Below are 70,392 nucleotides of genomic sequence, written 5' to 3' on the forward strand. Positions count from 1 at the left end.
TTTCAATTTCAACATAGTAAACCTCCTGTTTGTTCTGAGGGCAAATTCAAAACCATACCTATTGGAATTGGTTATTACTGAAGATAATGTATGCAATCATAAGTGAAGATGCTACACTGGCAAAAAGAAAACCGTGCAAGTAAGCAAACTCGAACACATGTGGGACACACCCTCTCAGAATATAAAGGCTTGTCACTGTCCTTGGTAGCAATCACTCCCTGGGCTAAGCAGCATCACCATGTCTGTTCGATACAGCTCAAGCAAGCAATACTCTTCCTCCCGCAGTGGGGGAGGAGGGGGTGGAGGAGGAGGATCATCCTTCAGAATTTCGAGCAGCAAAGGCTCCATTGGCGGAGGATTTAGCTCAGGGGGGTTCAGTGGTGGCTCTTTTAGTCGTGGGAGCTCTGGTGGAGGCTGCTTTGGGGGCTCATCAGGTGGCTATGGAGGATTAGGAGGAGGTTTTGGTGGAGGTAACTTCGGTGGAGGCTATGGAAGCAGCAGCTTTGGTGGGGGCTGTGGAGGAGGCAGCTTTGGAGGCGGCAGCTTTGGAGGCGGCAGCTTTGGAGGGGGCGGCTTTGGTGGAGGCGGCTTCGGTGGAGGCAGCTTTGGAGGCTATGGGGGTGGATTTGGAGGAGATGGCGGCCTTCTCTCTGGAAATGAAAAAGTAACCATGCAGAATCTGAATGACCGCCTGGCTTCCTACCTGGATAAAGTTCGGGCTCTGGAAGAATCAAACTACGAACTAGAAGGCAAAATCAAGGAGTGGTATGAAAAGCATGGCAACTCAAGCCAGAGAGAGCCCCGTGACTACAGCAAATACTACCAAACCATTGAAGAACTTAAAAATCAGGTAAGATACATTTTAAAAATACAACTTTAAGGCTATTTCTTATCCATGTAATTCAAAAAGAATAATCTTAAGTTAACCACAATGTAGCTATTCACTGTGTTTGCCTATGTTACTTTCTTACTTCCAAAAATAATCCAGTCTTATCAAAGGTAAACATTTGTGATGATATGGTCATTGTAATCTTCAGCCCGTGTGTTGTGTATCTTACAAGATGGCAGATTACTGAGAATTTTTTAAGTTTTAATTAGTATATGATCCATAGCTAAAATACTAGATCATTTACAAATATAGGAATTAGAAGAATTATTAAATGAAGCAAAACAAAATATTACTCAGATTAATAACAACAAAAATTAACTACCAATGCAAGCAACATAAATTCTCCAGTACAGAAATGGGATACCATTTGTGTATCTCATTTGTGAGAATTTGTGAATTGTACCTATTGTGTGCCAGCCCAGAGTGTACCCATTTAGAACATGTATTTGAAATAAGTTAAATCAAACATATGAGTCAGTTAAAAGTTGGCTGAAATACATGGAAATCACCCAGTATAAAAGTGGGGGGACAAGCATGCAGGAACACAGCTTATAACTGCCATCAGTTTCCGGAAAAGGATGATGCAGAAACAGCCAAGTATAGAAACTTCGAGAGAACAAATGACTCAAATTTAAGTAGCTAGGTAACCCTGCAATATTTTATATTTAAGATAAAATAAATTCCCTCAATATTTTGTAAAAGAACATAATAATGCAGTTCATCTCTGCCACCATAAAAGCCGTATATGTATCTGATTTCTTTACTTCTCCCTCCAGATCCTCAGTCTAACAACTGATAATGCCAATATCCTGCTTCAGATCGACAATGCCAGGCTGGCAGCTGATGACTTCAGATTAAAGTAAGCTAAGTGAATGTGGCACAATACTGTCACAACAAATACATGAGTTGCTTTTAACAATGACCTTTAACAACCCCAATAGTATTTCCATTTTCTTGAATTCATGCAAAGTTAAATGGTACTGGAGTTGTCAGAAAATTTTTCAACTTCAATATTACCTTTTTGGCAACATTAAAAGAAGAAAATGCATTTTAAAGTAAATGCTAAGCTTCTCTGCATGAAACTACTGATATCCCTACAGTGAACAATAAATGTTGCCATGATATGAACAAAACTCTGTATTTGCTTCTTTGTCTCAGCCCAAGTACACCTTCCATATGTAAGTTCTAGCCAGTATTTTGTACTATGCCTGTTCCAGGTATGAGAATGAGGTGGCCCTGCGCCAGAGTGTGGATGCGGACATCAACGGCCTGCGCCGGGTGCTGGATGAGCTGACCTTGACCAAGGCTGACCTGGAGATGCAGATCGAGAGCCTGACTGAAGAGCTGGCCTACTTGAAGAAGAACCATGAAGAGGTGATGCAAAAAGTTATACTTCCCCCAGCCAAGAAAAGGGTTCACTGTGGTCATGGGGCAGTCATTAAATTTTTCTGTTCCTCAAACAGGAAATGAAAGACCTTCATAACGTGTCCACTGGTGATGTAAACGTAGAAATGAATGCTGCCCCAGGTGTTGATCTGACTGAACTTCTGAATAACATGAGAAACCAATATGAACAACTTGCTGAACAAAACCGCAAAGATGCTGAAGCCTGGTTCAATGAGAAGGTAATTCATCTTCCTTCATAAGGAAGGGGGCCAGGGGATGTTTGGTTATTTCAGATTTTTTCTCATCTTTTCCCCTGTTTTTAATACTCTAGAGCAAGGAACTGACTACGGAAATCAATAGTAACATTGAACAAATGTCCAGCCACAAATCTGAGATTACTGAATTGAGACGCACAGTTCAAGGTCTGGAAATCGAACTACAGTCCCAACTAGCCCTGGTACGTTAATAACTGTCTCTTGAAATAATTTCAATTATCACACAAACTTTCATGCCCACATAAGAATATGCAACTTGAGAAGAAAGAGGGGGTAAGAAAGAGGAAATAAAATTGAAGCTCTTTGTTAAGGGGAGAAAACTCCTAGCAGCCCTACTCTGAACATACTTGAGTTAAAATGTTGCCATTAAACATAAAACACAGGGCGCCTGGGTGGCTCAGTGGGTTAAGCCGCTGCCTTTGGCTCAGGTCATGATCTCAGGGTCCTGGGATCGAGTCCCACATTGGGCTCTCTGCTCAGCAGGGAGCCTGCTTCCTCCTCTCTCTCTCTGCCTTCTTGTGATCTCTCTGTCAAATAAATAAATAAAATCTTAAAAAAATAAATAAATAAACATAAAACACAAATTCTGTTCATTTTCCTTATTCTTCTATTTGATGTCTTATTAAATTTTTAAGTAACTTTCACTGTGTTTCATTAAACAGTGAGGTCGCAAAGTCACTGACCATTCTTTATTCTTTTTCAGAAACAATCCCTGGAATCCTCGTTGGCTGAAACGGAAGGTCGCTACTGTGTGCAGCTCTCACAGATTCAGGCCCAGATCTCCTCTTTGGAGGAACAACTGCAACAGATTCGAGCTGAAACCGAGTGCCAGAATGCTGAGTACCAACAACTCCTGGACATCAAGATCCGACTGGAGAATGAAATTCAAACCTACCGTAGCCTGCTAGAAGGAGAAGGAAGGTAAATCACTGAAAGTTTTAAATGATCCCAACTGGTTTTATTCAATGTTCTAAATCGCCAGGCTTTTCCAAAACCTAAAGAAGTGCCAGAGGTTGGGAGAAAGGGAGGAGAAGGGAGAAAGCAGAGTATGGGAAAAGGCATATGGAGCCACAGCTTCCATGTCCCATGAATTTGAGCCTTAGGGTCGTGTGCAATATGAAACTGTTTTTGAAGTAATGGGTTTCAGAATTTATACTTGACGGTTTTTTTTTTTCTACTCTCGAAACCTGTTTTGCTTATTTTTTAAAGAAATATAAAGTCGAAAGGGACCCACCCTTTTCCAAAGTTAAGTTAACCGAACGTGACCCTTACTCCCAGCAGTTCCGGCGGCGGTGGCTACGGCGGCGGGCGCGGCGGCGGAAGTTCCGGTGGCGGCTACGGCGGCGGAAGTTCCAGCGGCGGCGGCCACGGCGGCGGCTACGGCGGCGGAAGTTCCAGCGGCGGCGGCCACGGCGGCGGCTACGGCGGCGGAAGCTCCAGCGGCGGCGGCCACGGCGGCGGCTACGGCGGCGGCAGTTCCGGCGGCGGTGGTCACGGCGGCAGTTCCGGCGGCGGCTACGGTGGCGGCAGCTCCGGCGGAGGTCACAAGTCCTCGTCTTCTGGGTCGGTTGGAGAGTCCTCTTCCAAGGGACCAAGGTCAGCAGAAACTAGCTGGGGTAATCCGAATTAGTTTTAACTTTCTGTGATGGTTTTGTTGCTTTTCTACGCTCTAGAGCGGTTTAAAAAGGTTAAAATCTCAGAGAAGATTCCCACTTGCATTTTTTAGCAAACTGTACACTTGATATCCATCTTGAAGGAAAAATGTGGTGGTCCAAGATGCTCTTGCTTAAACATTATTCGGATTTTTTTTTTTAAACAACGTAAAAAGTGAATTTTTTTTTTATTTTTTAGAAATTTTGATTAGTAAGGACCCCATAAATCGCTTAGTCTAAATTCTTTTTTTTTTTTTTCGTAATTCACCTACAGATACTAAGAAACCCAGAGTAATCAAGACAATTATTGAAGAGGTGGCACCTGACGGTAGAGTCCTTTCATCTATTATTGAATCGGAAACCAGGAAACACTACTATTAAGCCGCATCAAGAGGGAAGAGTCACCCTTCACGCAGACCATTATGCACAGGTGCATGAAAAACAAAATCACCAAAACACTTCAGTCTTAATGGTCTATGGAAATAGGTTTATTCCTTGAAAATAAGGTGTTTAAAAGGTGTTTTGTGGTTTCTGTATTTCTTTTTTTCACTTTACCAGAAAGTGTTCTTTAATGAAAAAAAAAAAAAAAAAAGAACCTTTTCTCCTTCATTAATGAATTTTAATAAACTTTCTTACTGATGCAAGCTATCCAATTTGGTCAGAATTGTCTTTATTTAAATTAATAGTTTTCACTTTAAAGATTGATGAACTATAGCATTTGAAGGTTGATTTATCCAGAAATTCTGAAGACAGAATTATTATTATGGTTTCGTTTGCATAAATGTTTTAATATTATGGGCATGTTGGATCCATGTCCGTAATCTCACAGAGTGAAAGTCTCTGAGACCCCAGTCTTACTGTTTCTTAAAGATACACAGTATATGGAAAACTCCCAGTGCTCTGGCTTTGAGTAATTTCAATCCTGAAAATTCTAAAATATCTCAGATAAGACCCCAAAGATAAAATTATCGGAAGTTTCACATTTTCTGATTACTTGGCTCCTCACATTTACCTACCCTCATTTTCTTCCTATTCATTTCTGCCCAATTGCTATATACCGTAAGGGATACCATCCACTACTTACCAGACCAGTAAAATCCCATCACCCCAACGAAAGTATTTGGTATCTATCAGAAGAATAACAGAAACGTTGTCAAGACATGATGATGCCACTTGTACCAAAGGGACAATTCTAGATCTCTGCGTTCACCAAACTCTTACCTAGTGATAAGGGCTAAAGACCTGGTCTTTGCAGGGCCAACCCAGTCAACATCCTTCATCCACTAAGAACCCAGCCGACATTACTAGATTGCTAGTATATGGAGCACGTGGATTTATGAAGGGCTGGATTTATTTGCCCCTAAGATTACCTTGTGTTTCCTGGTGAGTGTCCCTAGAGTACCCATGTCTACCAAATAACAGCCTTCCTCTGTATCCTTAACTGATGTGAGCTTGTTTGCCCCAAGACCTGAGGCCTGGTTCCTAAGTCATTTACTTGGGACTCCCTACCCTCTGAATTCCAGACTGATGACCAGAACCATATTTCAGAATGAATGGCCTGCTCTGTAGTCAAGAGTCCATGACCTACCTAGCACCAAATATTACCGTAGTTTAGAAACTGTCCACTGTAGTTGGCGTGTCTTTTTTTGTGGGTACCAGCCTCCCTTCTTGGGAGCCAGTCTCCTAAGCTTACCTGTTGAAGTCCCAACATGTCACACTATAAAACCCTAAAACAAATGTTGCTGGGTAAGGACTCTGAGCTGCCACTGTGTATATACTCACTGCCGTTCAGAAACACTACCTTTTAAAATACCTAACAAAGTTAGCCAAGTCCCAGGATTTAAAGTAGTATTAATAATCTGAGATGGCCTTTCTCCTTATTCTGAAAAAATAAGTGTTTCCATACTCAAAGACACAAATATAAATATGTTACCATGAGATAGTTGTGTTTATTATTAAGCTTTGTCTCTTCCACCCATTTCTACCCACCACTACCTGCCTAACCTCCCACCCCAAGCCAGGATCTCAGCTGGTCAGAGTTCTTCATCTGGTTGGCTGGTATACTAAACCTTCATTCCTGAAAGGTCTAAATCATGGTAGTCCTGTCATCTTAACTGTTCAGTCTTCCAATACCTTCCTAAACAGTGACTTATATTACATTTTCACTGATAAAGAACTATTTTTTAATATTAAACTATTGCAGTAATCATTTCACTGAATAGGCAAGTCATTGTGCTACACACCTTAAACAGTATGATATATCAATTATATCTCAATAAAACTGAGAAACATTTTAAAATAGAACTTTCTGAACTGAACTCAAACTATAGTTTAATAAAGATAGTCTGTCTAAACAAGTTTGATTTTAACAAGGATGTTGGTATTTATAGTTTAAAAAATTACTGTTAACTATACAGATCACTCTTTACTACATGGATTTATCATGTAGCTATTTTAAAAATCCTGTACACATTCTTACAAATTCTGAAGTTACAGAATCCTGCTATTTAAGCAGGACGGTGTCCAGTGAGGCTAGCAGAGCCAATTCGGGCACTCATGTGGAATCCTTCTAAACAGCAAAAGCTTGTCTCTCCAGAAGGATTTGCGTCATGCTCCTTAAAGCTTTCCACCATGAGTCTGATGTCTGTGATGGCTCAATTTTGCTAGGATATGGTGAGGTAACTTAGTTATGGTCAGGTTTATAAGGGAAGTAGCTTGAGTAAGGTTGACTAAATAAGGTCCACCCAATGGACCTACCTTCCAACTGGAGAGTGAGAATTAGGGAAAGAGGTCATCTGTAGCTTTAAGCATGCTGAAATTTCAAAGTCAACGGTTCCTGTTCTTCATATCCTGGCACTGGCATTTACAAATCATGTAATATTTGGACAAGTTACTTCACCCCTTCTGAGTCTCAGTTTTCTTATCTATATAATAGGGACAATAGCTCCTTCATTTGAGATTATCATGGGAGTAAAATTAGTTAATGCCTATAAAGCCCTTAAAAAATGCCCACTGTGGAGTAGACACTGAAGAAACAGTATGCTATTTTACACAGCCAAGAAAACCATCAACAAAATGAAAAGGCAACCTACCGAATGGAGATCTTTGCAAATGGCATATCCCATGGGAGTTAATGTCTAAAATACATAAAGAACTTATGCAACTCAAAACACGAAACAAAAAATCCAACTAGAAGTGGGAGAAGACATGAATATACAGTTCTCCAAGGAAGACATACAAATGGCCAACAGTCACATGAGAAGATGCTCAACATCATTAATTATCAAGGAAATACAAATCAAAACCATAGTGAGATACCACTTTATACTCATCAGAATGGCTAGAATGAAGAGGAGGAGAAATAATCAGTGTTGGCAAGGGTGTGGTGAAAAAAGAACACTTGTGTACTGTTTGTGGGAATGTACATTGGTATAATCACTGTGGAAAATAGTATGGTGTTTCCTCAAAAAATAAAAAATAGGAAAACCATATGATCTGGTAATTCTACTACTGGAATATTACTCAGCCATAAAAAAGGATGCACTATCTTCCCATTGCAACAATATTCAAGGACCTAGAGGGTATTATGCTAAGTGAAGTCAGACAGAAATACAAATACCATATGATTTAACTTGTATGTGTAATATAAGAAACAAAAAGCAGAAACAGACCCATAAATACAGAGAACAAATTGATGGCTGCCATAGGGGAGGGTGGTAGGGAGATGTGTATACTGAGTGAAGGGGATTAGGAGGTACAGTCTTCTAGTTACAGAGTGAGTAAATCACATGGATGAGCATAAGATAACAGCACAGAGAGTATAGTCAATGCTATTGTAATGGCATTGCATGGTGACAGATAGTAGCAACACTTGGGAGCACAGCACAAGTATTGAGTTATCAAATTGTTACATTGTATACTTGAAACTAATGTGATACTGTATATCAACTATATTTTCATTAAAAAACAAAAAATATATTTTGAAAGATATTTTCTTTTTTTTTTTTTAAAGATTTTATTTATCAGAGAGAGCGAGCACAGGCAGACAGAATGGCAGGCAGAGGCAGAGGGAGAAGCAGGCTCCTTGCTGAGCAAGGAGCCCGATGTGGGACTCGATCCCAGGATGCTGGGATCATGACCCAAGCCGAAGGCAGCTGCTCAACCAACTGAGCCACCCAGGCATTCAAAAGATTATCAAAAAAACTGAAAAAGACAGTCCTGAAATTTGGTAACTGCTATAAATTTTGAATTCTACTTTTTCAGTGTATTTGCTTTTATTCTTTATTTATATAAGAAAGGGTATATAAACAGCCTTCATAATGTGTGCACCTGGTATGTATTAAATAAGTCCAAATAAATGAGGATTTTATATAGCAAGACAAAAAAACAAAAAAAAATAGTATTCTGTTCATCCCCAGAGAAATATGTTTATTGGCTAAATAATCTAGCTTCTCCAAAGATGGACATGCACATCACAATAGGTTGTTCGAATAGTTGATCATTACCATGGTCTGCTGTGGGTTAGATACCAAGGTCCAGTTGCCATCCTGAGGCTGCGAAACAAAACCCAGACAGCAGAAATAGTGGCGAGAGTGTGTCACAAAGGATTAGGATGAATGTAGTCCTATGAACCTGAGGACCAATAAAACAGAGCAAGAGATGAAGGCAAGTAGGAAGGACCAGATGGTTATCCCAAAGGTTTGAGAGAGTTGACCATCCCTAAAAGATACACCTGTGGTCACCCTGATCACAAGGCAAATGACCCATGTTGCATCTTTGAGTGACAAAGAGAAACAAGTTATCACAACAAAAATAAATCCAGTCTGGAAACCAGGTATGAAGGACATTTTTTTAAGGATACTTTTTGAACTAGGTGTCCCACAGAAAGTCATGCTATGAAGGAGGAAGGACTCTTGAGTTGTCACAATGCTTTTCAGTGTCTCTAAATAAAAACAAACATCATTTCACACCCCCAGGCTACATAAGGGATCTTTGCAGCCTAGTAACAGTCAGAAAGGAAATTACCGTGAATTAGTACAAATATTAGACATTACCTAGGGGAAGAATTTGAGTAGTGCTTTGAAAATAATCTTGTCCTTCAGGATTTTAGCGAAGAAAAAAAAATCACATACTTAAGCTTCTAATTAATCTTTCCTACTCTGAATAAGTTACCTCAGAAGAAATGCTTGAAAAGCATGAGTAAACAGGTTCACAGGCTAGCTGAGTCATGACAAAGCCATGACAATGACCTTTTTGGAAGAAGAACTCTTATTCAAGTTTTGATCTATAGAGCCTCTGGAAGGTTTTCTAAAGAAAGAAATTTGAAGGGAAGACTAGAAAACAAAATGGTACCAAAATGCATCTCAGTAGATAGAAAACAGTTATAAAAGCAAGTGGGGTATGGCTAATGAACACATAAAAAGATGCTCAACATCACTGATCATGAGGGAAATGCAAATCAAAAACTACCATGACATACCACCTCACACTGATTAGGAAAGCTACCATCAATAATAATAATAATAATAATAATAGAAAACAGCAAGTTTGGAAAGGTTGTGGAGAAACTGGAATCTTTGTGCCCTCTGGTGGAAATAAATGGTACAGATGCTGCAGAAACCAATATGATGATTCCTCAGAAAATTAAAAACAAAAGTACCGTATGATCTAGCAGTTTCACTCCTGGGTCTAAAGCCAAAAGAACTGATACTAAGGTCTTAAAGTGCTATTTGTATGTGCCATGTTCACAGCAACATTATCCACAGTAAATCTTGGAAGGCGTTTGTTTTCTTCCCCTGTGTATGTCCCACTACTAATACAGTGCCCTGTGCATAGTAGACAGTCACTAAATACTTCTTGAATGAACAAAAAAATGAATGAATGACACCTGATAGGCAGCATAACTGTAGCCAAAAGTTTCATTTTGCTATTAACTAGAAATTCTGAAAAGAATTTTTAAGAAATATGTTAATGTTTTTCATTAAAAAGAGTTTTTGGCACTAGTTACTATTCTATCTGACTTTAAGATAACTGGTTTTTTTTTTTTTTTAAGATTTTATTTATTTGTCAGAGAGAGAGGACCGAGAGTAAGCACAGGCAGACAGAGAAGCAGGCAGAGGCAGAGGGAGAAGCAGGCTCCCTGCCAAGCAAGGAGCCCGATGTGGGACTCGATCCCAGGACGCTGGGATCATGACCTGAGCCAAAGGCAGCTGCTTAACCAACTGAGCCACCCAGGCGTCCCAAGATAACTGTTTTTGACCAAAGGACCACCACACTGAATCCCAAGGCCCATTCTGGCGTGACTCACCCAGCTTCATGCTGTGCGTCCCTGAATAGTCCTTGTCCTCCATTTTCTCATCATTCAATCAGAAGAAGGAAATATCTCTTCCTGATTCCCAGATTCTTTGTGAGATTCAAATGAGATAATGCACAAGAAGTCCCTTTGGAAGCTGTAAAGCACCATATAAGCACAAGGAAATCTTGTCTTTATACTCCTCATGCTCTGGGACTTTGAGAAGGTCAATGTTGAGGTTGCTTCTTACCAGGGGTTTTTTTCATTCCCAGTTGAGGGCTTGTTAGGAAGCAGGCTGAAGTGGCAATTCTGCCCAAGCCACATTCATTTGCCGGTGAGCACTGCCCCCTGGTGGAAACGTGAGGACAGGGACAATTGTGGTAAACAGTGTGGGATCACCAGGGAGGATGCTGACGGGGGAAACAAGTCATTTCAACTTAAGTTTAAAAAAAAAAAAGCTTGTTTCCCTTTTTTGTCCCAAAATGTTCTTTGGAATTTTTTTTTACATATGCAGGATGCATACACACTCCACCAATAACTTAGCTAATTAATATGAATCAGGCACTGAAGAGATTTATTATTCTTCATACATTTTAACATCCTAAATTGTTAATATTTCAATTTCAATAATTCAGTAACTTAAGAAAATAATTTCACAATTAAGATAACATGTTAAGGCTATGAGGGCAATATATAAAATAGGTATTTGTATGGGCATGGATCATTTAGAGAAATTATTTGTATCTAAAATACGCCCATGGTGCCAGAATCTCTAGGCTATCTGGAACATATGCTGTTTCCACCTAGGATGTTCCTGGTGACTCTGGACAAATCTTAACATTTATGGGTCTCAGCGGCCTCATATGACAAAGGGGCTGAATTAGGTAATGTCTAAGGCCCTTTGCTGCTCTAAAAAAAAAATCCCACAACTTGGCCCAGAAAACATTTAAAGGCCAGGCCAATGACAGCCATAACGCCAGCTGCCCAGGCTTCAGAATGCTTATGGGAGTCCAGTTCCGGGAGACCCCTTACTGTCCTGGAAGCAAAACAATTTTATACCTGTCTTCTCCACAGAACCTAGAACCAGTCAAACCTAACCAAAGCCCTCCTATCCCTCTTTCCCCCATCCTCTCCACCTTTTTCACCCCCACCTTCCTGGCCATTACCTCACGAAGAGCCTTCTCAGGTCACTTCCGACTCATCCCTCCCGTTTCTCAGCCGGACCCCCTTCCCCTTCCACACACACACCCAGTCATTCCAAACTCTTTGACACAGAAAGCTAAACATGACCCAACTTCTGCCTGATCCTGACCATACATTTCTTAAAGACTGGACCCAGATCTTTTTCTTCTTTGCATTTATTTACCATCATGCCTTCATTTTCGCATTTAGGTTTGAACACCAGACATAGTAGCCATACATGTTCAATAAAGGAATCAGTTAATACTTATGTTATTGTCCAAGGTAATACGTAGATGTCATAATCATGATAAGACCAGAGAAGTTACCAGGATCGTATTTTTTAAATAACACAATTTTTTTTCTTTTGCTATGGCAGGATAAAATATGGGTTTCTTTAGTTACTATTTCTTTATATACCTCTCTGTTAATAAAGACCCTGCTGGAGCTAGCTGATGGTACCCTATTGCAATCTTACTTAACTTTTAAAACTTTATAATATCTGGTGCCAGATAATGATGGTATATTCCTATGGTCTAGATGAAAGTAAAGGATTACTCACCCAAAATTAGAAGTTAAAATAATGAACTTAATATAGAATGAACCCTGTTATATTTAAGATAACAAATATCCTGAAGCAACAGCCAGGGATGTTAGACATCAATTTACAAAAAAAAAAAAAAAAAAACTAATTATACATAATTTCATGCTAATCAGAATGATGCCATTTTTCTTCTGGCATGCATAACTCAAATAGAAACACCCCAATAATTGTGTATAAAAGCCCAAAGAAACCATCAGCTCATGACATTCTGTTCTTCTTTGAACCTCCAGCAATCTTGTTACAGAGAAGGTGAACACCGCTCATTCTATCATGTCTCTCCGATTTTCTAGTGGGTCCAGGCATATTCGCTTATGGTCTGGAACTGGATCTATCAGACCATCCAGTGGAGGCTCGGGCTTTGTGGGCAGCAATGCGTGTGGCAGCTCTGTTGCTGGAAGTGGATTTTCCTGTGCCTTGGGAGGGGGCCTGGGCAGTGTTCCTGGGGGGAACCATGCTAGTGGTGTCCTTGGAAACGCTGCTTGTTCTGGCTTTGCTGGAAGTGAAGGGGGACTTCTGTCTGGAAACGAGAAGGTGACCATGCAGAATCTTAATGACCGCTTGGCGTCCTACCTGGATAATGTGCGAGCTCTGGAGGAGGCAAATGCTGAACTAGAGAGGAAAATCAAGGGTTGGTATGATAAGTATGGACCAGGATCTTGCCGTGGACTTGATCATGACTATAGTAGATACCACCTAATCATCGAAGATCTTAAGAATAAGGTGAGAAATCACAAATCTGAAAATACTGAAAACAATGAAAGTATTTAAAACTAAGAACTACCTAGCAAAAGATATAGAACATAAACAATATAAACAGGAAATGCTTCATAACTGTTATCTGTCATTTATGTTCCTATTTATTTATTAATTATTTTCACAAATCATTCTTCCTGTTAGTCAAAAATAAGTACTTTAATGCGTGAATTTCAAGCAGCTTGAATGTTACTAGTTTTGAAATATATACATTGATAAGAAAGTGTTGCATTCTAAAAGTTACATGAGTAGGTGAGAAATAACCACATTTGTCATTTTTCAAAATGAAAATTTTAAATATTTCAGTTGTCACTTAAGGAAATAAGATTTTTTTTATGCAAAAGTGAATCGTGTCACATGTTTCATTTCCTGAGATAAATTCTAAGAACGGGCTTATTTGTTGCGTCCTCCCTTTTGGTTTCTTCTAGATTATCTCTTCCACTACTGCTAACGCTAATGTAATTCTGCATATTGACAATGCCAGACTGGCTGCTGATGACTTCCGGCTAAAGTAAGTGATAGAAAACAGTCACTCTCTAGAAAAATTTTCCTGTCAATTTTAATATGCTAAATAAAATTTCAATTTCACCCCGAGTAGAATAAACCATAAAAGATTAAAGGAAGTAACACATGTTATGACAATGCCCTATGACACAAGGCATGTTCTTACAATCAGCTATACTCACAATTTATATATATTTATTACATTTTCGGGACAAAATATCACTTCATTTCTACGCCTGCCTGGAAGAATGCCAAGCACTAAGATGAAATTCTAAAATGGCATATTTTTATTTAATGGGGATCTGCTATCAGAATTTGTGTCACTAAATAACAGTCAATTTCCTTGCAGAGCATGGGTAAAGGAGTGGAGGAAGGTGTTCCTTGTATGCTTTTATAACATTCGGAGTCCCAATTCATTTTCTAATGAACCCCTTAAAGCGACGGAGGTTTTACTCCTCTCCCCTCTTGAGGTTGTCTAACTTGGGCTGAAATTCACTTAATGCCCCGCCAAGGTACGAAAATGAGCTCGCCCTTCACCAAAACACGGAGGCTGACATCAACGGGCTGCGGCGAGTCCTGGACGAACTCACACTCTGCAGAACCGACCAGGAGCTGCAGTACGAGTCCCTGAGCGAAGAGATGAGGTACCTCAAGAAGAACCATGAAGAGGTAGGAGAAGCTGAACCACTAATCAAATCGCGATTCTGTACATTTTTAATACTTGGGGGGGGGAGAGGTTCATTAACTTACAGTAGTATTTCATGCTCGTTATAATAATTTAAACAATGCCAAGGCATACAAAGAAAGAATTTTCTCTCTCCCGCTCTCTGCCCTTCTAACCTCATCCCCCAAGGTTATAAGTATTAACCATTTGATCGGCACTCTTCCATTTTTTTAGCCTGATAGAACAATCTAATTTTTTTTTTTTAATGGTGCATTGTGGGCACCTGGGTGGCTCAGTGGGTTAAAGCCTCTGCCTTCAGCTCAGGTCATGATCTCAGGGTCCTGGGATCCAGCCCCGCATCAGGCTCTCTGCTCAGTGGGGAGCCTGCTTCCCCCTCTCTCTCTGCCTGCCTCTCTGCCTACCTGTGATCTCACTCTCTCTGTCAAATAAATAAATAAAATCTTTAAAAAATAAATAAATAAAAATGGTGCATTGCTTTGGCATTGATACACCCGTCCTTGTTTGCACTATATTATTTCTGTCATTCATAAAAGGCCATTTTGCCATCCACCTTCCCACAAAAGACCTGACTAGGAAAAGATGTCACTGTTTTCTCCACTTAATGAGACTGGCTTTACTTGAATGTGGAACCCTGTACAGTAATAAACCCCTTCCTTGACAACGTTATACCACGCAGCTTCAAACCCTTTAGAGGGGGAAAAAATGACTATCCCCAAAATAGTCTCCAAAACAATGGATGAAAATGTTCGGGAAACACCCCGTGACCGGTTAGAAAAGCCTAAAAGGAGAGAATTATGGGGGGGGGGGGGGGAAGGCCAGGAAACATGAAAAGAGAAATAGGGGGATGGAAGAGTCGCAGGGCAGAGGGCTGGAAAGGCAGGAGCGCGGAAGAGCAGTTGCGCGTCCTGACCATAAACTGCCCTCGAGTCCCGCTCACGTGTCCCTGCAGGAAATGAAGGCTCTGCAGTGCGCGGCCGGAGGGAACGTGAACGTGGAGATGAACGCGGCACCCGGGGTGGACCTCACGGTCCTGCTGAACAACATGCGGGCCGAGTACGAAGCCCTGGCCGAGCAGAACCGCCGGGACGCGGAGGCCTGGTTCAACGAGAAGGTGAGGCGCGCGCCCAGCCCCGCCTCCCCCGAGCCCGCCGGCTGGGGTGCAGGCACGCTCACCCCTCCGCACCCCGCCTTGCAGAGCGCCACCCTGCAGCAGCAGATCTCCGACCACGCGGGCGCGGCCACCTCGGCCAGGAACGAGCTGACCGACATGAAGCGCAGCTTGCAGACCCTGGAGATCGAGCTGCAGTCCCTCCTGGCAATGGTAGGCAAGAGCGCGGGTCAGCCTGCATTTTGTGACTCTCACGAAAACCCTCTTTTTCCCTGTTAGAGCGTCTCCTCCAAATACTTAGAGCAGAAGAGAGCAAGGCAGACAGACACTGAGACTCTCGGAAAGAGAGACGGACAGAGAGCGTGTCTTTTTTCCTGAGGTCACTGAGGATTTCCTTCCTGGCCTCTGCTCCGTGTCCCTTGTCCCTTCTTCAGCCTGCAGAACAAGCAGCAGGGGTATTACCCCGCCTGAAAATTAAGTGTCAGGACACCGTCAGGCAGCCACACGAGGCAGACCTAGGGTCGCCAGCATCTCCTAGGATTGATGAAGGCCAATTCATGCCACATGGTTCTTTCCACACAGAGAGAGGAAAGGAGGGTACCTATCTGAATCCCTATGAGCTCCTGTCAGCCCCGTCATCCCCACCCACCTTCCAGAGCTGGGCACCCAGCCAGCTTGGCACCTACTCCCAACTATTTCAGAGGTTACCATGGAGACAATCCAGGACTAAAAATGGCTTCCCTTCTGGGGTATGAGCTAACAGCACCCAAAAAGCTTGATTTTGAGAATTACCGCAAATACCAGTGGCCCAACAGTTCCCATCCCCATCAGGAGTTTCTTGATCCCTGAGGACACAAAGTTGTGACCCAAAGAAAAGAGCCATTATGATACAAGTAGGTGCAGCAAGCAGAGAAGGTAAGGAAGACTCAGAACTACATGAAGACCATTTTGATTCAGTCCCTCTAAAAAGATACAGTGCTCTCTTACCATATCATGTTTAGATTAGAGATTGTTTTGGCCACTGACTAACCCCCAACTTAACAAGGGTGCCCCTCTCGTCCTGACCCTCATCACCACTGCTCGCTGGTAACCCAAGCCTTCCCCTGCCTCTCTCCCTGCTTCCCTGCAACTAGAACCCCAAGGACCCTTGCCTGCTGCTGTTATTCCTGAGCACAGATTGCCCTTGCATTTCTGAGTTACGCCGAAGGAAATAAATTCCTGAGTTCCCAGATCAAAAGGGAAGCGTATTCACATAGGAGATGATGTTAGAAAGTAGTTCATTCAGTGCAGCTGGGAGTACCATAGTTCGGGCTCAGGAGAGGAACCACACAAAAAGCCCATGTTAGACAACATAACTGAATTCTAGAAAACAGGTGGCATAGAACCGAACTGCCATGCTTGAGATTCTTTTGTCATAGATGGATTCTAACCAGAATCTTCTCTGGTTTAGTACACAAATCACGTGTAATATAAACGTTTCCTGTGCTTCCTTAGTATGCAAACTTGCACGTTCATCCTGTCCTCCTTCCTTATCTACAAGCTAACCTTACAATGAAAGGCTGTAGAGATAGGAATGCTGTGCCCTCCGATTAAGAAGAGTATTTGCAGACTTAAAAAGGAATACCAGGGGCATCTGGGTGGCGCATTCAGTTAAGCATCCAACTCTTGATTTCGGCTCAGGTCATGATTTCAGGGTTGAGACTGAGCCCCTCATCAGGCTCTGTGCTGGGCGGGGAGCCTGCTTGAGAGTCTCTCTCTCTCTCTCCCAACCCCTTTTAAAAAAAAAAAAAGGAATAAAATGAATACCATATGAGGATACATCATCAGAAAAATTAAAGTTTTGGACAGCAGAGCACACACCTCACTGATGTCTTTCCGGTTGGGGCCTCCTCCTCCCCGTTACCGTCCTGTTCACCTTCCACTCTTTTGCCCTGGAGAGCCCAGCACCACCCATGTAACGCCCCAATTGGCCTATTTATTAAGCCAGTGGTTCTTAGCCCCATCAAACACCATGTCCACCTGTTATGATGAATATTTTATAACTCCCTCTTTATCCTAGAATGAAGTCAATAGATGATGTATTTAGTCATACAAAAAATTTTTAAAACCACTATAATGCCGTAAGTGCAATAAAAGGGAAAACTAAAAGTATTTTTAAATGAAAAATACTTAATATGTAAACACTTGGGCCCAGCTACCTCAGAACATGTAATGAGAGAGACCGAGGTTTACCCTTCCCTTGACAAATAAATTTTTATTTTAAATAAGGTAAGATCAGGAGTGGCTCCACACAAGAACAGGAAACTGAAAGAGTGTGAATGGGGGTGGACACTTGGATAATTACTAATATCAGGAGAAGTAATAACCACCCAGAGGTATTCATCTATAATGAGAGGAGAGGAAAATTACTTTAATTGAAGCAAGCATCATATGATGAGACAGATGACAGACTGTGCAAGGGGAAATGAGGAGGTATAACATTCATAAGAGTAGTATGGAAATAATGACCTGTACTGTGCTGTGAAACATATCTCTTGTGTTGAAAGCCCACCCCTGTTAAGGCATTCATTCTATCTCAAGTACTTCATAAAAGACCTTTGAATAACAACACGCAAATCAGGACAGAGCAGAAAAACAAAAGGCAGCACGCAAGGCCTTGGAGCAGTGGTGGGGTAGGTCTCTGGAGACAGGAGCAGAATAAGATTGAAAAACAAAAACCAACCCAAAAATAAATACATAACTTCAATATATAAAATTTCTAATATGATTTCTTATTGCACTATCCCCCAAAGAGAGTTTTAACATGTAGGTTCATCATGATAGGAAATATTACCTAAATACCATGGAAGTCCGTTGGAAGAGTCAAAAGTCTCATGGGAAGGGTCATTTATGCCACATCAGGTCCTCCAACATGCCAGACCCCCTCCCAGGGAAATGCCTGCGACTTCCCCTTCCTCTACACCTCCTGTGTGGTTGTGATGAGCCCCACAGATGTCCAAAACTCACCTAGGAAACAGGGCTGCTGTGTGCTGAGAAGCTCTGCCTAGTCCTCAAAGTAAGTGGCTTCATCCTTGCTGTGACATCCCCTGTCCTCAGAAACACTCCCTGGAGTGCTCCCTGACCGAGACCGAAGGCAACTACTGTGCGCAGCTCGCCCAGATCCAGGCTCAGATCGGGGCCCTGGAGGAGCAGCTGCACCAGGTCAGAACCGAGACGGAGGGCCAGAAGCTGGAGTATGAGCAGCTCCTCGACATCAAGGTCCACCTGGAAAAGGAGATTGAGACCTACTGCCGCCTGATTGATGGAGATGGGAAGTGAGTAATTCCATTTGAAAATCCGGTATTTTACTGAATAGGTTGTTACCTATTTTAAACCACAACCATGGACTGTCCCTCCGTGTTCCATGCCTCCAAGCCTTTTGTTCTAAATTCCCACTCCAGGGAAGAAGTGTGTCCACCTCTTCCCTCTGCGGTCAGCCCTGCCATATTTTCTACATCACAGCCCCTTCTTCATCCGCCTCGGATGACCCCAGTCGTCCCCCCAGAAGACGCCATTCCGTATCCATGTTAATCATTGTAGGTTTCGAGATTACCCCCCACCAGGCTTTACCCATCTTTCACTCTGTTCCTAATATAATTGCTGCTTTGAAATAAATGCACTCTATACAACCCCCCAGAATCTCTATGCTCCCCCAGGAGCATGAAACTCTTGATCTCAGGGTTGTGAGTTCGAAACCCACAGGGGTGTAGAGATTACTTAAATAAACAAAACACTTAAAAAAAAAAAAAAAGGAGGTGCCCCTGGGTGGCTCAGTCAGTTAAACATCCAACTCTTGATTTTGGCTCAGGTCCTGATCTCAGGCTCGTGAGATTCACCCCCACATTTGGCTCCCCACTGGACAAGAAGCCTGCTTAAGACTCTCTCTCTCCTGCTCCCTCTGCCCCTCCCCCACCTCTCTCTGTCTCTAAAAAAGTATTAATTTCATTTAAAAAGTATATATTCATACATGTGTATATAGACTATATTACATATGTGTATGAATATGTATATATATATTCTCCTTGGGTTATAAATCCTTGGGTTTAAAAAACAAATCAAATGAAAACAAAGTTATTTATATTCTCTCTTTAGAAGACATTTAATTATTTTCTCCTCCTTTACCCCAAAATTTTAATATTTTCCTTTACAGAAAACTAGGATCTGTTTTTGGCGTACAAAGTTTCCTTGAGTTCATGTCCATCCTTTGACTCAATGAATATTTCTTAAGTGGTAATCTGAAACAGTAAAGAATAAACTGGTTTTTTTGTTTTTGTTTTTGTTTTGCAGCTCATGCTCCAAATCAAAGGGCTTTGGATCAGGAGCCTCAGGGAATTCACCTAAAGGTAATAAAACCGAGTTCTGTTTCTACTGCTAGTACTTTCCCATTAATGACAATCATATACTGTGGCAACGACAATGCTCTATATTAAGTAATTTTAATTCAAATGCTCTGAACTTAAAATATTATTTTAAGTGGATAAAACTATCCCAGACTATTATGATAAATCTGTACATGCTCTAACCAAAGTGTACATAATATGTTATATCACAACCAGCACTGGAATTCTTCCTCATGTAATCTTTTAGCTAGAATATGTGTATTCACAGGTGTTTTGTTTCTAGAATTATCCAAAACCACACTGGTAAAGACAGTGGTTGAAGAGATAGATCAACGTGGTAAAGTTCTTTCATCAAGAGTTCACTCCATTGAAGAAAAGACATCTAAAATGACCAGTGGTAAAACAGAGCAAAAGGTTCCGTTCTAGTCGCCATTGAGAAAAGAACAATCTGGGAAAAAGGATCCTGTACAACTGCATTATTCTAAATATCAAGGAGAAGAAAAACCAAAACAAAACAAAAAAATAAACATTTCTACCCTTACCAATGTTACTTAGCAAAAATACCTGTTTTCTTGGTTAACTGTTATAGATTCTTGGGTGTTTGTTTTCAAATAAATAAAAAAGTGGTTGTGTACTCATTTCCATTTACCTATAACTAATAAGCAATTATTTGAGTTTTTTTTTCTACATCTCATTCACGGGCATACATGCATGGAATCTACTTTCATTGCCTTTCACTCTAGTTTTAAATAATAGTCAGTAGCACATGGCATTAAAGTATTAATATTCACTAGGTAATTAACTCACCATTTTGCATGGGCAAATAATCTGGGGGAAAAATCAGAAATTCTCCTGTGATTAAAAAATCCCATCACTAGATGGCGCATTCCTGGTATTTTACCGATGAGTTTATCAAATTCTTCCGGGGATCTGGATATTTCCCAGGATACTGTTCCCCATACGATCAGGATTAACTCTGGAAAGATCCACAGCAATGAGCCTCATGTAAATGACTTTTTTTTCCTAGAGTAGACTTTCTGTTGAGCCCCAGACAGCAACTAGTTTAGGGTTAGCAGGCCATAATGTCTCTATTTCAACTACTTGGCTAAGACATTTATCACAGAAAACAGCCCCTAGACATAGATAAATGAAAGAGCATGACCATGTCCCAATAAAGCCTTATTTATGGACACTGAAACTCAAACTGCAACTAAGTTTGATGTATTATGAACTATTATTCTGATTTTTTCCCCAACCATTTATAAATGTGAAAACCATTCTTGGGTCCTGAGCTGTACAAAAACAGGTAACAGACCAGATTCAGCCCACCAACACCTGGTCTAGAATTTAAAATCTCATGAGGTTGATATTCACAGTTATTGTGTCTTTCTATGTTTCTGGATCAAAATGTAGGGTAAGGAGTCCTAACAAATGTTAAATTCCCTAAAAGGAGAGCAGCTCTCCTATTTCTGTAGTATGTGGCCTGATTCTGAGAAGCTCTAGAGAAGGTGGGACTTCTACCCAAAAATGCAACAGCCACACGGGAGTTAAAGAAGTGACAAAGGATGGTATGTTTACCAAATCTTGAGTCAAAAGGCATCAGATGAAGCAAATACTAAAAACTCATGGGAAAATAATCTCCCAAATATGCAGTGTACAGGACAACTGCATAATTTGCTGGGCTAAGTGCAGGATGAAATGTGGAGTCCCTCGTTAAAAAATCAGAGGGATAAAGTGTCATTAAAGGCACTAAAATATAAAGTTTTTTCCTTTCTTCTGCAGTCATGCACTCTACTTGTCATGATTTTTAAATTTGCCATTTAATATCATTCTAAGTAAATTAAAATTAAAATGTACACTTATTGGCATAAATTTTGCCATTCTTTTTTATATTGGGACATACCCATTTAAAATTCAAATATAAGGACATTTAATTTGTACACAGAATCACCAAAATAACACAAGCCATATTTTGTAGCTGATACATGTGAAGGGAACGAAAAATTCTTCCTCGACTCTTCAAGGTCTTCCACCTAGACCAAGAATTAATATACATGTGTCAGATTAACAGGAGAAAAAAAACAAAGTTTTATCACATGTGCACAGAGACCCAATAATGAATTTGAGACCCAAAGACATGACCCAGGCAGGCAGTTTTTATACTTTTTAGACAAAGAGAAAATTAAATCTGTAAGCAATTGACAGGAGAAAGAAAATATAGCTTTGGGAGCTTCAATTCTTCTTCTTTTTTTTTTTATTTGACAGAGATCACAAGAAGGCAGAGAGGCAGGCAGAGAGAGAGAGGAGGATGCAGGCTCCCTGCCAAGCAGAGAGCGCGATGCAGGACTCGATCCCAGGACCCTGGGATCATGACCTGAGCCGAAGGCAGAGGCTTTAACCCACTGAGCCACCCAGGCGCCCCGAGAGCTTCACTTCTAAATGGAATTCGGGCTGTGGTAGTAAATCACTAAAAAGTAACAAGAGTTTTTTTGTTTTGTTTTTTGTTTTTTTTAAAGATTTTTTTTATTTTTTTTTTATTTTTTTTTTAAAGATTTTATTTATTTATTTGAGAGAGAGAGACAGTGAGAGAGAGCATGAGCGAGGAGAAGGTCAGAGAGCGAAGCAGACTCCCCATGGAGCTGGGAGCCTGATGTGGGACTCGATCCCGGGACTCCAGGATCACGCCCTGAGCCGGAGGCAGTCGTTTTTTAAAGATTTTATTTATTTATTTGACACAGAGAGAGAGAGAGAGTTCGCAAGCAGGCAGACAGGCAAGCAGAGAGAGAGAGAGGGAAGCAGGCTCCCCGCTGAGCAGAGAGCCCAACGCAGGGCTGGATCCCAGGAACCTGAGATCATGACCTGGGCCAAAGGCAGAGGCTTAACCCACTGAGCCACCCAGGTGCCCAAGTTTTTGTTTTTTGTTTTTTTTTTTAAGATTTTATTTATTTATCAGAGAGAGAGGGGCTCTCTGCCGAGCAAGGAGCTCGATGCGGGACTCGATCCCAGGATGCTGGGATCATGACCTGAGCTGAAGGCAGCTGCTTAACCAACTGAGCCACCCAGGCGTCCCACAAGAGTTTTTTATACAACCTTCTTGGCTCTAAATTTTCCATCTTCGGTAATAAGGACATCTCTTTACCTCTTAATATAGAGTATGTTTTACACGGGAGATTTATTTCCCGCTTTCAGGGGGACAGAGGAGGTCTGAATGTCCTTCTTATACAAGTTATCCCTTAAGTAGCTTTTATTTAAAATAGTCAATATGCCAGGAGCACCTGGGTGGTTCAGTCGGTTAAGCACCTACCTTCAGCTCAGGTCATGATCCCAGAGTCCCAAGATTGAGCCCCACATCAGTCTCCCTGCCCAGCAGGGAGACTGTTTCTCCCCTCTGACCCTCCCCTGTCTTGTGGTCTCTCTCTGTCTCTCACTCACTACTTTTTCTCAAATAAATTAAATCTTTAAAAAAAACTAAAATAAAATAAAATAGCCAGTACGCCAAAGTGGCATATTTTGAGGCACCCTGCCTTTGGTTGGCCCCTATACAAACATCTGTATTTTGTTCTTTTGCCAAAACAGTGGAAACACTGCACCAAACCAACGCAACAGATTTTCTTTCACTCCTTTATCTGCTCACATTCTGCCAACACTATCCACCGTTGGCATACATGATTAAAAAGACAGGAAAAGATGGTGTGGGTTGCCCTATTCCTCTACATCACTGTTTGCAGCCTAAGTGTTTGGCCCATATAGGAATATAAGAGTATGTGATAAGGTTCCTTGGTAGTTCCTGTTCCTTAGAACACCACTGCCTTCTTTCTGCATCTGAAACAAATTCATTTGAGTGGAACAACTCTCAGGGTTGTCGGAAATCCTACTCACTCAGTCACAGACATACTTAAACTTGCTTTCAGTTTCGGCAAACTCCACAGGATGGATGCATCAGAAGGCTGTGCACCTCGGCATTGCTTATGCTACAGGCTGCTGAGGCAGGAAGGGAAAACTGCAGACTGCTATTATTAAGAATACCAAGATGGCGGGACGCCTGGGTGGCTCAGTTGGTTAAGCCGCTGCCTTCGGCTCAGGTCATGATCCCAGCGTCCTGAGATCGAGTCCCACATCGGGCTCCTTGCTTGGCAGGGAGCCTGCTTCTCCCTCTGCCTCTGCCTGCCATTCTGTCTGCCTGTGCTCGCTCTCTCTCCCTCTCTCTCTCTCTGATAAATAAATAAAAAATAAATAAATAAATCTTTAAAGAATACCAAGATGGCATCAGAAAAGCACTAAATCAAATGTGGGTTCCTTCTGAACAGGAGACCTTGTATCATGCACAGGTTTCACGCTGATGAAGCCAGCCCTGCTGATCCGGTATGCTCAGAACACACTGACTTTAAAAACACTTCTTGGGGATCGATGTTTCATTGTGTGATACTGTGATTTGTAATAAGAAATGTGTTTTTGTCCCATTCCTGGCACAGAGCTCCTAAAGCCCTTGGAGTTTCCAAGATGTCCAGAGCTAGCAAGGTTCTTTTGTGATGTTAATGAGGTGACTTTCGGACCACCTATAAAGAAACTAAAGATGGAGGGATGGCTGTCAGTTGAGCCAACCCTGTGAATAGAGGGTTAGAACTTTCAGTCCCACCCCCAACCCCACCTCCTGGGAGGGGTTTGAGTTCAATCACTAAAGGCCAATGATTTCATCAACCAGACCAATGTAACGAAGCTTCCATAAAAACCCAAGAGGAGGGCGCCTGGGTGGCTCAGTGAGTTAAGCCGCTGCCTTCGACTCAGGTCATGATCTCGGGGTCCTGGGATCAAGTCCCGCATCGGGCTCTCTGCTCAGCAGGGAGCCTGCTTCCTCTTTCTCTCTCTACCTGCCTCTCTGCCTGCTTGTGATCTCTCTCTGTCAAATAAATAAATAAAATCTTTAAAAAAAAAAAAAAAAACCCAAGAGGACAGCGTTTGCTGGGCTTCCAAACTGATGAACATGTGGAGATTTGGGGACAATGGTACACCTGGAGAGGGCACAGAAGCTCCACACCCTTTCCCCATACCATGTCCTATGCATCTCTTTCATATGACTGTTCCTTTGGTAATAAACCAGTGATCTAGTGAATAAAATGTCTCTCTGAGTTCTGTGAACCACTCTAGCAAATTAATCAAACCAAGGAGGGGAGGGGATTGGCAGAAAGCCTCTGACCCAACAGCCAGTGGGTTAGAAGCACAAATGACAACCTAGACTTGAGACTAGGGTCTGAACCAGTTGGAGGCAGAGTGAGCAATCTAACAGGACTGAATCCTTTGTCTCTCTCCAGGTGGACAGTGTCAGAATTGAGTGTGGGAGAATTGTTGCCGGTGTCTAAGAACTGTTGGGTGTCGGGGGTGGGGGGACACCCTCACCCTTGGAATTGAAATCAGAGTTGTACTCCTGCAGTAGAATGGGGAGCATACGTTGTACTTTGTGGTAAGGCTGCTTTCATGTTAAAGATCAGAAAGAAAAGCAACTATCTCTAAGTCATCATTTTGTTGAAAAAATTTTTAAAAAAGGAAAGAAGGAAACTCCAAGCCTATAATGAAGTCATATGTCCCCCACAACAGCAAACCAAGACTTAACTAGATTCAACCTTTTCTAGGAATGTGACCTTTTAACAGTCAATCTGAAATTTCCTGATCATTACTGGTGAGGTCATCTGCATGATAGAAACAACAACAACAAAAAAAAAACCCCCTGCTCTCTCTCCTCTTTCCCCCAAAAAGAGGAAGTAACAATCCTTTAGGTTTTTTTTTTTTTTTTCTGTTGCTAAAAACCTCTTGCTTTTCTGTCGTTGAATTTTGTTTTTTAACAATTTCTTGCCAAGGAAACAAACCAGAATTCCCTGTGTATCTATTTAGCTAAGGAACAGATGTAAAATTAAATTCTGGGTGTGTTTCCTTTACATTCTGTTGAGTTCATAGGATCAAAGCAAATACCCCATCCTCAGAACTTAGTCTTAAATCTCTTCTCCCTTTCAAGGAGAGTTATGAATTCACCATGGCCTTTAGACCTATGATTTTCCTTTGCTCTGCAGAATTCTAGGGCTCCTGAGTTCTTCAGGAGTTCTTTTAATAATTACATGATCTTTGTGTGGAAATTCCTCAAGAAATTAAAAATAGAGCTTCCCTATGACCCTGCAATTGCACTACTGGGTATTTACCCCAAAGATACAGATGTAGTGAAAAGAAGGGCCATCTGTACCCCAATGTTTATAGCAGCAATGGCCACGGTTGCCAAACTGTGGAAAGAACCAAGATGCCCTTCAACCAACGAATGGATAAGGAAGATGTGGTCCATATACACTATGGAGTATTATGCCTCCATCAGAAAGGATGAATACTCAACTTTTGTAGCAACATGGACGGGCCTGGAAGAGATTATGCTGAATGAAATAAGTGAAGCAGAGAGAGTTCAATTATCATATGGTTTCACTTATTTGTGGAGCATAACAAATAGCATGGAGGACAAGGGGAGATGGAGAGGAGAAAGGAGTTGAGGGAAATTGGAAGGGGAGGTGAACCATGAGAGACTATGGACTCTGAAAAACAATCTGAGGGGTTTGAAGGGGTAGGGGGGTGGGAGGTTGGGGTATCAGGTGGTGGGTATTAGAGAGGGCACGGATTGCATGGAGCACTGGGTGTGGTGCAAAAACAATGAATACTGTTACGCTGAAAAGAAATTTAAAAAAAAATTACATGTTTTTCTCCAATCCTTGAAGGGTACTTTTTGCTGTGGTGAGCTTCTAAGCAATCAGTTGCCATCTAAAGGAGGACTTCAGATACCAAGCTGGGGAGGTTGTTGAAGCAAAAATCACAAACTCATATCCCTTCTTCTGACAGCCAAGGTCTGCAAACGCTAATTACAAGAGTGAATTACCATTTGTTGTTGGGTGTTGCAAATGGGTTGCTGTTTCTCTTTCCCTTTAAATATGTTTTGTCATCACACAGAATTTTATAATACATTATAATATATTGATCTATATATAGATCAATTTCCATCATAGATTCAGAGTTTTACATCTGCTGAGAAAGGTCTTTGCCATTCCAACAAGATAGGTAAAATTGCCCATATTTTTCTTTTTTATTTATTTATTTATTTATTTATTTATTTATTTTAAAAGATTTTATTTATTAATTTGACAGAGAGAAATCACAAGTAGACGGAGAGGCAGGCAGAGAGAGAGAGAGGGAAGCAGGCTCCCTGCCGAGCAGAGAGCCCGACGCGGGACTCAATCCCAGGACCCTGAGATCATGACCTGAGCCGAAGGCAGCGGCTTAACCCACTGAGCCACTCAGGCGCCCAAATTGCCCATATTTTTCTTTTAGTACTTTTGAGATGATCACAGGAATTTTGTCACATGACATTTTATGCACGTAGTATAACCATCCTCATTTTCTATGTATACTCCTTGGATTAGTAAGATGCTATTTAATATACTACTGAATTGTATTGGCTAACATTTGACTGAAGAGTGTGTATTTCCAGAATACGTCTTTTCTCTGGGAACTGATTTCCCCTAAACTTCTCATTGCCTGTATTTGGATCTTATTCAGTATAATGATTCTGTTTGCTTTTTTTTTTTTTTTTAATCTAATCCTTTCCTAGTAAGTTCTGTCTTCTCATTTCTAAGTGTCCTAATTATGGCTTGTGTTGACTTTTTTTTCAACCACCATTTTTTAATGCATTTGAGATCACTTTGAAGTGGTACATTGTATCTTAATCTGTTTTGTGGACATGTCTTTCTGGGATACTCTCCTTATCTATAGAGATGTAATTCAGCTCCTACTTTTTTTGTCTTTATGTGCTAATGTTTTTGTGGGATTTTACCTCAATCCTTTTCTTCTGCTCATTTTTATAGGCATTTCACGTTCCTTAACCTCTGGTATGAGTATAGTTCCACACAGCTTTTCTAACTGCACATAGATACCTTTTCTCATTTTTCATCTAGAGTTCAAAAATATATTGGCTTGATTTCAAATTTCTTGTCTCTTTTTCTTTCCTCCACTGTATCCGGACCTTCTCTTCTCTACATCTCTGCTGACCCTCTTCTGATCAGTTTCAATTCTTCTTCCGGGTGTTTCTTCTCATGGTGGGGCACTCTTCTGGAAAGGAAACACAGCTGGTCCGTTTCGAGAATTCACAACGTCTAGACTGTTTCCGTCTGAGCTCATGCGAGATTCTTTTCACTCACCAACTTCTGAATGGGCAAAACTCTCCCAGTTTTGTAGGCAGATAGGGTTAGAGGTTCCCAGAAAAGGAAAGTCGAGTCATAGCTTTCTTAACATAAGAGAAGTCATTTTAGCCCCCAGCCATTCTGTGCCAGCCCTCCTTGCCCAAGCACACTTCCTGCAAAACTTCCTAGGACACACTGGAATCAAAACATGCGGAAATCCCAGTAGTTAAGGATTTTAAGGAATAATGGGAATGTAGAAACTAAGTCTGTAGCAGGCCAGGAAATAGCCTAACCATACCAGAGACAACAAATTAATGATAATACTTCCAGGGCTTTTTCAAAAATAAAGATTGACCTAATGCATATCCTTGAGTCATTTTTTACAGGATTTAAGCCCTTTTGAGCACTCAAACACCGGACTCCCTGGAACAGCAAATTGGTGATGCTGACCTCCCCCCCACCCCATGACTTCAGTCAAGTAGAACCTGGACTCTGTCCAATTAGGATGATTTTGCCCCAACTCTTTACTGAATTCTCCCTTTCCAAACCCCACATGAATACACATGTACCTTAAAACTTCCCTAATTTTGTTGTCTGGAAATATCCATGGTGTTTTCCTGGCTTGTTGCAAGTAATTAACCCTTTCTTTTCCTCTTCTTTGGCTTGATTGTGTCTTGGCTCCCACCTACCAAGAGGCAAACCCAGTTTCAGATTATAGTTTCTACCTGTTCTTCTTCAACGCACCTGCAGTCCTTTTCAGTTGGCTTTCCATAATTCTCCAATAATCAGACCCTTCAAGTTCCTCTGGATTCCCTCTTCTTCCCACAAAAGTCTAGTGGCTAATGGTAATTTGTTCTACCAGCTTACATTTTGGGTTTCATGGTAATACCTTGTCAGCTAGATTTGTAACAAAAGTTGTATACAGGGGTGCCTGGGTGGCTCAGTGGGTTAAAGCCTCTGCCTTTGGCTCAGGTCATGATCCCAGGGTCCTGGGATCGAGCCCCACATGGAGCTCTCTGCTCAGCAGGGAGCCTGCTTCCTCCTCTCCCTCTGCCTGCTTCTCTGCCTAGCTGTGATCTCTGTCTCTCAAATAAATAAATAAAATCTTTAAAAAAAAAAGTTGTATACATGTCTCTGGTTTTGTGATATATAAGTGTTCTGTGTGATTTCTTTGTGAGGATTCAAAAATTCTGCAACCATTGCCATGATTTCCTGGAATCCATACCTTATTCTTGAAAGACAGCTTTGCTTGGCGCTCAGTTTTAATGTGGTAAATATTTTTCTTAATATTTTGTAGAGGGGCATCTGGGTGGTGCCAATCAGTTAGGCATCCAACTCTTGGTTTCAGCTCAGGTTGTGGTATAATGGGATATAAGATTCAGCCCTGCATTAGGCTCAGGTCTCAGCACAGAGTCGGCTTGAGTTTCTCTCTCCCTCTGCTCCTCCTACCCCCCTCTAAAATAAATAAATAAATCTTTAAAAAATATACATTTTGTAGCAATCATTCCAGTAAGACACTATTGTTGCTAGTGGAAGCTGCTGACCATCTAATTATGGTTCCTCTGTAGATGATCTCTATTTTCTCTGGCTGCTTTAAGGTCTTCTCCTTGTCTCTGGTATTCTTCCACATCACTACAATGTGACTAGAAGTAGACTCTTAAATTCACTTTGCCTCTTGAATTGGAGGACTGTTTCTAATCCATTCCAGAAAATTCTTACCTTCTGCCCCATTCTACAAAATTCTTATCTTCTACCCCATTAGTATTGTCTCTAGGGATACTCCAGTGAAAAGTATCTCAGAGTTTCTCTCTAAATTCCCTCTCTCTTCCTCTCTCTCATTCCCCCACCTTCTTCCTCCCTCCTTCCATCTCATTCTCTTCCATTTAGAACAATAAACTTTTATTTTTCCTACAATTTACTTATTTCCTCCTTAGTTGTGTCTTATCTGTTGCTTAATCCCCAGTTAAAATTCTTTTTTTTTTTTCTTCAAGATTTTATTTATTTATTTGAAGGAGAGAGACTGAGCAAGAGCAGAAGCAGGGGGAGTGGGAGAGGGAAAGCAGGCTTCTCCCAGAGTGGGGAGCCTGATGCAAGGCTTGATCCCAGAACTCTGGGATCATGACCTGAACCAAAGGCAGATGCTTAACGACTGAGCCACCAAGGCATCCCCTCAGTTAAAATTCTTAATTTTAGTTATTGTATTTCCCATTTCTTTTTCTTATTCAAGCATAATTAACACACAGTGTTATGTTAGTTGCAAATGTACAATATAGTGATTTAACAGTTCCGGGATGTTCATCTAGATAAGTTCATCTAGATAAGTGCACGCCTAATCCTCTTCATTCATTTCCTTTCCATTGCCATTTCTATTTGAAATTTACTGAGTCATTTTTAATAGTTATTCATTTGGAACACTTCCAGTTCTCTCTTTCACTTCTCTAAACACAAAAAAAAACCCCACACTTTCTTTGCATACACTTTCTTGCAACCTCATTATCGTTGGTCTTTGATGTTCTATTCTATAGACATAGTTATGATGGCTCTTAGTCATACGTGTTTGTTTCCTCAGTTGTTTATTTTATTTTATTATGAGTGTAAATGTGGTTTGGAATTTAACTTCAGCAGTCCTGCAGGGCCAGGAATGGGATGATTTCTCCAGGGTACTATAAAGCATTACCAAACTGAAAACATGTTTCTAAAATTATTTTTAGGGGCACCTGTGTGGGTTAAGCCCCTCCTTCTGCTCAGATCATGATCTCAGGGTCCTGGGATTGAGTCCCGCATCAGGCTCAGTGGGAAGCCTGCTTCCCCCAATTTCTCTCTCTGCCTGCTTCTCTGCCTACGTGTGATCTCTGTCAAATAAATAAATAAAATCTTTAAAAAATAAAAAAATAAAATAAAATTATTTTTAATTTATTTTTTATTTTTAAGTAAGCTCCACATTCAGTATGGAGCCCAACACAGGGCTTGAGCTCTTGAGATAAAAACCTGACCCGATAATAAGAGTTGGACGCTTAACCAACCAAGCCACCCAGACACCCCAACCTAAAAATGTCTTAAACGAATTCTTAGACTGGGGTTTTCAGATTAAGTGGGCATAAATTCAAACTGCAAGACTGTATCAGAGTAAGAGCATAATGATAAGTCATTATCAAATATCAATAATAGTCATAGTATTGAATTTTTACTCAGTACCACTGGCAACAGAATGACATGCTTGTTTCTGTGCTTTGCCAGCGTGGAAATTTCTCTAACTTCATCCTTTCCACTGACAACTTAGGCTTTGGGGTATATAGTTTTAAGTGGGGTCTCAAGTTTAGCTATGACACTTGGTCAGGTCCAAATCTTATCCCTCACCAGGTCTCTTAACCAGAAAAATCTGTTTCTGCTCTGAGCATATTTCTGGGACAGCTCAAACTTCTACGTCTGCTCACCACTCATGTTTTCACTCTATGTGTTTTCCTTTTTCTTTTTTTAACCACTTCCTTTATTTTCTTTTGAGCTTAGATATGAATTTAAAAGGCATTTTATAATAATTTATCCAGCATTAGGGTATTTCATCTAGTCTTATTTACCTGCGATACCACAGTGTCTATTTTTTTAAACTGCATTCTGTATCAAGTTTATTTGTAAATTTTACAATGAAACTTCCGACATGCAATTGGGATTTTTTTTTCTCTTGGTTAGTTTTAAATAGATTTTTACTTTTTATCGAAGTAATGAATGCACATTGGTTTAACCGTTAAATTGTGCTTAAAGTAAAAACAAGGGGCATCTGGGTGACTCAGTTGTTACGCGTTAAGCGTCTACCTTTGGCTCAGGTCATGATCCCAGAGTCCTGGAATCTGGCTCCCTGCTCAGTGGGGAGCCTGCTTCTCCCCTGCAACTCCCCCTGCTTGTGTTCCCTCTCTCGCTATCTCTCTCTCTCTGTCAATTAGATAAATAAATAAAATATAAAATAAAATAAAAGTAAAGACAAAAACAATGGTCTCTTTTTCTCTCCCTTCTTCTACCTCAAGCTTTGCCCTCCACAAGCAACTGTTTACAACTCTTTTAGCTCTTCTTTGTCATCTTTATCTCTAGATTTTTAAATAATATGCTTCATTCAGTATTTCTTGATTTACCAGTTTTACATATTATATATTGTGCTGTTAAAAGAAAGTTGAGAGTTTTGCCTTTACCACCTTTCTCCTCTTCCCAATGTAGCTCTACCACAATATTTGGCTAAACCAGTGTTCAGTCTTCTCACCAGTATGACTAAGTGGATATTGTTCATCATTACGTTGGCAGTATATGCCATGTTTTCTTGTACAGCTTTCTATTCTTCAATCAATATTTTTCTAACATTTTTACTAACTTGTTTTCCTGTATACCTTAGTCTCTCGTGCCTCTTTCTTACGTGAACAAAACCATTTTCAAACAAACAAAATCCATCATTTCCATCTATCCCCACCTATTTTCATCCATCATCTAGACATCCAACTCAAGAATCCTCTCTTCTCACACTGGTTTTTCCGACTTGCTACCCAGCTATCTTCAGGGTCATGCATTCGGTGTACTTGTACTGGGACCCCATTTCTCAGATTCTGAGCTTTCCCTTTTCTTGTTCACTTTTCCTTCTAGTGGTTTCCTGACAAAATGTGTAAAGGAGATCAATGTTTTGAGACCTTTCATGTCTGAAAATATTTTTCTCCCTCGCTCATGACTAATTGTTGTAGTAGAGAATTTGGGGTTGGACATCATTTTCAAGGAGAATTTTGAAGGCATTCTTCACTGGAATCATGGATTCCAGGGTTGCTGGGAAGTTCAGAGCCATCTGATTTCCCCATCACTGGATGGGTGTTGTCTCTTCTTCTGACACATTGTGTTCTCTTTTTCTCCATGGTTCTCTAAAATAAACTGAGCACATTCTCTGCTGTGATTCTTTTTCATTTATTACTCATAGTTCTTGGTGGTCTCTTCAATTTAGAAGCTCAGTCCTTTAGTTCTGAGTAGTGTTATAAAATATACTTATAATTTCTTCATCATTTCCCCTTTCTCTCTGAAAGATTTACTTAAGGTTGCTCTTCTTGAACTAAGCCTCTAATTTTCTAATCTTTTATTTTATCTGTCTTTTTGACCTTTGCTCAACTGCAAGGGAGATTTTTTTTTTAAAGCTTATTTTCCAACGCATCTATTGAAGTTATTTTGGAAATTATTTGGGGAGTTATTTTTTTCATTCTGAGAGCCCACTCTTGTGCTCTGCTGTTTAATTTTAATGATACCGTATTCATGTTTCAAATATGTGGTATTTTTGTTACTTCTAAGGGCATTAATGATAGGTAGTTTCTTTTTTTTTTTTTTTTAAGTTTTCTTCAGCTTCCTTGATTGTCTTGTTGTCAAGTGCCATTTTCTGCTTCTTTCTTCAAGTCTTTGTCTTTCATGCTGGAGTGTTTTTTCAATGTATGGTGATTTTTAAAATTCTGCTCATCTGTAAGAGTAAGGTCCTAAATATTTGGAGGCAATGTGTGTATTTCACTAGGGTGGATGGGTAGTAAGCATTCTCTTATGGGAAACACTCAAAGTATCTGCAGGTCTTTTCTCTTTGGCTACCCCAGAGAAGGCCCCAACAATCACAGATGGATACCTAATTTGTAGGGCCTAGTGCAAAATGAAAGTATCAGGTCCCTTGTCCAAAAGTCAGGAAAAGGTTCAGTTAGAGGTATTAACACATAAATTTCTTTCTTTAAAATATCTTATTACTGGGCACCTGGGTGGCTCAGTCGTTAAAGCCTCTGCCTTCAGCTCAGGACATGATCTCGGGGTTCTAGGATCGAGCCCCACACTGGGCTCCCTGCTCAGCAGGAAGCCTGCTTCTGCCTCTCCCACTCCCCCTGCTTGTAGTCCCTCTCTCACTGTCTCTCCCTCTCTGTGTGTGTCAAATAAATAAATAAATAAATAAAAATTTTTAAAAAATATCTTATTACTTAAAACATGCAGTAGAGTGGGGGTACCTGGCTGGCTCAGACAGTAGAACATGTGACTCTTGATCTCAGGGTTAAGAGTTCAGGCCCCACACTGGGCATGTAGCCTACTTACAAAAAAAAAAAAAAAAAAAATCCTTGTTGGGTGCCTGGGTGGCTCTGTTGGTTAAGCCACTGTCTTTGGCTCGGTTCAGGTCATGACCCTGGAATCCCAGGATCTAGTCCTGCATCAGACAGGGAGTCTGCTTCTCCCTCTGACCTTCTCTCCTCTCATGCTCTCTCTCTCTCAAATAAATAAATAAAATCTTTGAAAAAAAAAACATGTAGTAGAAGTAGTAGGAATAAATAATAATATAATCTTACAAATTGCTAAAAATAACATTTTTCATGTCGTGATTTTATGCAATACAATAAATTCTAATGCTTTGTTAATATGATTTCTTGATCAACAGATTTTTCTGGCTTGCTTTTCTGCAGATTCACTTATTACATCATGAAAATTTATATTTTTAGCAATTTCATTTTCAATCTGTATGATTGAGAGTGATGTCCATTGTTTTTGGCAAGTGCAAGATCTCAAATAGTCTCAACTGGAAAGAACAACAAGAGCAAAGACCAAAAGGAGGGAGGGGAGCAGAATGGTAAAGTGAAAGAATGCACAAATCAGGGAGGAATGACCTACCTCAAGAAGAAACTAACACATCAGGCGAAGGAGCTTTATCAAGCTTATAGTCATTGATTTTAAACTGTAGGAAAGTGGGAAAAGGAAAGAAATACTTACTGACTACATATTATCGACAAGCATAATTGCTTTACAAATGTAACTACCATTTAATAGCTTCACAAAACACAAGTCATGTATCCGTCCTAGAAACGGAGGCTCAGCAAGAAGGAACTCTGCATTGGACACACAGCTGGAAAGTTGCAGAACTAGGATATGAATGATGATATATTTGATTGAAGAACTCACATTCTTTCAATGACATGAATGGTTGTGTATTATTACAGGAATGATATCTTAACTTACTGCTCTGCCTACTGACCAGGGTGGAAAGGAAAAAGACTTGAACCAAAAATCCAATCATTGAGCTAAAAAAAAAAAATGATAGTGAGAAAAAAAATAGAAAAGAGAAAAATGTTTTAAGAGGCACCGCAGAAGTAGATTCAGTTGGACCTAGTGACTTGCTAGATGTAGGCCTGTAGAAGATGACAGAAATTAAAGATTTCTTAGCAATCATGAGCATGACTCAGGGTAATTTCACCAATAGGTAATGAAAAAAGATAGAAAAGCTCAAAGTTTGATGACAACATGATTGAGTGTTGAGTCAGAAATCATCCAGCAGAAATGTCTGGTGGGTATAGTGAGGCGTAGGTCTAGAATGGGACACAGGCCAGTGTTAAAAAATATATATTTAGAAACCATTCACCTACAGTCAAAGTGACAAGAAGGGATGACAGCACCAAAGAATAATGTGTAGAAAACAAGAGTGCCAGGCACAAAACTGTAAGGAATGACAAGATATAAAGCACAGATACACCAAATGGAAGAAAGAAGAGGAACAAGCAGAAATATTGCAATAGAAGTATTTTCAGAGGGCATTTGTTCAGAATTTGGTAAGCCTGGGGTGGTCAGTATCAAATGTGTCCAAGACGGTATAGGAGAATAAATGTAAGAAACAATGACTGGACTGGATGTGAGATAATTAGCAATCTGAGGTTATTTTCAGTAAAGTGCTGGGACCAAAATTCCGGAGTGAATAGGAGGGGAAGTATGGAGGAAGTAAATGCAGAAAATCTTTTTAGAAATAATGAATATTTCTAAATATTCATATTTAGAAATATTTAGAAATAATGAAAGGGAAGAAATGTAAAAAATACAAGAAATCTAGAAATAGAAAGGGAACATACAGGCCATAGTCTGGTCCCCTTGTTTTACAGATAAGAAAACTGGACCCAGAGAAATTAGCTAATACCTTTATACCTTAGACAGAAAACCAGTAAAGATGAAATGGTAATTCTGGAGGGATAAGGATCAAGGAAGACTTTCTGTCTCCAAAGAAGAGTCCATTTAAATTTTCATTTCCCATTTAAGATCTGGCCTCCTTCCTCTGGTACCATGAGCCCTTGGTCTTGAAATTATTTTCAAAGAAAGACCATATTATCCACTGAAACCCATGACTGTGACGGCTCACTTGCTGAAGAAAATGGAATGTCATTGGTTTGAGCAAGGAAAGAGAAATCTGTCTAGACACTTTTTTATTCTTATAGGAATTCTGTAGTCCTAAAACCTGGAAGACAGGAAGGATTGCTCATACTAAATTTGAAATGCATCACTATAATAATCTTGATAACACTCCTCCCTGTCCCATTTTGGAGATAACAAATAACCCCAAGGTAACTATCCACCTACAGAAATGGACACAGTAGAGTAAAGGCACTCATTAAAAAAAAAAAAAATCACCCAATTATGAATAATTCATGATGAGCTGGCAAACACCAGTTTGCTATGGGTAGCTAGGTTCATCGAGAAACACCCTGATCATGTGTATATAAAGACAAACTCAACTGTTCAAACCAGACCTTTGCCATCAGAGCTTCACTCCAGGAACAAGCTCTGCGGGTCTGGACATCATGTCTATGCGCTTTTCTTCCGCATCCAGACGGCTTGGCTCCAGCGGGGGAGCGGGTTTTGGGGCTGGAAATGCATGTGGTGTGCCGGGCATTGGAAGTGGCTTCTCTTGCGCTTTTGGGGGCAGCTCATCTGTGGGAGGCTATGGAGGGGGACTGGGTGGGGGGAGTGCTTCTTGCGCTGCCTTCACTGGGAATGAACACGGCCTCCTGTCGGGCAATGAGAAGGTGACGATGCAGAACCTGAATGACCGCTTGGCCTCCTACCTGGAAAATGTACGAGCACTAGAGGAGGCCAACGCTGACCTGGAGCAGAAGATCAAGGGCTGGTACGAGAAATTCGGGCCTGGTTCTTGCCGTGGTCTTGATCATGATTACAGCAGATACTTCCCAATAATTGATGACCTTAGGAACCAGGTAAGAAGCACAATGTTGTGAGGGTTAATAATGCTAAGAATATTTAGCTACACAAGCACACACAAATGTGTGAGCTCTCTCACACACAGCTTCTGATTATCCATAACTCACTATGAATATTAAAAATAATTTCCATTCAAATTCTAATCTTTGAACATGGCTCACCTATACCTGCTACAAGGTATGCATGTTTATACTTTTCGTAATATGAAACTATCAAAAACCGCCCACCATCTCTTGCTTTATTATTTATAACTTCTTCCATAGAAAGTGTTTATGGTGGGGGGAAGGTGAAGGGTGAAAGAGGCCATGTTTAGTTTCCCATTTGCAAAAGAATCGTCTTATTATTGGAGACAGAATGCCAGAAGATTACTATAATTTCACAGGTGACTTTCTTCCAAGGAAATGTGACATTTCCTAACTCCTAACTTTCCATCTATCAGATCATTTCTGCAACTACCAGCAATGCCAATGTTATCCTGCAAAATGATAATGCAAGACTAACAGCTGATGACTTCAGGCTAAAGTAAGTAGAGCTGAAGAGAAACCAAAGAAGTTCTCTCAACATTTCCGCCTTAAATCTAGCCATTGGGGGTCACCTCAATAGTTTTACCTTGCTTGTTTTGAACTAAACGTACATAAGAATGACAGCTGAATGATCTGTTTTACTTGGGAAATTTAGGAATCGATACAAATGAATATTGAGATCCTATGAAAGAGAATTTTGAGTGTTCCTATTGTCTTGCTTCAAAGAAATGCTTATTGCATTATGGGCAGTCTAACTGAAGTTTTAAGTATATTTTAACAGTTTGACCTTGAATCATGGCTGACGTTTTATGATGACCTAAGAAGTGATGGGACTAAGGTGATAACAACTGTCAAATATCTTCTAAGGTTTGAAAATGAACAGGCCCTTCACCAGAGTGTTGATGCCGATGTCAGCGGTTTGCGCAGGGTCCTGGACGAGCTGACTCTGTGCAGAACCGACCTAGAGATCCAGCTGGAAACCCTGAGCGAGGAGCTGGCTTACCTCAAGAAGAATCATGAGGAGGTAGGTCTCTGTCTCCCCTGATTCCACAATCCGCCTTGCTCCCAAAATTTAAAAATGAATTTCAGATGACCAGTACAACAATGTCCGACATCAGTATTCCAGAAGGAACTCGTCACTTTCTCTGTGTGGCTGACTGTTTGAAATGCTTCTATCCACCCGCCTCCAAAGAAACAAAGTTTCTCACCTCATGCATCCTGTCGGTCTGGTTCCTTTGAAAATAGTCAGCTCCTAACCGGGTCAAATTTTTCAGGAAATGAAGGCGCTGCAGTGCGCGGCCGGAGGGAACGTGAACGTGGAGATGAACGCGGCACCCGGAGTGGACCTCACGGTCCTGCTGAACAACATGCGGGCCGAGTACGAAGCCCTGGCCGAGCAGAACCGCAGGGACGCGGAGGCCTGGTTCAACGAGAAGGTAGAACCCCGCCAGTGCACGCTTGCTGGGCCCTGGGCTCTGATGCAAGGCCGGCAGCACCCTAACCACTCCCTACCTCCCCAACCTTGCAGAGCGCCTCCCTGCAGCAGCAGATCTCCGACGACGCTGGTGCCACCACCTCTGCTCGGAATGAGCTGACCGAGATGAAACGTACTCTTCAAACCCTGGAGATCGAACTCCAGTCCCTCTTGGCAATGGTCAGTAAGCAGGACCAAAAAAAAAAAAGATTGATTTCAGAAGTGGGGAGTTAATGTAAAGAGCGTTTCTTCCACGTGATATTACTTATTTTCGTTTTTCTCCGTTAATTCGCGGGCTTGACATAATCCACATTTGCATTTTGAGCAGCAGAATCCTCTTGGCCTGAAAAGTAGACCTAGGTGCTCATAATTATGAAACATTGTAAATGAGCAAGAACAATTACTTTGAGGTACTCGAAAAAGAAAATAGTTTTTACCCTGAATCTTCTCTCCTAAGTCCAAAGATTTAAAAAAAAAAACAAAAAAAAACAAAAAACACCTCAGTGGAGTGCAAAAATGCTTTGGCATCTCTCCTATCTTCATCTGGCATTCCTTTGGGCCACTTAATTAAGAACACTTACAAGTTCCTTTTTAAGTGGCATAAACAAGCAGCAATGTAGAGGCATTAATGTTGCCTATAAAGCTAAACACCCTTGATAATAATAGGAACCTTTTCATTAAGGGTTTGCCCAGCACTTTCTCCCACTTGAGTCCACAATAACCCTGGGGCTTGGGCAGGGCAGACTTTATAATTCCTGTCATTATTTCCAAAAGAACTATCTGAGATTCAAAGAAGTTAAGCAGTTTTCCCAGAGTCCTACAGTTGAATACAAAGGAATCTGAGCTTCTCTCCAAATTCCTAACTCCCACGTATATACTTTTCCCACTATGGCTAGTAAACAAACCTTCAGAGTTTATCCACAAAAGAGGGTATGAATGTATATAAAATTAGGACTTGGCATAAAAATTCTTGCAGCTGAAAGAGGAAGACACTTATATTTTCATTCTGTCTAAAAGTACAGCAAGCATCCCTCTTTAGGAAAAACCTTTATAAACACTTTGGATTCACAAACGATTTTAAGCTTAGAAAGGTCTTTCTTTTCTTTGGGTCATTCTACTTCAGGAAAGTTTATCCAGTTCACCATGGGGTTGTTAATTATTAATAGAAGAGCTACAGTCTCCATGAGACAAGACTGTCACATCATTAGAAACAAAGTAGCAAATTGTAGGGGGACTTTTATTCCTGGGAAGTGTGGCCAGTTGTACCAGACTCAGTTGTACCAGAAGCAGAGGTGGGGCAGAGGGACCTTTAGACTGTGCCCTATGAAGAAACAAGTTTATCTTTGCTAACACTCCTGGACATATGAGTGACATCCACCACCAACTGTGTCATTTTCAAACAGAAAAACAGCATGACACCTAATAAAGGCAACAATTAATATTGAATAAGGGGGACTCTTTGGGGTAAATATGGTAAAAATTTGTAAGATAACTCTTTTAAATGTCTCTTAAGTGCTCTACCTTATTCTAAAACAACACTGTGATATTTTCTACTAAACTATGTCTTACTGATCCATAGAAACACTCCCTGGAGTGCTCCCTGTCCGAGACCGAAGGCAACTACTGTGCGCAGCTCTCCCAGATCCAAGCTCAGATCGGGGCCCTGGAGGAGCAGCTGCACCAGGTCAGAACCGAGACGGAGGGCCAGAAGCTGGAGTACGAGCAGCTCCTTGACATCAAGGTCCACCTGGAAAAGGAGATTGAGACCTACTGCCGCCTGATTGATGGAGAGGATGGGTAAATACAGCTTCTACTGAGAAAACACTTAATGCTTTATTTTAAGGTTATTAAAGATTTTTTGAAATCAAGTACAAAGTATGTATGACCCAAATCATGTATAACTAAACCCCTTCTAGTGTTATTTCAGAATCCAGATATCTCCTATCTTAAATCTTTGTTTTCCAGCTTCCCTGGCAAAATAGGGGTGAAATAGGGGTGCCTGGGTGGCTCAGTAGGTTAAAGTCTCTGCCTCCAACTCAGGTCATGATCTAAGGGTCCTGGGATCGAGCCCCACATCAGGCTCTCTGCTCAGTGGGGAACCTGCTTCCTCCTCTCTCTCTGCCTGCTCCTCTGCCTACTTGTGATCTCTGTCTGTCAAATAAATAAATAAATTTTTTTAAAAATAGAGTGAAATACTAATGCAAGACCTCTATATTTTTACAGCTCTTGTGTTAAATCAAAAGGCTACGGAGGACCAGGGAATCAGATAAAAGGTAAAAAAAAAAGCTGTGTTCAGCATTGAAAATGCATTTTTATAACTTTCAAATGATGAGTTAGTCATCTCCTCTTGGTCGATCTGATAAATTCTGATAACTCATGTGTCATTTTAGAGTCCTCTAAAACCACCATGGTTAAAACAATTGTTGAAGAAATAGATCCTCGTGGCAAAGTTCTCTCCTCCAGAGTTCACACTGTGGAAGAGAAATCCACCAAAGCCAACAACGTGAAGAGTGAACAGAGGGTGCCTTCCTGAACTCCAGAGGAAGAGCCCCTAAATTAAAATACCAAACTGAAGCTAGGTTCCTAAATAAAAGCTCCCTTACTTTTTTGCTTTTCTTCCAATGAATTAAGACAAGCTATTTGTCAGATGGTAATATTTCTTTGGCTTTCTCTATGGTGGCATGTCAATAAAAGTTCTTCCTGTTGCAAGTCATCTTTACTGGTTCTGGTCAATCTTGGCATTTTAAACATATCCGCAAGGGGAGCTGAATCTGATTTTTAGCTTCTTTTATTTAATTTGGTGGCCTTCACAAATTAGGAGTAAGTTTAACAGGTAAACTGGTTGGAGTCTTTTTCACTTCTCTGTAAAATTTTCAATCTTCCTCTTGCCTTCTATAAACACTGGTCAAGCACATTTGCTGAGTGCTGCAGTGAGAATAAGAGAGTCTGTAAAATCTAACCCCTGAATGCAACATGCTGATAGATATGGAAATAAGAAATTTAAGAACCAAAAACATCTTAAAAATAAAAAAATATATAAATGGTGATATTTGAAGGTAGAAGGGAAGAGAGAAAGATGGGGAACTAGATAGGGCAAGGGGGGAATTCTACAACGTTAGGCCACAAAACACATCTTAACAAACTGAAGAAGACTGAAATCACAAGGATCTTTTCTGGCTTCAATAGTATGAAACTAGAAACCAGTAAGTAACAGGAGGAAAATTGGAAAATTCAAAAATATAGAAATTAACTAACACACTTCTGAACAATGAATGGGTCAAAGAAGAAACCAAAGAAAAATTTTTTTAAAAAAATCTTGAGACAAATGAAAAGGAAAATATAATAAAACTTATGGGATGAAGCAAAAGCAGTACTAAGAGGGAACTACATAGTGATAATCATATATTAAGAAAGAAAAAAGCTCACAAATAATCTAACTTTACATATCAAGGAACTAGAAAAAGGGGAAATTAAGCCAAAAGTCAACAGAAGGAAACAATAAATATTAGAACAGAAATAAATGAAATAAAGACTAGAAAAGAAATATATAAGATCAACAAAACTGAGAATTGGGTTTTTTGAAAAGACAAAATTGACAAATCTTTAGCTAGACCAACCAGAGGGAGAGAGAAGGGACTCAAATAAAAATTATTTGTGAAAAAGGAGACATTAAAAGTGATGTCAGAAATAGAAAGGATTATAAGAGAATACTGAAACATTTATATGCCAACAAATTGGATAATCTAAAAGAAATAAATTCCAAGAAACATGCAACCTGCCAGAATAAATCATGAAAAACAGAAAATCTAAACAGATCAAAGATGAGTGAGGAGATTGAATCAGTAATCAAAAACACTTTCAACAAAGCAAAGCCTAGGACCAGGTGGTTTCACTGGTGAATTCTACTACTTACAGAAGAATTAATGCCAGCCCTTCTCACACTCTTCCAAAAAATAAGAGAAGAAACACTTCCAAACTCATTTTATAAGGCCAGCATTACTCATCTACCAAAGCCAGACAAAGATGCTACAAGACAGGTCAATTACAGGTCAATATCCCTAATAAATATAGATGGAAAAATCTTCAACAATACTGGAGCAAAACAAACTCAACAATACCTTAAAAGAATCATATACCATGACCAAATGCAATTTATCCCTGGGATGCAAGAATGATTCAACACATACAAATCAATAAATGTGATATACCACAGTAACAGAAGGATAAAAATCATATGGTCATCTCAATAGATACAGAAAAAGCACTTGACAAAATCTGACACCTTTTCAGGATAAATACGCCCAGCAAATTAGGTATAGAAGGGGGCACCTGGATGGCTCATTCAGTTAAGTGGCTGCCTTCAGCTCAGGTCATAACCCTGGGTACTAGGATTGAGCCCTGCATTGGGCTCCCTAGTCAGGGGAAAGCCTGCTTCTCCCTCTCCCTCTGCTTGCTGCTCTGCCTACTTGTGCTCTCTCTCCATCTCTCTAATAAATAAATAAAATCTTTACAAGAAAAAAAATTAGGTGTAGAAGAAATGTAACTCAACATAAAAGGCCATTTATGACAATACCACAGTTAATATCATACTCAGTGGTGAAAAACTGATAGCTTTTCCTCTATACCAGGAATAAGACAAGGACGTCCACTCACCACTTTTATTCAATACTGGAATTCCTAGCCAGAGCACTTAGGCAAGAAAAAGAAATAAAAGGCACCCAAATTGGAAGAGAAGAAGTAAAATTGTCTCTGTTTGCAGATAGCATGCTCTTATCTACAGAAAACCCTAAAAATTTCACCCAAAAACTGTTAGAGCTAATAAATAAATTCAGCAAAGTTGCAGGATACAAGATCAACATAAAAATCAGTTACATTTTTATACACTTAAAATAAGTTATCCAAAATGAAAATTAAGAAAATAATCCCATTTATAATAGCATGGAAAAGAATAAAATACTTAGGAATAAACTTAACTAAGGACATGACAGACTTGTACACTGAAAATTACGAAACAGTAACAAAAGAAATTAAAGCAAATACGAATAAATGGAAAGACATCCCATGTTCATGAATCAGAGGTTTAATAATGTTTAAAAGGCCACACTACCAAAGCAAGCTACAGATTTAATGCAATCCCTGTCAAAATACCAATGACATTTTTATCATAAATAGAAAAAACAATCCTAAAATTCATATAGATACAAAAAAGACCCTTAATAGCTAAAGCAACTTTGAGAAAGCATAAATGACACTTCCTGGTTTCAAAATACATTACAAAGCTACAGTAAATAAAACAGCATTAACTCAAGGAAACAGACTGAAAGTTGCTGGAGGGGAGATGAGTGAGGGCATGGGGTAACTGGGTGATGGGGATTAAGGTGGGCACTTGATGTAATGACCACTGAGTGTTATATGCCACTGATGAATTGCTAAATTCTACCCCTGAAACTAATAATCCTGTATAGGTTAACTAAATGGGATATATTTTTTCTAAAGATTTTATGTATTTATTTGACAGACAGAGATCACAAGTAGGCAGAGAGGCAGGCAGAGAGAGAGAGGAAGCAGACTCCCCGCTGAGCAGAGAGCCTGATGTGAGGCTCGATCCCAGGACCCTGGGATTATGACCTGAGCTGAAAGCAGAGGCTTTAACCCACTGAACCACCCCAATTAAATTGAATTTAAATAAAATTTTTTAAGAAGGTATTGAAGCATGTTTGAAACTAAACACAAAATTTATCAGGGGGAAATTAGCCTATTATTGTTAAAATAAGGTAATGTGATGAGTGTCTTTATCCTGAGGTGAGCAAACATTTAAACCACATAACTCACAGTTTAACTCGATTATTTCTGAGGACCTAGAATATGCATATTGTATAATGAATGTTCTAATACCTAATAGAGTTTCAAGAAAGGATAATGAGGGGCGCCTGGGTGGCTCAGTGGGTTGAGCTGCTGCCTTCGGCTCAGGTCATGATCTCAGGGTTCTGGGATCGAGTCCCGCATCGGGCTCTCTGCTCAGCAGGGAGCCTGCTTCCTCCTCTCTCTGCCTGCCTCTCTGCCTACTTGTGACCTCTCTCTGTCAAATAAATAAATAAAATCTTAAAAAAAAAAAAGAAAGGTTAATGATGTGTGGCTGAATATGTGTTTCTTACTATGAATAAAATAGCCACCCTCAAGGAAGAAATGTATGGATAGAGATATACAGATAGAATTCATTGTCTATCTCCCACTTCTGGAAAGAACTAAAGTATACCTAAACTTCTGTGGCAAGTATTAGCGTAGAGGAAATCTATGAGTAAGAAAAGTCAAGAGATCTGCCTTGATGAGTAAACAGATGACAGTGTTTTCGGAAGGAGCTGAGCATCACTCATTCCAGTCCTCCTTGGATATAAAAATGCTTTGTGATCTGTATTATCCCTTAGCCTCACAGCCAACTCATCCCCAAAATGGTTCTAATAATATATGCTTAACCTGTTCTCCAAAAGATTACAAGTTAATTAGTATTTATAAAATATCTGGAGATAAATAGATTATGTTAATAATACTTTGCAGCCTCATAATACCTTTTATCCAAGAGACTCAAGACTTATAAACTGTTACACTGACCCCATACTCTGTTTGTCTTGTTTCATTCATGGGAAGTTTGGACCAAAGATTAAAATTATGACCAGGTCACAACAAAATCAATAGCAAGCCTCTGAATACAAGCTACAACTCTTATCATACATTATTCTAAACCTGAATTAAGGTTTATATTAATTATCTTAAGATATTTCAGTAAAAAAAAAAATCCTGGCGTTCTGGGCCACCAAATATTACCTATCTTTTAGGAGCAGTAACGTTGAGTGTTTTCCAAAGTATGGGATACACACAGCATTGAAAAATCTCATTCAGAAAAAATTACCGTTTCAAATCATTCAGAAAAAATTACCGTTTCCAAACAATCTAAACCCATAATCAGTAACCAATCAATTTGTACCATTATAAGTCATAGAGACCTGACCCTGTCTGACATATTCACTCTATTATAATAATTTAAATAATTAACATTCACAAAATGTTTGTGCCCTTCAGACTGCTTTATAGTCATTAATTATTGAAACTGCTCAGCATTCAGTGTTATTATTTTCATTTGCCCAGCAGGGAAATGAAGCACAACCAAATGGGATAACTTCCCATGGGCATCAAGGAAAGAAAATGAAGAGGCTGGTTACCTGTTAACAACTAAGCTAGCATTTTGAGTACTGTAATTATTGGTTTTCTAGATAGAGATGAAAATACATGTCTCCTTTATATATCTTACTCCTTAATTATCAATAGTAAGTTCAGTTCTCAAATAATTCCTAATGCCATAAATACGTAAATTTAAACTAAACTTAAAAAAAAGAACAATATTTTTTAGGTAGAGAAATGAACAGTGTGGAGACTCAGAAGTTTGTTGAAAGGATATTTTGCTCCTGGACTGAATCAAGAAATCTCAATAGAAATAATTTTCTGTCCCTGACACATATTCATTAATTTTAGTTAAACTGATAAGCAAAATATTGCAGGACTTCTGTTACTTTCCGTTTTCAACTTAAGAAATCAATTTAAAAATCCCCACTACCAATAGATCACTGTATTTTTTTTAAGATTTTATTTATTCACTTGAGAGAGAGAGAGAGAGACCGAGAGCACAGTATGGGGAGAAGCAGAGGGAGGAGAAGCAGGCTCCCAGATGTGGAGCTCAATCCCAAGACCTGGAGATCATGACCTGAGCTGAAGGCAGACGCTTAACCATCTGAGCCACCCAGGCACCCCAACAGATCACTGTATTTTGAGTGTATCTGATATTAGTAAGAAAGGAAACACCAAGTAAAGCATGCATAATAGAAATACTCCATAAACATTTGCAGGACAAAAGCAGTGGACATTTCTCAAGTAAATTATTAATTCTTTATTGTTTTTTGGGTGAGGGGGATTGGACTCTCTTCCAGAAGTCAAAAAAAGATTCATGTTTACTCATATTTAATTTTGACCTTTGAAACTATGATTTATTATTACTCGACCAGGCACCTTTTCATAGACCAAGATACCTTTGGGGCACCTATCCACCTACGGACTGGACACTATTAAAAATCACTCAAGTGTGAAAAACAACAATTAGGGTGCAAGTAATATTTTATTACAGATGGAAAGTCAAGACTGAAACGACCTACTGAGTCCTATAAAAGGCCAACGGAGATCCGCTCTACGGACGGTGTGCTTTTGCTTTGCTCCTCACTGAGAAAGGGTGGCTCTGGGGTACTGTCGTCATGTCTTTTCAACTTTCTAGTGCATCCAGGCGGGTCTGCTCCCGAGCGGGCCCAGGGCGGCTGTCTGGTGGAGGTCCGGGCTTCGGGGCTGGAAATGTGTACCGTGGATCCGGAGCAGGAAGCAGCTTTTCTTGTACTCTTGGGAACATTTCTTCTGGAGGAGGTTTCTGTAACGGTGGTGGGGGTGTCTGTGCCGGTTTTCTTGGAAATGAACATGGCCTGCTTTCTGGGAACGAGAAGGTGACCATGCAGAACCTCAATGACCGCTTGGCATGCTACCTAGACCAGGTGCGAGCTCTGGAAGAGGCCAACGTGGACCTGGAGCAGAAAATCAAGGCCTGGTATGAGAAATACGGGCCCGGTTCTTGCCGGGGACTAGACCATGACTACACGAGATATTTCTCGGTCATTGAGGACCTTAAAAAACAGGTAAGAAATATGGATTTGCCTACTTTTACTATAGAATTTTGGGTGCATGTAACCTAAAAAAGACAAAATACAAAATGTGCTTAAAATTTTGACATGATGTAGAATTTGCTCACTCTCCATTCCCAGGGCTTAAAGCGTTGTCTGGCCCCCCCAACAAAAAAAAAAAATTGTGGGCATTAAAGGCAAATAGTTTTAAAACAGATATAATTGGCTTGCTGATCATGTATTTAGCTCATATATATTTTTTAAAGATTTTATTTATTTATTTGGCAGATAGCGATCACAAGTAGGCAGAGAAGCAGGCAGAGAGAGAGAGGAGAAGCAGGCTCCCCGTAGAGCAGAGAGCCTGATGCGGGGCTCGATCCCACGACCCTGGGATCATGGCCTGAGTCGAAGGTAGAGGCTTTAACCCACTGAGCCACCCAGGGGCCCCTAGCTCATACATTTTGATCAAGAATAATCAAAGTATCTGTGATTGTAAAAGCTTACACTTTGACTCAAGCTCTGGACATTTGCTGTCTGAAGAAAAAAAAAAAAAGTCCAGATTCTTTTCATGTAGAAAAAGTGATACTAAAGTAGATACTTGATGGGTTGAGAAGATAAGAATCCCACTGAAGCGCGCCTGGGTGGCTCAGTGGGTTAAGCTTCTGCCTTCGGCTCAGGTCATGATCTCAGGGTCCTGGGATCAAGCCCCACATCGGGCTCTCTGCTCAGCAGGGAGCCTGCTCCCCACCACCCCCTGCCTGCCTCTCTGCCTACTTGTGATCTCTCTCTCTGCAAATAAATTAATAAAATCTTAAAAGAAAAAAAAAAGAATCACACTGAAATCTGGACTCTCCCTTGACTTTCAGCACCTAAATATTTTGCACAATCTACCCTATTTAGATTATTTCTGCGACCACCTGTAACTCCAGCATTGCTCTACAAAATGACAATGCCAGACTGACTGCTGATGACTTCAGGCTCAAGTAGGTAAAAATAACGTAATTAACTATAATAAAGGTAGATACTGTGGTTGGAGTAAAAAAGGTCCTTTTGCTGTAGAAAGCAACATGTTTTTATGAAGTCAGACTAAATCACTGAAGAAATTAAATGTGCCCTTATAAAAAGAGCATCATAAATTTTAAACTACATTTTGATTCAACTATGAAGCACAATGGATGATGAAAATTCTGAAGGAACAACTCCTCCAAAATCATCGTCCTAAATCAGTAGGTATTCCAAAGGGTGTCCTCTCTTTGCCAAAGCATTAAGCTTTAGACGGCTGGACAGATATCCCATCTTTTCTTACCAGATGTCGGAGGAAGTTATGCTTTGCACCTGCCCACAGTCACAAGTCTCAAGCATTTTATTAATCTTTCAGGTATGAAAATGAACTTGCTCTCCACCAGAGCGTAGAGGCCGACATCAATGGTCTTCACAGGGTCATGGACGAGCTGACCCTTTGTACAGCCGACCTGGAGATACAGTTTGAAACACTCAGTGAGGAACTGGCATACCTCAAAAAAAATCACGAGGAGGTAAGGGACCCCGCAGTGTAGCTTCGGATAGTACCTGATTTCATTCCTCAGGCCCACTGTCCACTTCAGAGCAGAGTGGGAAGATCAGTCAAAACTCAGCCTTGGGGTGCCTGGGTGACTCAGGGTTAAGCTGCTGCCTTCGGCTCAGGTCATGATCCCAGAATCCTGGGATCAAGTCCCACATGGGGCTCCTTGCTTGGCAGGGAGCCTCCTCTCCGCCTCTGCCTGCTTGTGCGCGCTCTCTCATCCTCTCTCTCTCTCTCTCTCTCTCTCTCTGACAAATAAATAAATAAATAAAATATTTTAAAAATAACAACAACCTCAGCCTTGAGGGTTCATACTGATCCCTTTTCCAGGAAATGAAAGTCCTGCAGTGCGCGGCAGGAGGGGATGTGAACGTGGAGGTGAACGCAGCCCCCAGCGTGGACCTGACCGTCCTGTTGAACAACATGCGGGCCGAGTACGAGGACTTGGCCGAGCAGAACCGCAGGGACGTGGAGGCTTGGTTTAACGAGAAGGTACGTCTGCAGCAAATCCCACACCAAGGGCTTGGTCAGTAGACCACCGAGCCGGTCGCTAAACCTTCTGATGATTACACGGCAGAGTGCGTCGCTGCAGCAGCAGATTTCTGATGACGCAGGAGCGGCCACCACAGCCAGAAACGAGCTGACAGAGCTGAAACGCAGTCTGCAGACCTTGGAAATAGAACTCCAGTCCATCGTGGCCATGGTTCGTAGGAGTCACCACTGATTGGAATGCGTGTGTGTGTGTGTGTGTATAAGTAAATGCACATCTAATCTATGTAATACAACGGATTACATAGAACTGAAAGTATAAAATGTGGTAAATAAGAACGCTGTCCATAGACATTCCTTCTGACTCGCCAATCCCAATACTTAAAAATCAAACTTTTCTCAATGGAGACATCAATGATTGTTTTGTTTTGTTTTTAAAGAAACGTGGCTTACGTAGATTTTTCAACTGAAAAAAATTTAGAGCTTGTGCAAATGCTTCTTTCCACCTTGAGAATGTTTCGAACGCGAACATGCTGTTTTATCTGTTACTCATGCAAGCCTTGCTTTATTCTCCCTTCAGAAACATTCCTATGAATGCTCCTTGGCCGAGACGGAAGGCAATTACTGCCTCCAGCTCCAGCAAATCCAGGACCAGATTGGGGCAATGGAGGAAGAACTCCAACAGATCCGCACGGAAACAGAAGGCCAGAAGCTGGAGTATGAACAGCTTCTAGATCTCAAAATATTTTTAGAGAAAGAAATAGAAACGTACTGCAAATTAATAGATGGAGAAGAAAGGTAATTTTTTTTATTTTTTATTTTCAGCATAACAGTATTCCTTGTTTTTTGCACCACACCCAGTGCTCCATGCAATCGTGCCCTCTCTAATACCCACCACCTGGTACCCCAACCTCCCACTCCCCGCCCCTTCAAAACCCTCAGATTGTTTTTCAGAGCCATAGTCTCTCATGATTCACCTCCCCTTCCAATTTCCCTCAACTCCCTTCTCCTCTCTAACACCCCTTGTCCTCCATGCTATTTGTTATGCTCCACAAATAAGTGAAACCATATGATAATTGACTCTCTCTGCTTGACTTATTGCACTCAGCATAATCTCTTCCAGTCCCGTCCATGTTGCTACAAAAGTTGGGTATTCATCCTTTCTGATGGAGGCATAATTCTCCAAAAAAAATCATCTCCCATCAACTAGGTTTTCTCAGTAGCCACATGTACCAATATCCTATGCGAGAATTTCCTACTCTCAGGATCATATTCATCTGTGGTCTTGGGAATTTATTATTGTATCCATGTGAAATGAAAAAAGGCAGCCAAATCAAATGTCCAAGTATGTGAACTGTGTGTATCTATAATAACATAGAGGACACTTAAATACCAAATGTTAAATAATTCCCATACGCCAGGGGGAGAAATCACTTTCTGTGATTTAATGTTGAAGCGCGTGTCCTATACCAACACACTCTGTTTTGCTGGCACTTCACTAGTGACCACGCATGCACCCTGCATTGGGTGGGTGATGACATTTTCATCTGAAAGATGAACAATGGTGGTTTCCTTGGGGAAGTCACCATGGCTTGTTAGCCAAGAGCAACAGCCCTGGAACTGTAGCCCTGAGCACAGATCACACCACTAGGTGATTTCGAACGCATGGTTTAACCTCTTTAAATCCAGTTTTTCTGGTTGGTAAGATTGTGAGAACACCAAAACCACTGTTTACCTGGGACCATCGTGTGTCACTATGGAGGTGGAGTGCTCATGAGAGCGGCTTGCACGCAGAAGGTACTCAGTAATCGGTGGCGGTTACTAAATGCTTGCCGATGGTCACACCCTGAATCCACACCATCTCGTGCATCTTCCAAGGCTACTGTCGGCCCTCTACAACCTATTCTCATAGGAACTCAACTGTGATGTTCCCTCCTTTGAACAAAGTGCTTGTTACAGCCCTCATTAGTCCCTTCTTTGTACCTTTCATGCTGTGTTCCAGTTAAATTCTTTTTTTTTTTAAGATTGTATTTATTTATTTGACAGACAGAGATCACAAGCAGGCAGAACAGCAGGCAGAGAGAGAGAAAGGGGGAAGCAGGCTCCCTACTGAGGGGAGAGCCTGATGCCTGGCTTCCTCCCAGGATGCTGGGATCATGACCTGAGCTGAAGGCAGAGGCTTTAACCCACTGAGCCACCCACGTGCCCCATGTGTTCCAGCTAAATTCTAACATGCATATACTTTATTTTCAATGGCATAAACTGCTTGTATCATCCTTCTATATTTTCTACAGCACCTAGCTCAGCACCTTCTGCATGGTGGCACCCTGAACTTGTTCATTGGCCAGGTGATTGACTACAAGGTCAGAAACTGGAGTCCCCAGATAACAAGACAAAAGAGATGGTAGCTGGTCACAAGGGAATTTCTGATCCTAAACACTCATTTAATCTCTCCCTTCACCACATTGAGGTCACGAAAGGCTTACTTATATATCTCTTAAGCATAACAGGAATTTAATCTTGCAGAAACTAGAACTCTAAAACTTTTATTCCCAGCTCATAGTTATTCTGAGCTTCCGCATGAAAGGGAAAACAATGCAACAATTTACTCTTCTTTTCACAGAAAAGGCAAGCCCGTGTGTCCCAGATCCAAAGGACGTGGGCCCATACATTCTGAAAATCAAGTCCAAGGTACAGAAGGTTTTATGGCTTGGCATAAATCTTTTCAACTTGAGCAATTTATTAAATAAGTCACTTATTTGTAAACTAACTCAAATTGTTCTAAGGTTAATTCTAGCAATGAAGGAATCAGGCAGGGACCATGATGGCAGCTTCTTAATGTATGTTATACTCTTGTAGAATAGACATGGTCAAATTGTGAAATTTCTGAAATGGGGACTCAATCCCCAAACATTTTTCTTACCTAAAACTCGTTATTTTCCCAATTCCAGTGCTTTGGTGAAGGAGCTACTATATTTTAAGCCACCAAAATAGGGCAAGTTGGCATTTAAAAGAAGACAGCACTGCCTGTTCCAGGTCAATACTGCCTGGTACTTAGGTTGTCTTAATCTATGTTTTACTTATACCTTCAAACACCCATTGTTTTTAGAACAATGGTAAGTATAAAATAGTCCTGGGCCTTGTTAAGCATAGTCTTCAAACACAAGTTTTGTATCTCAGGTTATTGCAAACATTATTTCTTAGAAGCCTACCGTTATGACTAAGTACTGTCCAGCCTGTTAAGAATGACCACTAAATTTGCATTTATTTTATTTTAGACTCAAAAGAAGAAATTCTTGTCAAAACAGTGGTTGAGGAACTAGATCAACTTGGTAATGTCCTTTCACTGAGGGTCCATTCAGTTGAAGAAAAATCCTCGAAAATAAGCAACATTACAATGGAGCAACGAATACCTTCTAAAGCACCATAGTGAGAAAATAAGTTATTATTTAAAAAAGAAGAAGAAGAAGATTGCCTCTGCAAAATCCCTCTGGCCAAATAACCCAAGGAAATCATTCATGTCCACTCTTAAAAATGCAAGGGCAAGAATTTGTTTTCCTCTCTTCTCTTTCTCATGTTCTTTCCATGTAATCCTTCTCAGGAGTAGGAAAAATCTTGCCTGTCTGTTTTGTTTCTATTTCAGGGACTTTTTGGTCATTCATTAAAAGTTTTCTGTTGCAAATTATTTCTGATAAATCTGGTGCTTTTGAGCTTCTACAGTTGATCCCAATGTGACAGTACTAAGGAGAGCTCGTAAAATAAAATGCCTCACACAGTTACATTTACTTCAATTCATGATAAGTTGGAATGAGTACCAGACCTCATCTCTGGTCCCAAATCTGTCCGCAGTCAACCACGTAAATGACTAGATCTCCTTGGGTTTGGGTTTCTGTGGATGGAAAGAGTATCCCCATTGATCCCTAGGATTTATTCACTCATAATGGTAAGCCTGCATGGGTGATCAGTTAATGTGAGTTTGTTGAATCTGAATCTGCATAACTGTTTTTCCATTTTGCAGTACATTCTTCTCTCTACCCCTACCACAGTGGGGAAAGCCTGTTGGTTCAGAATGGTGGAAGAATCCTCAACAACAACAACAACAACAAGAGCAATACATGTTCAAGGAACTGACCAATCCCATAGAATCCAGGAGAGAGTCAGGACTTAGAAGAACCAAGTCTGGTGATGAACCAGGCTAAGGGATAAAGCTGAGGGGCAGGGTGATTGACAGGTGAATTTACCATGACACTAAATAATGCATACGCTTCAGGTCCCTCATTAGAACAGGAAGGGCCCTTGTTTTTTTTTTTTTTTTTTTGCATAGCCATTTTTGCAAAACTAAGATAATTTGGTACCACTGGTTAAGTCTGCTTTCTCTTTCCACTCCAATTTCCCCTCCATCACTCTTTCCCTCATGTCTGGGGGTGATCTATCACATCTAAGATGGGGTGATCATACAATTTATTATCCAAATATAACATTTGAGGGAAAGTAAAGGATGCTATTAACCAGGCATATTAGCAGACATAAACTGACCTATTGTAAGCATATGGATACAATGTCACCCTAAGTCAAGAGGATTTGAGATGAAAGTAGTGGGATATTTAATGAGTTTCTCAACATTTCCATGGGAAGCTTCTAGGAATATTCTCACTGTCCACTGTGCCCATCTGTATCATACCATAAAGGTACAGGGCTGCAAGTTGTGATATGAACAAATCTTATAACACACAGCACCAAAAATAAATATGTAGATAATAGAAGAGATATAAGGTATGAAATGTGTCCAGAAGCTAGTCTATAGAAAATCTTTTAAGTCACCAAATATGTAAAATTGTGGAGAATTCATTTTCACTAATGCCTACAAAAGACAAAAATCTCCTCCTGTCAGGAATAAATGGGTAATGCAACATATTTATTATTTTTAGTACCACTTTATGCTCTTTATACACAAGAATTTTTAATAAATTTTATTTTTTTACAATTCCTATAAAAAATCTTGACATATGAAACTTGCATTTTCCTGGGAGTAAGCACAAGGCATATGGCTCGTTTTAATGCCCTTTATAGAACAGCTACCCCAGAGAAACTATGTGGACACGCTGATTCATCTTGTGGAGGTCAGCCAACCTCCCTCTTCACCACTTCAGTGCTTGCACAATGAGCCCATTGTCAAAGTGGCCATTGTGACCGATATGAAGTCTATACTTTAGACTCCATCTCTCTAAGGCTGGTCAAACCACTGACCTGTCATTGGCAGATATAGGAACTGAGCCCTTGAGATTGTACCATTTTTTTAGAAGGAAAACTGACCACATGCTCTCAGGATAATGCTACTAAATCCCTTTATCCTGGAGGGATAAAGTAACAGAAGTAACACTTACTTCATTCAAATATAGGTTTGCCTTTCAGTTCCTATAGTGCCTCTGCCAGCACTACTATCCGAGGACCAAACATCGAATAAGCTTCACGCCCTGAGAACAGGCACTGCATCTACCCCCTAGCAATTGGTTTAAAGTCAGAATCAAGAAAGCAAACCCTTTCCGGCTTCCAGAAGGATAAAACAATTGGAGTAAGGCAATAGCTGAAGAGATAAAAAGCTGAAATTTTTCCAGAACTGATGAAAGACACCAGTGCACAGATTAAGGAAGTCCTACACATCAAAATAAAATGAAACGCACATGGACCAGATCATACTAAAGCTAAAGACAAGATATAAAGATCCACCTATAGATAAATCATAGTGAAACCACAAAACAATGAAGATAATAGAATATCTTTAAAATCAGACAAATGGGGGGGGAATTATTACCTTCAAATGAGTATCAACAAGAATGAATGCCAACTTCTCAACAGCAGCAATGGAATCCAAAGGACAGTAGAAGGATATCTTCAATGTGCTGGGAGAAATCCTAAATGGCCAATAAATGTATGAAAATGTTCAACCTCACTAGCAATCAGAGAAATAGAAATTGAAACCACAGGAGATACCATTACACAACTCCCAGCCTGGCAAAACTTTTAAAATATTTGGCACAATTTATCCATTCCACTATTGAATTGCTTCAAGTTTGGGACTAGTATGAACAATATTACTATAAACATTCTGTACATTTCACCTACTACATGTGCATGAGTTTCTCTAGAACACAACCCATATATATGCTATCTACAAAAGATTCCCTTCAAACATAAATACAGGTAGATTTCTTTTTTTTTAAGATTTATTTATTTATTTATTTGTCAGGGGGAGAGAGAGAGAGAGCACAAGCAGGCAGAGAGGCAGGCAGAGGCAGAAAGAGAAGCAGGCTCCCTGTTGAGAAAGGAGCCTAAAGTGGGACTCAATCCCAGGACCCTGGTATCATGACCTGAGCCAAAGGCAGTCACTTAACCTACTGAGCCACCCAGGTGCCCCTAGATTTCATTTTTTAAATGAAATTTGATTCTATATCAAAGAACTTTAAAAAAGAATACTTAAAAATTATTCCAAACTACCAAAGCCTTAAATGTGAAACGCAAAATGATTAAACATTTAGAAAACTATATAGGAAGATATGTGTATGACCTTGAGAAATAGTCATTTCTCAAATAAAAGCATCATAGTCCAAAAATAAAAAGAGTGAAAAAGTCAACCTGTTTAACAATGAAATGATAATGGGTTAATATCCAGAATATATAACAAACTCCTACAACTCAACAACAAAAAAACAAACATGATTCTAAAAATGGGCAGAGGACATGAATGAACATTTCTCCAGGTAAGATACTCTAGTGGCCAACAAGCACATGAAAAGATGCTCAACATCACACATCATTAAGGAAATGCAAATCAAAACCAACAGGGGTACCATCTACTGTGCCTCAGGATGGACACTATCAAGAAAAGAAATAAAAAGAAAAGAACAAATGTTGGTGATGTGGAGAAACTGGAATCCTTGTGCACTATTGGTGGGGACATAAAACAGTGCAGCTACTCTGGAAAGCAGTATGGTGGTTCCTCAAAAAATTAAAAACAGAATCACCATATGATCTATTCATTCCACCCTGGTATATATTTCCCTGAGAAAGGAAAGCAGGGACTCAGTTATTTGTACACCCGTGTTTGTAGTAACATTATTCACAACAGTCAAAAAGCAACACAACCCTAATGTCCATTGACTGATGAGTGGGTAAACCAAATATGGTATACACGTGCAATGGAACATCAGATAGCCTTAGAAAAAAAAGAAATTCTGACACATGCTACAACGTGGTTGGACCTTGAAGACATTGTGCTCAATAAAATAAGCCAGTCACCAAAAGACAAATAATGTATGAATCTACTTCTCCCAAGTGCCCAGAACTGTAACTGGCACATCATAGATGTTTAATCAATATTTGTTAAGTGAATGAATGAATGAATCTGTTAAGTGAATGAATGAATAAATATTTGTTAAGTGAATGAACGAATGAACGTCACACCCATAACAAATATTCAAGGAAATTTTGTCCACAAGCCAATTTCCAGATGTCTCAGAAACTTCCAAAATTTTCAGGGTTTTCAATGACTATCTGGGAACCCGCACCCCATAAATAATTAGTCTACTGATTACTTTCACCTAAGCTAACCCACAACGAAATAAAAACAGATGAAATATTTCCTTCCAGGTTTGCTTCAGATTTTGCAGGGTCAGGAAATATGTTAATGTCCTTCGGAAGTCCCACAACACATAACAGCAATTAGGGGTGTGTTCCTAATTGCCAAAATGGATGAGAGACGACAACTATCCCCAAACATAAGCAAGTGTCAACCGAAGATGATGGCATGTCAGCCAAAATGGAAGTTAACTTCCCATTAGGATAGTGCCAAGAGGAGGTGGAAACCAGGGATTGAAGGACCATGTGGGGCGGGGGGGTGGGGGGGGAGTTAGCCATTACAGGTCTGTTCTCTACTTCCGTGGAAAAGGACTGTGAAAATAAAAGTAGAAAAAGTCTCAGAAACATCCATATCTATTAGCATAATAGCCCAAAACCATGACGCCAGGTTTTTATTGTGTGGTGGACTGATGAGATTTATCTTCTGAGGATGGAAGTCAAGAATGACTCACCTGCAATTTAAGAAGGCACTAAGGAAACTGACCTGGCTCCACCCAGACCCATTTCTCAGATAACCACCAACCTGAGGGCAACTGCCCTCCTACAGAAAGCAGCCCAGCTAAGTTAGTTACTAATTAGGAAAAATCATCCAATTATGCTAACTTGCTGAGGCTGGCAAGCCATGTTTTACTCTATGTAGGCAGAATTTTATCCAGAACACACTTGAGAATTGTCTATAAAAAGGCAAACAAAACAGTTGAGACGAGGAGGCACTGTGCTCTGGCTCTCTCCAAGACAGCTGTGCAACACGCCTGCCCTGATACCATGTCTCTTCGGCTTTCCAGTGGGTCCCGGAGGGCCTGTCCCCGTGCTACTGCGGGATCACTCAGGCTCTCCGGCGGGGGGACCGGCTTTGGAGCTGGCAACGCTTGCAGCATGCCCGGGATTGGAAGTGGTTTCTCATGCGCCTTCGGGGGCAGCTCATCAGGAGGAAATGCGGGGGGAAGCAATCTCTGCGCGGGCTTTACGCTGAATGAAGGAGGCCTCCTGTCGGGCAACGAGAAGGTGACCATGCAGAACCTCAACGACCGGCTGGCCTCCTACCTGGAGAATGTGCGAGCTCTGGAGGAGGCCAACGCCGACCTGGAGCAGAAGATCAAGGGCTGGTATGAGAAATTTGGCCCTGGTTCTTGCCGTGGTCTTGATCATGACTATAGTAGATATTTCCCAATAATTGATGATCTGAAAAATCAGGTAAGAAGCTACACTTCACGATCGTGTTTACATAGTTTTATTTCTGAATGTTCTTTTCCTTTCTTCACTGAATACTAAAAACATTGTTCATCCCTATGTGTAATTTCTTTTTTTTTTAAGATTTTTATTTATTTATTTGAGAGAGAGAGTGATGGGGCACTAGCAGGGTAAGGGGCAAAGGGACGGGGAGAAGCAGACTCTTCTCTGAGCAGAGAATCCTACTTGGGGCTCGATCCCAGGACCCCAGGATCACAACCTAAGCTGAATGCGAATGCTTAACTGACTGAGCCATCCAGGCTCCCACCCCCATGTGTAATTTCTTAAAGGGAATTTCAATTTGACATTGGAAATAAGCATTAAGCAGATTCAGTTGGTGAATCTCATGACAACTAGTCATTATCTAGTCACTAGTAAACTATCTAGTAGATATATTAATTTTTATTATTCTGTAATCTTTTTTTTTTTAGATTTTATTTATTTATTTATTTGACAGACAGAGATCACAAGTAGGCAGAGAGGAGGCAGAGAGAGAGGAGGAAGCAGGCTCCCTGTTGAGCAGAGAGCCTGATGGAGGGCTTGATCCCAGAACTCTAGGATCATGACCCAAGCCGAAAGCAGAGGCTTTAACCCACTGAGCCACCCAGGTGCCCCTTCCGACTCTGTAATCTTAAAAAGAAATAAACTTATTTTTTTATTGGTTGTGCTAAATTGCCTTTTAACTGTCAAACTCCCCCATTTCCAGATCATTGCTTCCACCACCAGCAATGCTCATGCTGTTCTGCAGATCGATAATGCCAGGCTGACAGCAGATGATTTCAGACTCAAGTAAGTCGACTCAGGGAGTGAAAAAGATACATGGGAATTAACACAAAGCCTTAGATCGAATTTATTTTTTGAGCCCTCCATTAAATATGACAAACTCTTATTCCAACCCTGGTAAAACACTTAGATTTAAAATAAATAGAATGTAAAAATGAAACGAAATGAAATAAATGCTAGTTTTAAAAAATATTTTGGCTATAAGACATAAAGTACAAACTGCAATAAAAGCAGTGTCCAACCCCTAGTTCATTTTCTGCCAAAGAAATGCCTCAAATTAAAGAAAGTAATTATTCTTATGCAGTAGAATTTGAAAATGTCTCTTGTGGCCAAATCTGCCATTTCAAAATTCCAGAATTCTAGCTCTTGATCATTGATTGGTGACTACTTCTTTCACCATATGACATACTGGAAAATCATTCATATTCCTTAAGGTATGAAAATGAGCTGGCTCTTCACCAGAGTGTGGAGAGTGATGTCAATGGGCTACGCAGAGTTCTGGATGAAATCACCTTGTGCAGAACGGACCTAGAGATTCAATATGAAACCCTCAGTGAGGAGATGACTTACCTGAAAAAGAACCATAAGGAGGTAAGAACTGCCAATGTGCATTTTGCTATCCCTCTGCAGACACCATCCATCTGGTGGAACACAATGGGTTTGACTTCTTAGATAAGAAATTGGTACTAGACACCTACTATCAGATAGGCAATGAGGCATGAGTTGTCTTGAGAAATGGCAAAGAATTTACCAAGATTCAACCTTGCTCTCTCATCAGATTTCCCATGGGAAAAAAGGAAAAAAGAATCCTGTTTTCAGATCAATCAGGTTTACAAGATTAGTATTTGGCTAGATAATTATAGCTAAGTTAAAATGGGACAGTTAAGAGATTACATCTAATTACATAAAATAAATATACTTACCGTAAGGACATCCTAAGAAAACTAGATCTAAATTCCTATATGATAGTGGCAGATTCAAAACAGTTAAACATTTACTTTGTACGTACATTAAATATATACACTTAATATTAATGCATATTCTTAATAGGTGTGTCTATAAAAATAGTGAGACTGAAAATAAATTGTTACATCAAAACCTTTTCTTCCAAATAAAGAGTATACTTCAAAGCAGTCACTGTTGGAAGCTAGATCCTAAAATCGGATCCCACAGCCACTCTGCCAGACACACCTTTGGAATTGCTTTTAGAACCACTGTTTTCTGGGGGGGAAAAAACTTTATTCTTTGAAAATGAACTTGATCTTTTTTCTTTGAAAATGAACTTGATCTTTTTAAACAGCCGAAAGGCTCCTACAGTCAAGCCAAATACTTAAAGCAGGAGACCAGGCTAAAAATGCCCCTTGATTAGTCATGAGCCTGTCTTATAAAAATAACTACTCAAAGAACCACATTTGTATGGTTCGAGCATGGATATAGCCCATGATAATTACTCAATAAAGTTTTGATAAATTGAACGCCACTGATTTTTTTTTTTTAATGCCTCACTTACAGGCAAACCCACATGTATCTCTTTTATCTTTTTCTGCTTGAACTGGGGAAGTGAAGTCCTCTGAAGTAAAAACCACATCTGACGGTAGAGCAGATCTGAGGCTTCAGGGAGGAGAGAATGCTAGACTCCCTCGAGGGACTTGGGGCAGGAAGGAAAGAAAACCTCATTATTGATCGTCATAAAGACCAATGCAAACCCAGGACGTGGGTGGGGAGGAGAGTTTTTCCACAGTAGAGACAGAAGCCGACGGGTAGGATTTCAGCGCACATAGTGAGGTCTGCCAACCACAGTCTGAGAGAACCACCTCACACCATTCCAGCAGGACACCCTGCAGATGGAACCGCGTGTGGACTTGGACTGCAAGACCGATTCCAACTTCTACGGTGATGACAATGATCCTAATAACTAGCATTTATTTAGCATTTATACACCAGGTATATGGTTGGTCATGTTACTAATAGTTCCTTCACCTCTTTCAACCACTCAGAGAAGGGTTTTTATCCTCAACTTTCAGATAACCATTTTGACATTCAAAGAAGTTAAGCAACTTTCTCAAGTTCACCCAACCACTCTGGGGCAGAACCAGAATTCACATAGAGCTGTGCCTGACACCAACTGTCCCTGTGTAAGGGTCACAGGTTCTTAAACAGCTAGAAATTCTATAGAGGATAGTGTCCTTCCTTTATTACTGGTAAATAAACAAATAAATTAGTATAAATATATACACATAAGCATTTATTATTATTACTCATGATAATAATAAGTCTTATTTCTTTTTTTTTTTTAAAGATTTTATTTATTTATTTGTCAGAGAGAGAGAGGGAGAGAGAGCGAGCACAGGCAGACAGAGAGGCAGGCAGAGGCAGAGGGAGAAGCAGGTTCCCTGCCAAGCAAGGAGCCCGATGTGGGACTCGATCCCAGGACGCCGGGATCATGACCTGAGCCGAAGGCAGCTGCTTAACCAACTGAGCCACCCAGGCGTCCCAATAAGTCTTATTTCAGTTGTTCAGAACCACTCAGACTCAGCCCCCTGCCCCTGTTCATGTTGTGTTCAGGCTCTAGCTGAGCCAAGAACACATCAAAGCTGCTTGCTAAGCAGATTCAAAGACCAATCCACCAAGGGGGGAGACATTTTGGCTGTAAATGGCTAGAGTAAGAGATGGTGGACAATTCATTTTAAATATCTTAAGGATTTTCATTTAAAAAGGGAATTAAGACTTTCTGTGCAATAGAACTAAAACCAGTGAATTGAGGTCATAAAAACAGGATTTGGGTTCACCACATGGGAGAGCTCTGCAGCAACTGGAAAACTCTCATGATGAAGCCGGCTGCTTCGTGAGATGGGAAATGTTAAGAACTAGAGGAGGGTCATTGCGCATCTGGGGCTGAACTCTAAGAACCCTTTCACAGCTGTGCCTCTTGACTTTCTATGAGATCCCTGCACACCTGAGCTGCACACTTTTCTGCCTCTAGGAAATGCAGGTCCTGCAGTGCGCGGCCGGCGGGAACGTGAACGTGGAGATGAACGCGGCACCCGGGGTGGACCTCACGGTCCTGCTGAACAACATGCGGGCCGAGTACGAAGCCCTGGCCGAGCAGAACCGCCGGGACGCGGAGGCCTGGTTCAACGAGAAGGTGAGGCCTGTCCAAAAAAAATGACCCCTCTGCGTCTTAGGGAGGGTCACGAAACTAAGACTTCCTCCGCACACCTCCCTTTTCAGAGTGCTTCGCTGCAACAGCAGATCTCTGAGGACGTTGGGGCCACGACCTCAGCCCGGAATGAACTGACCGAAATGAAGCGTAATCTCCAAACATTGGAAATTGAACTTCAATCTCTCTTAGCCACGGTATGAAGAGGACGATTTCTTACCATCTCCCAGAGTATCGTTTTTTTTTTTTTGTTTGTTTGTTTGTTTTTTTAAAGATTTTATTTATTTATTTGACAGACAGAGATCACAAGTAGGCAGAGAGAGAGAGAGAGAGGGAAGCAGGCTCCCCGCTGAGCAGAGAGCCCTATGCGGGGCTCGATCCCAGGACCCTGAGATCATGACCGGAGCCGAAGGCAACGGCTTAACCCACTGAGCCACCCAGGTGCCCCTCCCAGAGTATCGTTTTTAAATGCGTGCCAGTTGGTTTTAAAGCCCTTCACCCTGGTGAGAATATATCCACAGGTGTATTTACGCAATTAACCTAGAACATAAGAACAGAATAGCTCAAACAGCAACATTAATGTCTCTGGCTTATTCCACCCAAAAGAGAGATGCGCTCCTTTTGAAGAACGCTATAGAGCTTTCTTCACCATGGGTCCGTGGGAAATCGAACACAGTTGGAGACAAAACTAACAAGAGAAGAAAGTCACCTATCGGAGCAAATTTCTGTGTATCTCAGGTTCTGCATCTCTGGTTCGTTCTTGTTTCCTGACAGAAACACTCCCTGGAGTGCTCCCTGACCGAGACCGAAGGCAACTACTGTGCGCAGCTCGCCCAGATCCAGGCTCAGATCGGGGCCCTGGAGGAGCAGCTGCACCAGGTCAGAACCGAGACGGAGGGCCAGAAGCTGGAGTATGAGCAGCTCCTCGACATCAAGGTCCACCTGGAAAAGGAGATCGAGACCTACTGCCTCCTCATTGGTGGAGAGGATGGGTAGGTGAAATAATATACAGGAAAGATGTCCTGAGGTCCCTGGATCTCAGGAAAGGGAGAAAAGCTTAGATCCCTGGGAAGTGAATATAAACTGACATGACTACATTCATTATCATGAATGCTAAACATGAAACATAATACATGACCACCAAGATACAAATTAACAACATCTTACAAAACCAAAATGGGACAAGCCCTATGTTCAAGGTATAACAATTAAAATTATACCTCTTGGGACACCTGGGTGGCTCAGTGGGTTCAGCGCCTGCCCTCAGCTCAGGTCACGATCCCAGCATCCTGTGATCAAGCCCTGTGTCAGGCTCCTTGTTCAGTGGGAGGCCTGCTTCTCCCTCTGCCTGTTGCTCCCCCTGCTTGTCCTCTCTCTCTCTTTAAAAAATTTTTAAAAATCACCCCTTGATGCTAAAGCAGAATAGTTCAGCTGTGTAACCCACTGCAACTGTTCTCACCAAACAGCTAAAGAAAATGCAAGAGTGCATCCAGAATTGAAAAGGTTCTCTCTGGGGGGGGCCTGAGTTAGTTGCATGTCCAGCTATTGATGTCAGCTCAGGTCGTGATCTCAGGGTAATGGGATCAAGCCCCACATGGGGCTCTGTGCTGAGTGTGGAGCCTGCTTGAGATTCTCTCTCCCTCTCCCTCTCCCCCCTTCCCCCATCCATGCACTTGTACTCTCTCTAAAATAAATAAATACAATCTTTAAAAAAGAAGAAAGAAAGTAAGAAAGAAGGAGTGAAAGGGTTCTCTCTAAATCATTCTCTTTTGTGAGTTTCCCACAATATGTGTTCACAGGGCTTGCAAGTCTGGAGGTTACAAGTCTAAAGATTATGGATCTGGAAACATGGGAAATCAAGTCAGAGGTAATTAAAATGAAATTCTCTTTTTATGCTGAACTATTTCATTTGCAATGTCCAATTTGATTGTTTTTATATTCCCAGGGCTTAGTAAGAATAGATAACAATAAAGATTTATAGTACACATAGCAGCATGTGCTGGATGTCTAACTTCAGTGATATGTGCTAATTCTAAACTAATATGTCACCAGGCTTTTAGCTAGCCAAGAAATCAAAATTCACCAAAAATTCATCTATTTGTGCTTACTGCCTAGTCCTTCCTATTAAAAATGCTGTTATTCCTTTAATTGATATAATTTCTTATTCATCTTTTTTTTCCCAATTTTTTCATTGTGGTAAAATACACAGAACATAAACTTTACTGTCTTGGGCACTGAGGCGGCTCAGTTGTTAAGCATCTGCCTTCGGCTCAGGTCCTGATCCTGGAGTCCTGGGATCAAGTCCTGTGTTGGGCTCTCCGCTCAGCAGGGAGTCTGCTTCTCCCTCTGACCCTCACCCCATTGTGGGCTCTCTCCGTCTCAAATAACTTTACTGTCTTAACCATTTTCAGGGGACAGTTCAGTGGCATTAAGTACATTCATATTGTGGTGAAACCAGCAACAAATACCATCCATCTCTAGAACTCTTTTTATCTTACTTTCTAGCTAGTAAACTATAGCTCCCCATTCCTTCCTCCTCCCAGCCCCTGGCAAACACCATTCTGCTTCTCTTGCTACACATTTGACTACTCTTGGTCCCTGGTAGAAGTAGACTCACACAGCATTTGTCTTTTTTTCTGATAACTTCTTACACTGAGCATCATGTCTTCAAGATTCATCCATGTGTAACATGTGTCAGAATATCCTTCCTTTTGAAGGCTGAATAATACTCCATTGAATTATATGCCATATTTGATCTGTTCATCCTTTGGTGGACACTTGGGCTGCTTCCACATTTTAGCTAACAGGATCTTATTCATCTTTTTTCAACTCTCTAAAATCTCCTTTTAAATTTTAATTCTTAGATTTGGCCAAAGCCATAGTGGTTAAGAAAGTTCTTGAGGAAGTGGACCAACGCAGCAAAATACTTACCACCAGGCTCCACTCCCTGGAAGAGAAATCTCAAAACAATTAATTTATGACACAAGAGAGAGCACATGCCAAATACTCTCTAAGAAGAGAGAGCATTATGTCTGGAGAAGTGAGCAAGCCTAAGAAAAAATGCCTGTCCTGTTTTCTTTCTGTTACTGAAATATAAGCGCTGTGTGGGCAATCAATAGAGGTATCTCCCCCATTCATCCGACAGAATGTCACATGCAAATTTGATGAGTCATTTGATTGCCCTACAGAAAATGTTGTCAGTCCTTTGTATTCAATAAACCTTCTTCCTTTAGCAAGTTACCACTGGTGGTCTTGTCTTATCTTCAAGCTGCTCATGTCTGTGGTACAGATGTATGAACACCTAACAACATTTAATTTATATGAAAATTTTTACAGAAAGTTGACAGGTTTCCACCTAGATTTTCATGAGGCTTTCCCAGTAACTCAAAATAAGATAAACTCAAAAGGAATAAAAATATTTCCAGTTAAATCTCCGGTCTGCCTTGCTGTGATATCATAACAAGCCTCTTCTCTTTCATAATAGCTACAAGGTATACAATTCAGGTTCATCTGTAAAATAATAGCATTACTTCTCTCCAGTGGTTATGCTAAAGATTAAACAAGTAAATTATTGGATATGCTCTTAAGGAGCAAGCATTCAATAAATGCTAACTCGGTTTTTCATATTCGATAATTATAATGATGAAATTTCAAATCTCATTTCCTTTTAAATATGTATTTAAACAATATTTCAAGTACAGGGAGGTTAAGCAAAAGTTCTGGTTCAGAATTCAAGTTCTATTAATGGAGTTATTCACTTGTATTACAATGTATGCTTGATGCTTACAACTCTCTTGACCAATGGATTCATCTCTACTAAAAGGACATAAACCAGATGAACTGAAAACGTGATTTTCTCAGATCAAATATTGTCCCTAGATACTCTGTTGACTCTAAGTCCTCTATGGATGGATTGTCCATATTCTAATCCATCCATGAAAATTTGATTTCAGGTTTCATCTGAATATTAAGCAGAAAAGACACTGGGATTCTTCAAAGACATCAAAGACATTAGAATTATTCTTTTTTTTTAAGCTTTTATTTATTTATTTGACAGAGAGAGATTACAAGTAGGCAGAGAGGCAGGTAGAGAGAGAAGGAGGAGGAAGCAGGCTCCCTGCTGAGCAGAGAGCCTGATGCGGGACTTGATCCCAGGACCCCGAGATCATGACCTGAGCCGAAGGCAGCGGCTTAACCCACTGAGCCACCCAGGTGCCCTAGAATTATTCTTGAATTACTTTTATTATTTTCTTCTAATGAATCTTAGCCAGGGGCCACTACAGCCAAAATGCCTGACAGTATCCTCCATCAGATTATGTGAAACAAAACATTATAGTCTAAGAAAAAATTCCACTTAGAAAAAATATCTCGTAATTACCTAAATGCTGAAGGAATTTATACCACCTTTCCCCCCATCATCAAATCGTACCTCATCAAAGTGATGCTGACAAATGTAAATTCTGACAACAATGGTATACATTCATCAAAATGTATAGCTCCATATGCATAAAAAGGCGAATTTTAAATTTTCTGTCAATTACACCTACTGGGAGCTGTTTGTCCATCTCAGGAGATCCAGTTCTGTACATCTCTTCCCAGCTCCCCACCTAGTGATGTCACCTTGGTAGCTTGAAATCAGCCATGGAGAACATATTTACACCAGAGAAATCAATTAACACTACAAATCAGGACTTCTTCCTCCCTCGAGAGCTGGTTATTAAATATTTACCAGCACATCACTGGTTGCTCCTCAATAAGAAATGACTTAAAAAAAAAAAAAAAAACCCACAATGTTCTACTGAGCATGGAGCCCAAAATGGGGATCAATCTCACAACCTGACCCAAAATCAAAAGTCAGGAGTTTAACTGAATGAGCCAGGCAGGTGCCCCAACACAAAGATTAATGTTTTAATATGTGACCTCTATGACCTGGCCCTGCTGATCCTTCCACTCTTATCTTACATTCTGACCCTCAACCTCAGTTCTAACCATATTGTCCTTTATTTTATCCCTTAAATACAAGTTCATCCTGCCTCAGAGCCTTTGTACTAACTGTTCCCTCTGCCTGAAATGCACTTCCCCCTGATCTCCCTATGCCTGGTTCCTTTTTATCACTCCCATCAAAAGAGCTGCTTCTCACCACTCTAGCCAAAGTCTCTACTAGATAGCCTTGTCTTATCTCCTTGAGAACATTCATCACCATACAAATTATCTTGTTTGCTGTTCCTTCCTCTGAACTAGAACGTGAGCTCGATAATGACAGGAATGTCATCTATTTTGTTTAAGATCATATTTCTAGCACCTAGAACAGTACTTAGTATGTGGTAGGTACACATTAAATATTTGCTGAATGCATTTTTTAAAATTTATTTATTATTTGAGAGAGACTGCATGCAAGAGAGCAAAAGCTTGGGGAGGGGCAAAGAGAGACAGAGAAGCAGACTCCCCACTGAGCAGGGAGCCTGACATGGGGCTCAGGCCCAGGACCCAGAGATCATGACCTGAGCTAAAATCAGGCCCTTAACTGACTGAGCCACCCAGGCACCCCTGAATGAATGCATTTAAAACCAGAGGTAATTTTTTCTTTAAGTAAACATTTTCATTTAATATACACAGAAAAAAAATGCAAGATCATAGGCATACTGCTCAACAAATTTTATTAAATGTACAAACCCATGTAACCACTGTCTGGATCAGGAAATGGAAAGTTAAGCCCCTAGAACCACCCTTTCCTGCCTTGTCCCAGACACTGTCCATAGTCCCCTCCCCAAAGATAACCACTCTCCTGATTTCTCATGCTACAGGTCAATGTCACCTGTCATAGGACTTCAAATCCATGTAATAATGCAGTATTTACCCCTTTGTGCCTGGCTTAGTTCACTCAACATATTTTTGAGATTCATTCATGTTGTTGCAATAGCTAAAGTTTGTTAATTTTCAGTGCTGTGTAGTATTTCATTTTATAAATAAACGGCTGCTCTGCATTAGCAGTGGAACTCTGCTGTTCATGGGCACTTGTGTCCAGTTTTAGCCTATGGTGAGTGATGTAGTGGTAAGACATTTGTATGTATTTCTTTCGCTGAAAAGCCAGGAGGAATATTTTTAGATCAGAAACATGTATCAGGGCGCCTGGGTGGCTCAGTGGGTTAAGCCGCTGCCTTCGGCTCAGGTCATGATCTCAGGGTCCTGGGATCGAGTCCCGCATCGGGCTCTCTCTGCCTGCCTCTCTGCCTACTTGTTATCTCTCTCTGTCAAATAAATAAATAAATAATCTAAAAAAAAAAAAAAAAAAAGAAACATGTATCAGACTAATGTCGGTTATTGAAACTATAAAAGGTCACATCTGTGATAAGTTCAGGTGTTTCCTCCTTAACTCATCTGGCAGCTTTTAAAGGGAGGAGAGCTTATAAGACACATTTTTTACCATCTCCTACAGCTGCAAAGCTCATACCTTGTACCAGCTTGGTGCCCAAGAAGTGTTCCAACGGTGAGTTTTTGTAAAGTGACCACCTTTACCTCAAAGAGGGGACTCGGCCCCCTGAGAACCAGGGCATGGTATGTCCACTAGAAGGACCAAGGCCCTCCACTCCTATGTCCTCCAGGGTGATGGGCCTAGGATGTCTTGCCAGAGCCAGGCTCCCATTCGAGATGAAACACCAGGTATCTGCATCAAGGACAGAGAGTTAATAAGCTTCGGGGAAAGAAAATTCACATTAAAGGGATAAGGAGAGAGCTGGGAGTGTAAATGCAGCATGGTTTGGTTTGCATACGAAAGACATTATCCCAGCTGAGTACTCTGCTACCTCTAAGAGGTAGCAAGCCCTGGGCCAGCCCTGGGCCAGCAAGCTGTTTAAGATGTCAAAACATCTGGGCACCTGGGTGGCTCAGTTGGTTAAACATCTGCCTTTGGCTCAGGTCATGATTCCGGGGTCCTGGGATGGTGAAGGTGTAGCCCGATTGAGAAGACTTCTACTCATCCTTCCGGGAGATGCCCTTCTCCAAACACCCACTCCGTGGCACTTAGGTCCAGATCCTTGCTCTGTGTTATAACTGCCTATTTCCCATTTAACTTGTGATTTGGCTGACTGTAAGGAAGGTCTTGAGAGCAGGAGCTATCTAAGTCATTCCTGAATCCTTGGCACCTAGCATAGGACCAAACTCAAGAGCTGAATGAATGAATGACGTGACTCAGGCCTGTACCAAAACAATTCGATTTTGCATCTAAGGCCTAAAAGGAACTTAAATAATTAGTCACTGGTATTGTTAACTGCCAAAATAATCTCAGATCATTTCAACCTGTACCACACTTAACATAATACAGAATTTGGCTTTTGTGCAAGAGAATCAGATCATCAGTTTGGGAGATGGAGGTTGTACAAGAGTTTTCCTGAGATAATTTAAGCAAAACATGTGCCCATGACCTGTATTGTAACAAGATACCATTCCATAATAACCTAGAATGATGACCGCCCAGGTAATGTAATAAAGCAGTGATCCTTGACTCTGTTCAGTGTATGTCCTCTTTGGAATGAGCATGAAAACAGCATGCCAGCCCCAGGGAAGTGCTGAAATGCACACTCCTCCCCCACTCCCTGTTAAGACTGTTATTAGGAAATGTTGCCTGTAGGGCTTCTGCAGGCTATGCCCTGCACCGGGGGTCCAGCCCACACTCCACCACCCAAGCTGCTTGCCCAAGAGAGGAGGCACATTTTCTGGGTTGTACAAATTTACCAGGAGTAGAATAGTGATAGTGCATGTCAAGAAAATACCAAAAATATTTCATAGGACTGTAAGTAGCCACTGCCCAGAGACCTCCCCCCGCCTCAACTGTGTTCAACTACGGCCCCCGTTCTTTCTCCATGAGTCACTCCCCACCACCCAGTGACTAAGCATGTGATGGCAGCAGAGGCCTCTAGGACCCCACTCCAGACTTGTTCCAGACTCAGTGCTCATCAGTGCCCATGCCATAATGATTGTTAAGTACTTTAAATAGCACACCTGGTTTTAGCCCTTTTCCTTTGCCTGTTTCTTTTTTTCCTTGTGTACATCCATAGAAAAGCCCTCGGGAGCCATTTATAGCCTCAGGAGTGGTCTGTTGTATCATATAAAACCATATTCCGCAATTCCGGGTGGTCAGTTTCCAGGGCACAAAAAAGTGACCAGACCGAGAGCTCTGTGACAACTCAGACCAGAGCTGAGTGGTCCTGGCAGGTCAGAGCAGCCTGGCTTATACCTTCTCTTTCTATTCATCTCATCCAACGAACATATCAAACTAAAGACACACACAGGCTCTAACTTGCTTGTTTGAGAAGGCAGCATCAAAGCACAGTAAAAGGGTCAGGCCCTGAGCTGCCTGAATGCAAAATAATTTCTACCTATTTCTAGCTGTGTGGGGCTTTTTAAGGAT

At 40.8% G+C, this 70,392-nt stretch overlaps 5 protein-coding genes and 1 long non-coding RNA gene across 10 annotated transcripts; 5 read left to right on the top strand and 1 right to left on the bottom strand.

The window, feature by feature from the left end:
* Positions 1–238: 238 nt before the first annotated feature.
* KRT10 (keratin 10) lies at positions 239–4,850 on the top strand. Of its 3 annotated transcripts, none has more exons than XM_044247972.1 (8): positions 239–850; positions 1,666–1,748; positions 2,107–2,263; positions 2,353–2,514; positions 2,607–2,732; positions 3,254–3,471; positions 3,829–4,166; positions 4,477–4,850. In XM_044247972.1, exons 1-8 carry the CDS (start codon positions 239–241, stop codon positions 4,581–4,583), a joined length of 1,803 nt encoding a protein of 600 aa, XP_044103907.1. In that variant the 3' UTR covers positions 4,584–4,850. The 3 variants fall into 3 exon arrangements, with proteins under 3 accessions (XP_044103907.1, XP_044103908.1, XP_044103911.1); XM_044247973.1 differs by having other exon boundaries at positions 3,832–4,166; XM_044247976.1 differs by having other exon boundaries at positions 3,829–4,146; positions 4,477–4,569.
* Positions 4,851–12,529: 7,679 nt separating this feature from the next.
* On the top strand, positions 12,530–20,205 carry KRT28 (keratin 28). Its single transcript, XM_044248018.1, has 8 exons — positions 12,530–12,997; positions 13,459–13,541; positions 14,047–14,203; positions 15,169–15,330; positions 15,415–15,540; positions 18,424–18,641; positions 19,654–19,709; positions 19,990–20,205. The coding sequence occupies exons 1-8, from the start codon at positions 12,548–12,550 to the stop codon at positions 20,130–20,132; spliced, it is 1,395 nt and encodes a 464-aa protein (XP_044103953.1). The 5' UTR covers positions 12,530–12,547; the 3' UTR covers positions 20,133–20,205.
* On the bottom strand, positions 18,569–38,219 carry LOC122906275. Of its 3 annotated transcripts, none has more exons than XR_006384529.1 (3): positions 38,151–38,219; positions 36,766–36,903; positions 18,569–18,591 (listed from the first exon to the last, which is right to left on the bottom strand). It is a non-coding gene; the product is annotated as an uncharacterized LOC122906275 (long non-coding RNA). The 3 variants fall into 3 exon arrangements; XR_006384528.1 differs by lacking the exon at positions 18,569–18,591 and adding an exon at positions 27,326–27,836; XR_006384530.1 differs by lacking the exon at positions 18,569–18,591 and adding an exon at positions 36,663–36,708 and having other exon boundaries at positions 36,805–36,903.
* LOC122906273 (keratin, type I cytoskeletal 27) lies at positions 36,502–40,949 on the top strand. Its single transcript, XM_044248017.1, has 8 exons — positions 36,502–36,915; positions 37,359–37,441; positions 37,810–37,966; positions 38,217–38,378; positions 38,471–38,596; positions 39,996–40,213; positions 40,640–40,689; positions 40,807–40,949. The coding sequence occupies exons 1-8, from the start codon at positions 36,502–36,504 to the stop codon at positions 40,947–40,949; spliced, it is 1,353 nt and encodes a 450-aa protein (XP_044103952.1).
* Positions 40,950–46,713: 5,764 nt separating this feature from the next.
* Positions 46,714–52,607, top strand: KRT26 (keratin 26). The gene is made up of 8 exons (XM_044250431.1): positions 46,714–47,142; positions 48,028–48,110; positions 48,506–48,662; positions 49,019–49,180; positions 49,266–49,391; positions 49,758–49,975; positions 51,801–51,868; positions 52,456–52,607. The coding sequence occupies exons 1-8, from the start codon at positions 46,714–46,716 to the stop codon at positions 52,605–52,607; spliced, it is 1,395 nt and encodes a 464-aa protein (XP_044106366.1).
* Positions 52,608–57,577: 4,970 nt separating this feature from the next.
* Positions 57,578–64,959, top strand: KRT25 (keratin 25). Its single transcript, XM_044250432.1, has 8 exons — positions 57,578–58,006; positions 58,749–58,831; positions 59,260–59,416; positions 61,809–61,970; positions 62,057–62,182; positions 62,760–62,977; positions 63,785–63,852; positions 64,850–64,959. Exons 1-8 carry the CDS (start codon positions 57,578–57,580, stop codon positions 64,957–64,959), a joined length of 1,353 nt encoding a protein of 450 aa, XP_044106367.1.
* Positions 64,960–70,392: the final 5,433 nt, after the last annotated feature.

The sequence above is a fragment of the Neovison vison genome, chromosome 5 (assembly GCF_020171115.1).
Source record: "Neovison vison isolate M4711 chromosome 5, ASM_NN_V1, whole genome shotgun sequence".
In the NCBI taxonomy this organism is placed as follows: domain Eukaryota; kingdom Metazoa; phylum Chordata; class Mammalia; order Carnivora; family Mustelidae; genus Neogale; species Neogale vison.

Bases quoted from the DNA above. Each gene is read 5' to 3' on its own strand.
- KRT10 (XM_044247972.1), top strand. From the start codon at position 239: ATGTCTGTTCGATACAGCTCAAGCAAGCAATACTCTTCCTCCCGCAGT. The intron at 1,749-2,106 runs GTAAGCTAAGTG...TGCCTGTTCCAG, and splicing joins GCTGATGACTTCAGATTAAA to GTATGAGAATGAGGTGGCCC. The intron at 2,515-2,606 runs GTAATTCATCTT...TTAATACTCTAG, and splicing joins AAGCCTGGTTCAATGAGAAG to AGCAAGGAACTGACTACGGA.
- KRT28 (XM_044248018.1), top strand. From the start codon at position 12,548: ATGTCTCTCCGATTTTCTAGTGGGTCCAGGCATATTCGCTTATGGTCT. The intron at 18,642-19,653 runs GTGAGTAATTCC...TTTGTTTTGCAG, and splicing joins CTGATTGATGGAGATGGGAA to CTCATGCTCCAAATCAAAGG. The intron at 19,710-19,989 runs GTAATAAAACCG...TTTTGTTTCTAG, and splicing joins CTCAGGGAATTCACCTAAAG to AATTATCCAAAACCACACTG.
- LOC122906273 (XM_044248017.1), top strand. From the start codon at position 36,502: ATGTCTATGCGCTTTTCTTCCGCATCCAGACGGCTTGGCTCCAGCGGG. The intron at 38,597-39,995 runs GTCAGTAAGCAG...ACTGATCCATAG, and splicing joins TCCAGTCCCTCTTGGCAATG to AAACACTCCCTGGAGTGCTC. The intron at 40,214-40,639 runs GTAAATACAGCT...ATATTTTTACAG, and splicing joins CTGATTGATGGAGAGGATGG to CTCTTGTGTTAAATCAAAAG.
- KRT26 (XM_044250431.1), top strand. From the start codon at position 46,714: ATGTCTTTTCAACTTTCTAGTGCATCCAGGCGGGTCTGCTCCCGAGCG. The intron at 47,143-48,027 runs GTAAGAAATATG...TACCCTATTTAG, and splicing joins TTGAGGACCTTAAAAAACAG to ATTATTTCTGCGACCACCTG. The intron at 49,181-49,265 runs GTACGTCTGCAG...ATTACACGGCAG, and splicing joins AGGCTTGGTTTAACGAGAAG to AGTGCGTCGCTGCAGCAGCA.
- KRT25 (XM_044250432.1), top strand. From the start codon at position 57,578: ATGTCTCTTCGGCTTTCCAGTGGGTCCCGGAGGGCCTGTCCCCGTGCT. The intron at 58,832-59,259 runs GTAAGTCGACTC...ATATTCCTTAAG, and splicing joins GCAGATGATTTCAGACTCAA to GTATGAAAATGAGCTGGCTC. The intron at 61,971-62,056 runs GTGAGGCCTGTC...CTCCCTTTTCAG, and splicing joins AGGCCTGGTTCAACGAGAAG to AGTGCTTCGCTGCAACAGCA.